The sequence below is a fragment of the Vombatus ursinus genome, unplaced genomic scaffold (assembly GCF_900497805.2).
Source record: "Vombatus ursinus unplaced genomic scaffold, bare-nosed wombat genome assembly UNPS02010320.1, whole genome shotgun sequence".
Lineage (NCBI taxonomy): Eukaryota > Metazoa > Chordata > Mammalia > Diprotodontia > Vombatidae > Vombatus > Vombatus ursinus.
The window spans coordinates 167,727-239,815 of record NW_020950098.1 but is presented as its reverse complement, the minus strand read 5'-3'; the positions used below and the strand labels follow the sequence as shown (position 1 = coordinate 239,815).

Sequence of the window (72,089 nt, the reverse complement as noted above, 5' to 3'; positions counted from 1 at the left end):
AAAATCATGCAAAATGGACACAAGCCCAACAAGAATTCCTGGAAGAGCTAAAGAAGGAGCAAAGAAAGTCATTTTAAAAATCAAATAAGAGTGGTAGAGGAAAAATTTGGAAAAGAAATGAGAGCAATGCAAGACCATTATGAAAAGAGAATTAACAACTTGGTAAAAGAAGCACAAAAAACACTGGAGAAAATGACATCTTAAAAAATAGAATTGGTCAAATGGTAAAAGAGATTCACTGAAGAAAATAATTCCTTATAAATTAGAAATGAGCAAGTGAGAGTTAATGACTCCATGAGACACAAAGGAACTAAGTCAAAAGAATGAAAAATTAGAAGAAAATGTGAAATATTAGAAAAAAGTTGACCTGAAAAAATAGACCAAAAGGGGCAGCTAGGTGGCACAGTGGATAGAGCACCGGCCCTGAAGTCAGGAGGACCTGAGTTCAAATCCGGCCTTAGACCAAACACTTGACACTTACTAGCTGGGGACCCTGGGCAAGTCACTTAACCCCAATTGCCTAAAAAAAAAAAAAAGGAAATCCATCTTACTCAAAAAGAAGCAGGATGGGAAGGAGATAAGAGAAGGGAGTATGTGATTGGGGCGGGGGGGGGCAGATTCAAGAAGGCAATGAGAGAAGCAAAAAAGACTTTTGAGGGGGACAGGGTAAAGAAAAGGAGAGAGAGAGAAAGATAAACATTAGAAAATAAGATGGAGGGAAATACACAGTTGGTAATCATAATTGTGAATGTTAATAAAATGAACTCATCCATAAAAAAAGAAACAGAAAGCAGGATGAATTAGAAACCAGAATCTTACAATATGTTGTTTACAAGAAACACACTTGAAACAGAAAATAACACACAGAGTTAAAATAAGGGGCCGGAGCAGAATCTATTATGCTTCAGCTGAGGTAAAAAAAAAAAAAAAAAAAAAGGCAGGGGCAGCAATCACCACATGAGACAAAGCAGAAACAAAAATAGACTTTGTTAAAAGAGATAATCAGGGAAAGTACATTTTACTAAATGCTACCATAGACAAGGAAGTAATATAAAACTAAATATATATGCACCAAGTGGCAGAGCATACAAATTAATAAATGAAAAGTTAAATGAGTTACAGGAGGAAATTGACAGTAAAACTAGAGGAAGACCTCAACTTTCCCCTCTCAAAACTACATAAATCTACAAAAAAATTAAGGAAGAAGTTAAGGAGATAAATAGAATTTTGGAAAAGTTTGATATGATAGAACTCTAGACAAAATTAAATGGGAAAAGAAAGCATTATATCTTTTTTTCTCAACTGCACTTGGTACTATACTGGCCGCACGCCGACCTTCTGCCAGCCGTACGCCGGTACCCACTCCTTCTATAAGGAGCACACTACCAGAGTCATACTCACTCCCGAGTCTTCGGTCCTCAGCCGGATCAACACACAGAGACGAGCCATCGGGAGACGCCAACACCAGAGCTTTATTCAGAGGCCAACACAGCAAGCCATCATAGCAAGCCCAAGCAGCAAGGCCAGAGCAACAGGACAGGAGCCAGGAGAGAGCGCGTGTGTGATCTGACCACGGTTGTTCCTAAAAACCTACCTCGCCCCTCCTCCCCAGCCCGCTTACTAGCCCATGATTGTAGGGTCAGATACCGGAAGGGGCTGTCTGAGTTTAGCACACCAAGGGGGAGGGAGTGACGTAGGAGGCTAGGACCGGATATAGGAAGGAGAGGTCTGGGATTAGCGCATAGACAGAGTACGTGACCTAGGAAGTCAGACTCAGGAGGGGTCTGGGGTCAGTGCTGCACAAAGGGACCCAGGAAGTCAGGAAGGTCACAAGAGGCGTCTGGGGATGACGTTGCATATAGGGAGGGGACTAAGCAAAGGGAACTCAGTCCTCTGCCGTCCCACTCCCACGTGGCACCACCCCTTGCCTCAGGAGCTCAAGCTCCGGCTACTTCCTTGTACCCAGCTTATCTCACAAAGCACCGCCCACTGCCTCAGGGCTTCTCCGTATCCAGCCCATCCCAGTTCACCACGACTGTGCCTACCACAGCCCCTGCCTCGACTTCCAAAATACCCAGATCTTACCCTACCCTTGCCACAGCGCTTAACCTGGTAGCTGCCAACATCAGACAGTCCCTCACAGGTACCTTCACAAAAACTGAGCATGTACTGAGGCATAAAAACTTCACAAACTATTGCAGAAAAGTAGAGATATTAAATACATCTTTTTTCACCATAAAGCAATAAAAATTACATTGAATAAACAGCCTTGGAAGCATAGATTAAAAATTAATTAGGAACTAAATAATCTAATCTAAAGAATGAGTGAATCAAAGAACAAATTATAGAAACAATCAATAATTTCATTAAAGATAATGACAACAATGAGACAACACAAAATTTGTGTGATGCAATCAAAGTATTACTTAGGGGAAAATTTATATTGCTAAAAGTTTTTACCAATTAAACAAAAAAGATCAGATAAATTAATTGGGCATACAACTGAAAAAGAAAATTAACAAAGAACAAATTTTAAAATCTTCAAGTAAACACCAAAATGAAAACCCTGAAAATCAAAAGGAGGAGTTTAAAAATTGAAAGTAAAAAACTCATTGGACTAATAAATAAAGCTAAGAGCTGCTATTATGAGGGGTGAAGCAATAAAATAAATTAACCATTGGTTAATTTGATTTAAAAAGAAAACCCAATAACCAGTATCAAAATGAAAAGGGTGAATATATCACCAATGAAAATAAAAGGGTAAAGTAATTATTAGGAGTTATTTTGCCAAATCATCTGCCAATAAAACTGACAATCTAAGTGAAAACGGATGAATATCTACAAAAATAAAAACTGCCCGGACAGAAGAGGAAATAGAATACTTAAATAACCCTATCTTAGAAAAAGAAAGTGAACAAGCCATAAATGAGCTCCCTAAGAAAAAATCCCCAGTACCAAATAGATTTACAAGCAAATTCTACAAAACATTTAAAGAAGAATTAATTCAATACTATATGAACCATTTGGAAAAAATAGATAAAGAAGTCCTACCTAATTCTTTCTATGACAAAATATGGTCTTGATACCTAAACCATGGAGAGCAAAAACAGAAAGAGGAAACTATAGACCAATTTCCCTAATGAATATTGATACCAAAATTTTCAATACCATACTAGCAGGATGATTACACCAATATGTCACTTTTATGACAAAAACTATGTGATACACTATGATTAGGTGGGACTTATACTAGGAATGCAGGTTGGTTAATTGAGATAATGGTAATTGAGCATATCAATAACAAAAGCAACAAAAATCAAGATTATATCAATAGGTGCAGAAAAAACTTTGGACAAAATGCAACATCCATTCCTATTAAAAACACTGGAAAGTACAGGAATAAATGGAGCTCAAAAAAAGATAAGAAGTAAATATCTAAAACCAAGAGCAAGAATTATCTTTAATGGAGACAAACTAGAAACCTTTCCGATAAGATCGGGGTGAAGCAAAGATATCCGTTATCACCACTATTATTCAATGATGTTCTATACTAGACAAGAAAAAAAATTGAAGAAATAAGAATAAGCAGTGATAAAACAAAATTATTACTCTTTGCAGATGATATGATGACATATTTAGAGGACCCTAGAGAATCAGCTAAAAACCTAGTTGAAATAATTAACAACATCAGGAAAGTTGCAGGACATAAAATAAACCCATATAAACATTTGCATTTCTATATATTACCAAAAAAAAAAAAAAAAACAACCTCAACAACAAAAAACAAAATAGCAGCAAGAGATATAAAGAGAAATTCCATTTAAAATAACTGCAGACAATATAAAATATTTTGGAATCTACTTGCCAAGACACACATAGGAACTATATGAACACAATTATGAAACACTCTTCACACAAATAAAGACATTTAAACAAAAGGAGAAATATTAATTGCGCATGGGGAAACCAAGCCAATATAATAAAAATGATAATTCTAACTAAATTAATTTACTTATTCAGTGCCATACCAATCACACTAACAAAGAATTATTTTGTGAAGCTAGAAAAAAAATAACAAAATTTGTCTGGAAAAAAAAAGTCAAGAACATTAAGGAAATCACCGAAAAGAAATTGTAAAAGAAGGCAGCCAGCAACACCATATTTCAAACTATGCTACAAAGTGGTAATCATCAAAACAATCTGGTACTGGCTAAGAAATAGAGTGGTAGATCAGTGGAATAGATTAGGTACACAATATATAGTAGTAAATGACCACAGTAATCTTGTGTTTAATAAACTCAAAGATCCAAATTTTAGGGATGAGAACTCACTATTTCACAAAAATTCCTAGGAAAACTGGAAAGTAGTTTGGCAAAAATGAGGCATAGACCAACATCTTACACTGTATACCAAGTTAAGGTCAAAATGGATAAATTATTTAGACTTAAAGGGTGATAGGATCATGGAAAATTTTTCCTATTAGATTTATGGATAAGGGAAGAGTTTATGACCAAACAAGGGATAGTGGGAATTATGGGAAGTAAAGTAGATAACTTGGATTACGTGAAATTAAAAATCTTTTGCACAAACAAAACCAATGCAGCCCAAATGAGAAGTAAAGCAGGAAACTGGGGGAAAACATTTTACTTCAATTTTCTCAATAAAGGACTCATTTCTCAAACACATAGGTAACTGAGCCAAATTCATGAAAATAAAAGCCATTCCTCAATTTACCAATGGTCAAAGGATATAAACAGGCAGTTTTCAGAAGAAGAAATCAAAATTATCTATAGTCATATGAAAAAATGTTCTCAATCATTATTGATTAGAGAAATGCATATTAAAACAACTCTGAGGTATCACCTTACACTTTCACATTGGCTAATGTGCCAGAACAGAAAAATGACAAATGCTGAAATGGATATGTAAAAATTGGGACACTAATGCACTGTGAATTGGTCTATTTTGGAGAACAATTTAGAACTATGTCCAAAGGTCTATAAAATTGAGCACACCCTTTCACCTTGCAAAATCCTTACTAGGTCTGTATCCCAAAGAGATCAAAGGAAATGGAAAGGACCTACATGTACTTACAGCAGCTCTTTTTGTGGTGGCAAAGAATTGGAAGTTGAGTGAATGCCCATCAATTGGGGAATGGCTAAACAAGATGTGGTATATGATTTTCATGAAATACTATTGTGCTATAAAGAAATGATGAGCAGTATGGCTTCGGAAAAACCTGGGAAGACTTATATGAACTAATGCAAAGTGAAGTGAGCAGAACCAGAACATTGTACACAGTAATAGCAATATTGGAAGGATATTCTACTGTAAAAGACTTAGCTATGCTGATCAATACAATGATCCAAGGCAATTCCAAAGGAGTCATGGTGAATAAAGCTACCCTGAGAGAGAACTGATGAATTCTGAGTGCAAATTGAAGTATAATTTTTTCCATTTTCTTTATTTTTCCTGCTTCTACTCCCCCTACAACATGGCTAATATTGAAAAGTTTTGCATGATTTCACATGTATAATTAATATCATACTGCTTGCCTTCTCAATGGGTGAGGGAGGGGCTGGAGCAAGGGAGAGAATTTGGAATGACTTAACATTTTTTTAAAAGCAAAAACTTTCATATATTACAGAGATTAGGCCATAAAATAATAATAATGACAAATGACTAGTAGGAGGTTTTTTTTTTTCAGATTTCAAATGCAAACTCATATAGAGCAAGAAGAATGAGAGTAAAAATGGCAAAACATAGGAACAAGTGCTATAAAACTAAATGAAATGTGGCCTAGGGCAATTATAACATGGTTTTCAAAACCACTTTTATTTTTAAATGAAGGGTGTGGCCAATGAAAATTATAGGTCTCCCAATGCTATGCTAAAATCTTGAGTCCAAATATCTAGCTGCAGTACAGATTGGATCTAGGTTTGGACTTTTCAATTATTCTAAAAAAGGGCAGTTTTCATTTTATGTAGAAGCATTTAGGTTCCTGATATGTCCCGATATGTTTATTGGAATCTATGCCAGGCTCTGTAGATCCCAGGGCAGAGGATTTTCTCCTGTATTTAGACCTAATTGTGCCTTAAGGCAGTGGTTTCCATATTTAAATACTAGTAATTTCCTCCTTTTTATACCTTTCCCCCCCACCTCCTAACATTTTTAATAAAATGACCCAAGCAATAATTTTTAGTGTATATTTTACTAAAATAAAAGTAAGATTTTGCTACAACTTTATAATTAAAAAAAACTTTAAACACTCAATAGAAAAACATGACATATATACTTATTGTTAAATTCTTTACAATTTTCATGTTATATAACATAAAAATAACTATTGTTAATGTGATATTTTTTCAGTACCAAGATTCTGTAAACATGAAGCATTTCATCAGTGGTGTTGCTACTTGTAATTCTTTTTCAATCAGTAATTGAGACTGATATATTGTTTTGGTAGCAGCTCTAGCAGAAAAATATTTCGCACAAATAACAGATTAAAATAAATTTTAAAATGGTATTGTTCTGTTTGATAAACCAGAAAACTCACTATCACAAGACAAATCTGCTAACCATTCACATTAAGATAAAATAAGACCAAATGTATTGTTTTTTATCCTATGGCAAACAGGTATTTAAAACCTTTTAGTTCAGCTGAAAATATTAAGAAGTAATATTTTCTCCAGCCTAAAATTTTTTCCCTTTAGGAAAAAACTAAAGTCTTTCATAGGGAAAAGGTTTAAACTTGTCTAGATAAGATCCTTAGACTGTATTCCTACTCAACTGAAGTGACTGGAACCATGACCTACCTGAGTGGTGTCTTCTTACTTGAGGAGTAGTCAAAGTTCAGATACTGATAATAGTATAGAATTATTTTTCAATCTTTAAGTGGAGTAGTCCAGGAAAGAATTAAGTACTGACTATTCTAGAATGTTAATTCAAAACTGCATTTTTGCATGTTGTGGATCTTTGCCTTGTTCAAGACTCCTATATTTCCTGAAATAATTTTGGGACAGAGTCATGTTGGATGGCACAGGGGACTATGGCAGTTTGGACATCTGTCTAAACTAGAAATGCTTGAATAGTAATGTTAAATTGTTTCTGGCAGTCAAGCTGAAAAACAGAGTACATTATCAGTATTAATATTTTTCTTTGATATCAATTCCTCATGATTCCTCATTTTTATTCCTAAAATATCTAGGTCATTAAAATAAAATGAGAAGGGTTTCTGTAGATTGGTTGAGAGATTAAAATGAGTATTTACTTATAGTTCTTGCAGGGCAGAAATTTTTTTAAATTGAGAAATGTATCAATTTTCCTGCATTATATTATTTTCATTTTACAAAATCCACTAATTATACTGAAAATATCTCAATGTGGTATTTCTATCAAAAGGAATGCAAAGTAACAAATCTTCTTTAACATCAGTTTCAAGAAAATATCTTATATCTGTAATCAACACAGCATCTTTAACTCCATCTGTTGCTTCATCCACTTGCAATGCAAAATAGTAAGATTTAAATTTCTGAATTAGTTAATTGAAAAAGATCTTCAGACAAATTAGCAATTCTTTCCATTGAATTATCTGTTAACTGAGTCATTCAAAGTTGTTTTGTCTATGATTGGCCATATCAGTGAGCTGCCTGTAACATCAGGTTCTTCTTATCAAATGAAGCTGTTTTTACAGTTAGCAATTCTGTAAGCAAATTTATATTATACAATCCTTTTGATGTTACAGATATAGTTTTTGAGAAAGTTTTCCTTATTAGCTTATGTCAGCTAATACAAAAATGTTTTGCATGACTTCATATGTATAATCAATAGCAAACTGCTTGCCTTCTCAAGGAGGGAAGAGAGGCAGGAGAGAATTTGTAACTCAAAATTTTAAGAAATGATTGCTAAAATTTTCTTACATGAAATTGGGAAATATTTAATGAAATAAATAAAAAATATATTAAAAAATTAAAAAGTCTATGTCTTTTAACAGTTATGCATGGGGGAAAATTCATGACCAGTCAAGAGAGGATCATAAAAGATGCAATAGACTATTTTTATTATGTAAAATTGAAAAAGTTTTTGCACAGACAAAACCTATGCAGTTAAAATGAGAAAAGTAAATTTTCTAGTAAATGAAAAAAAATCTTTGCATTAAGTTTCTGCCTAATATCCAAAATGTGTGTGTGTGTGTTTTCCACGAAAAGGTCTTTTTTGTCATCAGTTATACACTCACACACACACACTCTCTCTCTCACACACACATACATATACACACATACTGTAAAACTTGGAAGACATGTATGAACTGATGGCAAAGTGAAGTGAGTCAAAACAGAATAATTTATAAAATAAACAACCGTATAAAGAAAAACAACTTGGAAAGACTTAAGCTCTCTGACAATGCAACGACCAGTTATGACTCTAGAGGACCAATGATGGACCCAAGGTGCAAAATGAGACATATGTTTTTGGACATACATGTGGATTTGTTTTCCTTGACTGTATTTATTTACTATAAGGATTGTGTTTTTCCTTTTTTATTTGGGGGCAAAGGTTTGGGAAAGAAGGGAAAACATGATAGTGTTGTTAGAAAAAAGGATAAAAGCATGTTTTAAAACACAGAGAATAGAAGAGGACAACACAAACAGAAAAGTGATGAAAGTATTATGTTGAATTAATTACATAATTTTTTAAAAAGTAAGTTGCATATCATACTGGATCATTTCCCGTATAATCTTCTTTTTATGCACTTAAATCCCTTGGCCCCTTGTCCTATCACATGTAATGCTTTGCCAAACCCTAATTTTGGATTACTCCCACCTTCCACCACCTTCACTCTTATTCACGTGCTGCTGAATGGAGCTAGAGACAGAAAATTATGGTGACTCAGTCTACTACAAATTTATGTTATATAATCTTGACTGGACCCTCACTGCAGTGAGGCAACCTTTTTACATGCCCTAAACCTTCTCATCCCTCCTCAAATTTCCTACAGACCCCCTTTCCTTAAACTTCTCAGCTGAGGACCTCAACTCATCCTTCATTTGATGAGAGCTCCTTCTTCTTCCCTCCACCTCATCTCATATCACTCAGAAAATGCCTCCTCTAGATCTTCTTCACCCCTGCTTTTCATGAAGAGGTATCCCACTCCTGGCCAACACAAGTCCCTCTAAGTGCATCTCTGATCCGATTCCTTCCCTGCATTCTCCTATAGATAGCCCCCTCACTAATTCCAGTCTCTAATCTTCGATCTCTCTCTATTGAATGCTTCTTTGCTGCCTACAAACTTGCCTTTGTCTCCCTCATTTAAAAAAACAAAACAAAACACAAAACCAAAAACCCCAAACCCAACAATGAACAACAAAATTGCTTGACTTGTCAAGGAGGGGGGAGAGGAGGGAGGAAGGAAGAGAATTTGAAATTCAAAGCTTATCCTACTTTATCCTACCACCCCCATTGGCTCTCATCCTATCTTCTCTATTTTCTGGCTAACAACCTTTAGAAAGCTATTAACAACTCCTGCCGCCACTTTCTCTTTTCTCCTTCTCTGCTAACCCTTGCTGGCCTAGCTTCCAACTTCATCATTCAACTGAAACTCCTCTCTCCCAAGGGAACGAGGACCTCATAATTGCCAAATTTAATGGCCTCTTCTCAATGACCTCTCTGCAGCCTATGACCCTCCTGAATTCTTTCTCTTCTGAAGGTTTTGACACCACTGTCTCTTGGTTCTCCTCCTACCTGTCAGTCAATAAACATTTATTAAGCACGTATTATATGTGCCAGAAACTGTGCTAGGTGCTGAAGATACAAATGTAAATAAAAAGATAGTTCCAGCTCTAAAGGAACTTAAAATCTAATGAGAGAAGGCAACACACAAAAAGAATTTGAAAAACAGGAAGTTGGGGGAAGGTACTTGACTCAAAGGCTTGATGGAGAAGTCCAAAAGCAATTCAGCTCGTGGGAAATGGAGAGACGACTGGGCACCCTCCTTAAATGGAGATTTTGGAGCTTATAGGGTCTGCCCTACAGTCAAAGGGTCCAATCAGAGGGGCAAAGGGTATTGATGAGATGGGAGTGCCAAGGCTGATTCTGTCTTGCAAAATAATGAGAGTTCCCAGCGATGAGTTTCCTGGGGCATGAATGCATGACGAAGTCCAAAAGTAGCATGGTTGGTGGGAGATTGGGATTGGAAAACCTTCTCAGGCTCTTTTGCTGCTCACACTCTCCATACTGCTCATTAGTAAATCACGTGGGTCCCTTTCACAAGGATGTCTGGGGACCTCTTCTCCCTCTGTGCTATTTACCTGGGTGATCTCATCAGCTCCCATGGGTTCAATCATTATCTTTATACAGATGAATTGTTGATCTATATATTCAGTTCTAGCTTTTCTCCTGACCTTCAGTCTCAAATTATCAATTGCTTCTGACATCCCAATATTGATGTCCTAAAGATATCTCCAAGTCAACACGTCCAAAACTGAACTCATTATTATTTCTCCTAAAACCTTCTTCTCTTCCCAACTTTTAAGAGCACCACCATCCTCCACCCAGTCACCCACAGTCTCAGCTTTGTGTCATCCTCAAATCCTCCCTTGTACTTACTTCACTGCCAAGTCTTGTCTTTTCTACCTTCAGAACATCTCTTGTATATGTTCCTTTCTCTTCATTCATACAACTTTTCATCAACTATGCTTGGGGTCTTCTAGTTAGTCTTCCTGACTCCTCTCTCCCCACTCCATCCCATTTTCTACTCAGCAGTTAAACTGATCTTAAAGTGTAGGTCTGACCATGTCACTTCTCTCCCCACTATTTAATAAACTCTAGTACCTCCCGATTACCTCCAGGATCAAATTTAAAAAAAAACAAACCTTCTGTTTGGCTTTTAAAACCTTTCACGATCTGGCTCCTTCCTGCGTCTCCAGCCTTCTTGTACTTTACTCCCCTCCATGTCCTCTGTGATCCAGTGACCCTGGCATTTTTGCTGTTCCTGATACAGTTCCCCACACCTGGAATGCTCTATTTCCACTTCACATCCTTTTCCTCCTCCCTTTCACCTCCTCCTCACTGTCTACCTTGTTTCCCTTGCTCCCTTCAAGACTTAGCTCAAATTCCACTTTCCTTAAGAGGCCTTTTTTAGGTCCCCTGTCTAGTACTAGCCTTTCCTCTGGAATTAACTCCCATGTATAGTGTCTGTATCTTGTATGTATATAATAATGTGTCTTTTGCCTATTGTGTTACAATGTGAGCTCCATGAGAATAAACAATTGTTGGTTGATTATATATGAAAATATTCTCTTTTTTCGGTGTTTGTTGAATTCAGAATAAAAAATTTTTTTAAAGCATCTTTTCATGTTTGTACCCCAGACTTCTGTCCAGGACTCTCTCTTCTACCTCTGCATGAAGATTCTTAGCCTGATATCCACACATCCACAGACCCACAGACCCACAGATCCACATACAGGCAAGGAGTTGGTCGATCAATTTCAGGGCATTTGTGACTTGGATGGGAAACAAAATTTACACCTCTATTTTCATTAATCTCTCATGCAAATTTAGCATTTTATTCTGTTATGGGTGTAAGGCAACAAACACTCTTCTGCGAAGGGGTCCATAGACTCCTCCAGACAATCTAAGGCAGGGGTGGGGAACCTGTGGCCTGGAGGTCCCATGTGGCCCTCTGGGTCCTTTGACTGAGTCCAAACAAAAGGCAGCACTTGAGGACCCAGAGGGCCACATGGGGCCTCGAGGCCACAGATTCCCCACCCCTGGTCTAAGGAGTCCACCCTAAAAAAGTTAAGACTCCCTGTTCCATATTCTCTCTCTCTGGCAATGCCCTATGGCTTAAAATCAGACCCTAATATCAAAAGCATTAAAATTTGGATTACAGAGAGAAGGATAGCAGGTATTTCTTTCTTAGTCATGACAAATTATTTCATTATGACATTTCATTATGACAAATTATTCATTCCTGTTGGAAGTTCCTGCTGGCCAAACTCCTTCTACCAATGTCTCCTTAAAGAGTTGCTTGGGTCACAGAGAGGCTGAGGTGAAGTGAAGGTGCATAGAACGATAAGAAGTTAAATGACTTGTTATTAAAAAAAAAAAGATCACATATATAGCATGTATCAGAGACAAGACTTGAACTCAGGCCATACTCTGATAACAATGCTTGACCCATAAGGTACCATGCTGCCTTGGAAAGAAGGGGCATAAAAAAGATAGCATCTGGCAAAGTGGCTATGAAGCTGGGTTGGTTCCATGATGAAGATCAAGGTCTGTCTGAACAGCACATAGCACATATAGAAAACTGAACAAACAAACAAACAAACAGACCCTTGCCTTGGCTAGATCCCCTCTGGAGGATTTCCAGGAGGATATGGACAAAAAAAATCTCCCAAGGGGAGAGGACATGGATGGGTAGCAATCTGCTGGGTTGGAGAGGAATGAATGAGATTGAATTATACCTGACCTAATGATCAGCAGCATTCTAAGAGTCCGGAGGATTAAAGAACATTACACACTTCAGAGAAAAATTAAAAACTCACACTGAAATTTAAATCAGTCATGATCATGATGAGCTATACTGCAACCCCTTCGAAGAAGAGTGTTTGTTGCCTTACACCCATAACAGAATAAAATGCTAAATTTGCATGAGAGATTAATGAAAATAGAGGTGTAAATTTTGTTTCCCATCCAAGTCACAAATGCCCTGAAATTGATCGACCAACTCCTTGCCTGTATGTGGATCTGTGGGTCTGTGGGTCTGTGGATGTGTGGATATCAGGCTAAGAATCTTCATGCAGAGGTAGAAGAGAGAGTCCTGGACAGAAGTCTGGGGTACAAACATGAATAGATGCTTTAATATCCTTTCCTGGAATTTTTGTAGGATTTTACCAGTCCTTAACACATTCATACAGCTTTTTTTTTTTCAATAGAGAGAACAAAATTTCGAGGAAGGCTAGATTAAATCTTCCTTGTTTTAGGAAATGATGCATAGAATAGTATTATCATAAACATCAATCCTATGGGTACAACTACATGTTTTATTCCTTTCTCTTTCTCCACATTTCCAAGCCATATCGATAGTTTTCAAAATCTCAGCCATCTTTAATTTTTCTCTGCCTTTCTTCTCTCAACACTGGACTACCGCAATAGCAAATAATATAGCACCTGCATCGATTTTTTTCAATCCAAATGAATTCCTAAATGGTTTTCCCCTCTTCCAGTGTTTCCTGCAAGCTCTGCCAGCTTTCACCTTCCTAGAGGAATAGCTGAAGGAAAGCAAGCCTATGAGGGAACATAATTAGACACAGAAGAAAGAAGGTCCCTTGACACCAGGGTTTTTAGAATCAGAAGATGTGGGCAGTACTCAAGGATTGGCGGACTTTTTTTCTTTCAAACACTTTTACGTTAACATGTATTCGGTTTTTTCTTTTTTTTTCCCCCCCTAGAGAAAATGCAACAGTCAACTGCTAGTGTAAATGAGGAGGAAGAATGATGATAAGGGAAGGGGGTTGGGGAGGGGTCAAGCAATGAGGAAACCGTGGCCATGGCAAGACGTGCAGGATGCAAAGGCAAATGCAGCATGCAAAACCAAATGCCGCATGCATGCAAATGCTCCAACCACTTTCTTTTTCTTTAACTGCAGCGGGTGTGGGACTGGAAGTGAAACGGAGATACGTGGGTGTTAAGTAAAAGGGGCCTCAGATGCCACGGGATTCCCGAATTATGAAGTTAAACATTTATCTTCTAATTGCAAATAATTAGGAAATGAAGGCTGTGCCACGTGTCGGACCATCTTCCCTTTCACAGGCCTTCATGCAGACCCTAAGCTGTATCGCTGGCAGCAGGGCCAGACGCTCGAGCCTGGGGGGGGGATGAAAAAAGGGTCTCCCCCTCCCCGTCCCCACACCTCCGGCTCCGTGCAGCCGCAGCCAAGCGCGCCTCCACAGCTGCAGCTCCCGCCGCCCATAGCGCCCACCCCTCCCGCCTCCCGACTCGGAAGTGACGCAATGGATCCCTCCTCCCCCCTCCGCTAGATGCGCTGCTGCTGCTGCTGCTGCTGCTGCTGCTGACCGAGCTGCTGTGGGTGGCCGCGGCGGCGGCGGCAGCGGCAGCCGAGGGAAAATGGCGGACGGTGTGGATCACATAGACATTTACGCGGATGTGGGAGAGGAGTTCAACCAGGTACGTGCGGCCCACCCCCCTCCCCCCGGAGGCCCGCGCGGCCGAAGCGGGCTGCGCGCAGGCCGGCGGGGCCGGGGCCGGGCCCGCCCGCTGCGGAGGTTGCACCTTGGCCAGCTTCTCGGGCCACCCCGCTCCCGGCCTCCCTCTCCCGCTCTCTCCCCACCCTTCCCTTCTTTTCTGCCCGCGTCGCCCACTAGGCTTGCTCTGCTCCGGCTCCTCCTTCCCCGCCTCCCCATTGTGGGCGACGCCCGGGTCCCGGGGCTTCCCGCCTCGGCGTAGGCCCCGAGCGGCGGCGGCGGCGGGGCCGGGCCTCGTGTGCGCCAGGGGCGGGGGCAGCGGCGGGGGCAGGACGGCCGGGGTCCGTCCTCCTGCCCGGCCCGGCCCGGTTAGGCTCGGCTCGGCTTGGCTCGGCCGGGCCCGGCTTTGAGGAGGTACCCGCTCGGCTCCCGCCCCGTCGCCCCCTCCCCTCCTCTCCCCTCGCCTCATGGAAGCCTCTGTTTCGCGGCCCTTTGTGCCCCCTCGCGCCTCGCTCTCCCGGATCCCGCCTGCTGCTTGGGCCGCGGTTCCCTCCGCCAGCGCCGCCTCCCCGGGCCCGAGGCCCCGAGGCCCCGAGGCCTGGCCGCCGCCGCCGTGCTGGGGCCTGGCCAGGGCGGGGGGGGGGGGGGGGGGGGGGGGGGGGGGGCGATGCCTTCTGCACACCTGGAGGACCGGGCGCGCCAATCGGACGCCGAGCGAGAAGAGGGCCTCTGCCTCTGCCTTCTCGATATACAGATCCAATATCCGTATCAATCCATACGTTGTAATTCGAAATTAAAATGTCCACCCCCGACCTCCCTCTGTCTGCATGCACCTCGTCCATTGACGCCGCTCGGTCCTGGAGGCTTTGTGGTCGCCAGTCCCCCCCCCCACCTCCCCGCTTCGGACCCCGGTTCTTCCAGCGTTTGAGTGGGGGGTGGGCGCCCACCCTGCAGGAGAGGGGTGCGGGAGCCCCGGGACCGGAAGCATTTGTTTAAAAAATACTTATTTTGTTTTCTTCTCTTACGCATTTATTAAGCGCCTGCTCCGCACCGCGGGCTTTGTGGCTTAGCGCTGGGGGGCGTACAAAGAAAGGCCTAGGGGGGCGGGGGGGTGTCCTGCCCTCGAGGAGGCTCCCCCTCTCCCCGGTCCCGAGTCTCCTCCCCCGGAAGAACCTAGTTCTGATTCTGAGGGATGGGCATTTTTTTGCAAAACGTCTGCCCTGCTGTTGGAACGGGGAGCCGGGAGGATGCCCCCGGGAAGGGAGCGCCCACTTGGGAGGGCGGCCCGGGCTTGCTCGGGGTCTCTCTTAGCTTAGGCTGGGAGCTCCTGGGGGGAGGAGGGCGGTCTTTTGCTTCTAAGGCCTGGCTTCATAAATGCGTATTTAAGGAAATACCCCAAAGGGGGTTAAAAAAAAAAGCAGCCCCTGCCCTCAAGGAGTTTACCATCTAAACGGGAGACAACCTGCAAACGAGATAAAGGATCACGGCGGGAAGGCGCTAGCCAGCTTGGAGGGGGCCTGGAAAACCTTGGGGGGGAGGGGGTGTTAGTTGAAACTTGTGAGAAGCCTGGCGGTGGATATTGTGTTTTACTCACTAACACATGTTTGGGGTGGGGGGAAGTTTTTATTTTTTAAAAAAGAAAGGCTTCTTATGGAAGGTGGGGTTTCAGTTGAAATTTGGAAGAAGCCAGGAGGTAGATACTGCGTTTTGTTCAATAACACGTATTGGGGGAGGATTTTTGTTTTGTTTTGTTTTGTTTCTTGTTTTTAAATTAAGATTTTTTGTGGAAGATGGGATTTTAATTGGAACTTGAAAGAAACCAGGAGGTGGATTAGTGTGTTTTGCTCAGTAGCACATGTTTGGGGGGGGGGGGTTTGTTTGTTTTGTTTTTTAAAGAAAGGCTTCTTTTGGAAGGTGGGATTTTAGTTGAAACTTGGAAGACAGGAGATGGTTGTGTTTTGTTAAATAGCACACGTTGGGGAAGGGGGTGTAGGGGCTTGGGTTTTTCAGGGGCAGGGGGATGGTTTTTTTTTTCTTGTATAGTTTTAAAGAACTTCTTGTAAAAGGTGGGTTTTAGTTGAAATTTGGAAGAAGCCAGGAGGCGAATAAAGTATTTTGCTCGGTAACACGTATTGGGGAGGAGGTTGTTGATGGTGGTTGTTTTTAATTCCAAACTCTACAGAAATTTCACAGGTGATGGGTTTATTTTTTCCTATCCCTGGGAGAAAGGAACTTTATAAACTTCCACACATCCCTGTTTGTTGGTTTTTTTTTTTTAAATCTGGATGATTGTGTTAGTTGACACAAATAAGATTTGTTTTTCCCTGAAGATTTATTTACTTTTTGTGTACCTTGTGGTAGTGTTGTAGGAAAGATGAAATCCCACGTTTTCCTGTTCCTTAATTTTAAGCCATAAATGGTTAAAGTGTCTTAAGATGAAAAATATTTTAGATATTTGTGGTTTGTATTTCAAGCCCATCAGACTCAAAGTTTATATCAGTTAAGTGTCTTTAAGCTATTAATAAGAATACAACTTTCTAGTATCACAAAAAATAAAATGCCAAAGCTTTTTTGGATCCTCTAATTCTTTTATATGCACACATGTAATAATTTTTAAAAATACGTGTAATGTTAATATGGCAAGTTGTCCTCAAAGATTATACCAATTAAATGTCTTTAAACTATTAATGAGAATATAATATTTGAGTACCATAAAAAATAGGATACCAAACTTTTTTTTGTTTTTAAATATTCTAGTTCAGGCATTCTTAACCTTTTTTGTATCATAGGCCTCAGTAATGTTTGTAGTGTTTCTGTTGAAAGTTCATTGTACTTAAGGTTATGCCGCTTAAGTGTCTTTAAAGTCTTAGTAAGCACACAACACTGGAGTAGCACATAAAAATAGAATACCAAAGCTTATTTTAGGATCTTCTAGTTCTTTTCACATGCACATTTGCAGTGTTTATTACAAACCTATTCTGCTTAAAGATTTTGCCAAGTATCTTTAAACTGTTAGTAAGAATACAACATCTTTGAAGTACCATACAAAAATAACACATCAAAGCTTTTTTTAGGGTTGTAGATGCACAACTACTGCTAGCAAATAGTTTCTTCCAAAAGAGGGCAATGCTATGAATTTTCTGAGTCCTGGGTATGCTTTGGGACTGGAGGCCAGGATGAATATAATCTTTATTCACTTTTCCTTACAGGAGTTTCTGTCCTTGACTCTGAGCTCCCTCCCCACAGAGGAGGCATACTTGGGGCATCATTTAGTGGCCAAGTCTTTTTTCAATTTTCTTCACTTCTCAGAAATACTTCAACGCTGTTGCAGACTTGATCCTGGAGGGATGTTTCCTTTGTTTGTAATGCCAGTTGGTACTGTAATTATGTTCATTATCTTCCTGCAGCCTGGGTGAGAGAAATTTCGTGGGTTTCATTGACTACTTTTACAGTCAAATTTTTTTTTTTATTCAGAATTTTTCTTTAACGTCTACCAGATAGCCTAACTTCAAATGATTTTGCCAGTGTCGTTTTTTAGACATTCAAATTGATGAAATCAGATGGTACTGTTTTTGTTTGTAGTTTGGTTAAATCATAGCTTTGATTTTATATTCTGGATATCACTGACCTCTGCTGTTTTTACCCCCTCTTTCTTCGTGATCCTGTGCTTTTAAAGTGTGTGGTGTTTGAATGTACAGAGAGATAATTCTGCATTTACTATGTAATTATGTTCTGTTAAAATTTAAGTGAACTTTTATGTGTATTTAAAAAAGGAATAATCATGCATATATATTTATATATATTTTTTAGTAGTCAAGCTAGACCATTTCCTATTACTGTAATGTGCTTTGGGGGTAGGATGAAGAGAATTCCTTCATAGACCAGATGAATTTAAGAGTGGTGAGGAAAGATGAGGGAGGGAAAAAAGCACAAGGGACTCTGCTGTTTTGTGTGGGGGCATTCTTGGTGTCTTTAATTGGAGGTCCCTAGATTCCATCAAATTGGGAACAGTTACTCTTTTGAAGGCAGTTATTTGGGCTTTTCTTTTTGCAGTGCTACTTGCATCCTCTTTCCCCACCCCCCTTCACCATACACATGCGCCGTGTTTGGGTTTGGGAAGAGAACAGCATTAGAATCCTAGCTGCTAAAGCAGTTTCAGTCCATGCCAGGATTTATACTTATTTATTTTTGGTTTTATAATTAAGCAACTTGACTTATTTCTTATTTCTTTTTTCTCCACTACTTAAAAATCAACCCTGTTTGTTGTGTCGAAAAGTAGACATCTTGATGTTGTTGTGAAATATGTAGTCACAGGTTCATAGACTTGGAAAAGATCTTGGAGATCAGAGTCCAGCACCCTCATTTTACCTATGAGGAAACTGAAGCACAGAAAAGTGGAGACATACTAAGCGTCTGGAGTAGGATTTGAACCTGGATCTTCTGATTTTTATAGGCTTTAATGTGAAACTAGCTTCTTACTTTAATAGGCTCTAATGTGAAATTAGCATTTTTTTGTTTGTTTACATGGGACTGTGTGAGTTCTCTGATCTTAGGGTCCCAACTTGCAGCCTTAAAAAGAAAATCATTATTTAGCTAGTGATTAGAAAAATTTTCTTCTTCACCTTTATTTCACAATCTGGGGTTACTTTGCATCTTTCATTTACCCAACAAGTATCATGTTATTTATTAGCTGGTGGAAGTTAAGAAAGTTTTCCATCATGTATTTAAACCATTATTATTCTACAATGAAATTGCTTGTTCATAATATTTTTATTGCATGAGATAGGTTTATTCTTGTAGAGCTTATTGTTCCTAGAAGATAAAGTGAGAATTTCAGCTCAATTTGTAAGAATGACAATGTTACTTGGGATAAGGTTTATGCATTGAAAACTGTTTAGGAGAGCTTGTACACAAAAACTGTTACTAATTCTTTCTTGTTTCATTTATTTTTTTCCCCAAAGTACATCTCTGTTATCACTGACTTGTCTATTTTTTGTGGCAAATTTTTAGTAACAAACTCATTACTTCTTACCTCTAAGTTGGTGTATTTTCAAGGATTGAAAGTGAATTTCAGTTTCTCTGGTCAGAGCATAGTTGGAAAGGTAAAAGTCATAATGTATTCCAAAGCTCAATACAAATGATTCTTTGACTGGATATTTTAAGTTATCCATGCTGTCACACATGCTTTATGGGGTAAAGGACAGTGTACTCATAATATAGTGGGAAAGCACTGTACCGTAAAGAAGACCTGGGTTCAAGTTCGGCTTCACCATTTATTTAGAAGTAGTGTGACCTTGGGCAAGTTGCTGAATCTCTCTGAGCCTGGTTTTCCTATCTCTAACCAAACTCAGAGGATTGTTGTGATGATCAAATGAGAGCTGGGTAGAACTTGCTTTTAACTATAAAATGTCATATAAATGTAAGCTATTTTAAAAAAATGTATTCTCTCTAATTGAGTGACTACATTAAATTCTTTTATTTTAGAATTCCCTGGTTTTTTTCTTACTTAAATTTTTTTTTTTTTTAGCTGAAGGCCAGTTGTATCAAACAGTTTGTATGTCCTTGGGACAGTTGGTTTTATTTTGCCTTTATGGATGGTTGAATGAAAGATCAGAGAAAAATAGAAGAGTGAGCATTAACCAGAGTGGCAGGACCACCAAGAACAGTGTTGGATTGTGCTAGAGAGCCAGGAGTGACTTGAGAGCCCTGCCTTGGCTCTGTATGTGAATATGTAAAAATGAAATTATATTACTTTTTGCTGACTGTCATGGATGAATTGTCCTCAAAAACAACAGCTCCTAGAAACTTGTCTCTGGTATTTTACATTTTATTTTCTAAATTTCTCCCAACTTTGCATTAGATATAGATCTATCAATATAGGAACAAATCTTGTTAGATCTTGCACTGTGCACAAGTGTCTTGTCAGTGATTTGCACTGCTTTAATAAATTTTCTAGTCTTTAAACATTAAGATAATCGAGAATGGAAAAGCAATGAAATAATAGCTTAAATTTATAGTTTGTTTCTATGTCAGTTTCCATTTATACTACAAGGCATTTAAGATGGGCCAGCATTTTATTGTCTGAAACCTTTATTAGAGAATAGAAATGGTGATATTTGCTTGTTTTTGAATGTCACAAAATATTCTTAAAGGATAATGATTAGAAATAAGACCTTTTTGAGTAGTACAGCTTGTCACATTTTTATTTGAAAAACTTTTTTTTTATTGTTTTAGGGCTTATTTTGTGTCCATGAATAAGTTGCCATTTTTTTGAGTGTGAATGTAAGCTTTTCTGAAACAGCATTCGTGAAGATGGTAATAGAAGGTTGGATACTATAGATGTTTGGGTAGGTGGTATGGGCTGGCCTTAAGATTGACACAATTGACACTATAGGAGGGCATGTGCTTTGAGTTCTTTTCCAGTAATGGTGGTAAATTGGTTCAGATTCAACTGTATTTTCTCAACGAATCCAAATGGCATACATTTGTGAAATGGCTGGCCATGGCTAGGAGTACAATCTGTGGCTTTGGAACAAAATGAAGCTCTAGCTACATGGAGATCAAACCCAGGACCATGGTCTCATTAGCATCATGCTTCAACCAATTGGAAGCAGTACAACTACCAGACAAAATGGCTGATCCTAGTATTGGTAGAACCATATCAATATGGAAGGATGGGTTGGTGTCAACATAGAAATTCAAGGATGGACAAAAATAGTAAGTGGCTTGTAAAATACCAGGTTAGTGTAGAATGTGGTTTTGTTTACAAATTGCTATTTATTCATTGTTACTATTTTCATAGACAATGGTTACTTATGAAAAAGAAGTGGCTTGGCATGTTAATCTATTTTTTGTAAGTGAAAGTATTAACATAAATACCTTTATTTTTACCCCTGCTATTAACCATTGCATTCTTTTTTACTCTCCCTTAGACCCTATGTTGTGGTTATACTTTCTGCAGAGGAGGATGGGGACACAACTTCTTTTGAATAATAATAATTCTACTTGCTGTTAAGAGCCGGATTGCAAGAGAGTTTAAAGTGCCCTCAACCCCTTATGATCTGAAAATGAAGGTTCGAACTTGTGACCCCCTTTCCTGTTCCATGTGTGGAACCCTTGTGCTGCAACTACAAAATGGGAAGCTTCAGCTCGTGCTGAAACTTCAAAACAAAATTCCCACAAATTTTGTTATTACTATAGATAAAATATGAGCATGTTAATTCTGTTTATTTGCAAGTATCAGCATAGTAGAAATATAGATTTTTAAGGGGGTGGTGTTTTTTTTTTTTTGTTATGCTACTGTACAAACAAAATAAAATTGTGGCCATTGATCCATGATTCAGGGTCTTAGTTTCTGCCATTTTATTCTCTGAATGCCATTGAGCTCAGAGGACCCCTTACTAAGGGATTTATAGGTATGCCCTATAAATATAGAAACTATTCAAAATCCCCATTCCCATCAGTTTACTGATTTGGTACATTTACATAAAGATTAACTTGAAATTTTGTTGTACATATAAATGTATTCTTCATTACAGATAAAATTCTGTTATAATGACATTACAGTGACATTTCTGAATGATATTTCCATGTTTTGGGAACCCATATTAGCAATGTTTTGTTGATCTGACTATCACTGTACCTGAAGTTTTTCTCTGGGAGTTTTTCATGTAGCTGTGTATTTTAGAACTAGTAACTATATCTTTATGTGCTTTTCTCAGAGTAATTTTCACTGTAGGAGAATAGTGAGAAAGTTAGCTGTGTCTTTAGATTTTCACAGCTCTCTTGTTAGCATTTGTTTTGAATCTCCTCTAATTTCTTGTCATCTCAGATGCATCTGACTGCCACAAAAACAAAAATACATAGACTCTAGCATCTCAGAAGAAGGAAAGAGTTAGTAAAAATGGGTGTTTATGGTACTTTATTTCCCTTCAGTGAGGTAGCTTATAGTGAACCAGTCCGATGGTTAGCACTTGTAGTGCAAGTCCCTTTCAAATACAGAATTATTGGTGGCATTTTTTCTTTATTTCTCCCCTTCGTGAACATTTTCTCCCTTCCCCCATGATTTTCACTACTAAAAATTGCTTTTTTTCTTACCTTTTTTCACTTGAAAAACATGAACAAGATTAGACTATGGTTTCTTCCATCTCTGAATCTTTTTTCCTATGTATAGTAGATGAACCACAAGTACTCACAAAACAGGTTACATTGTGGCCTTAAACTGCTATAGTTTATGTTCACAACTCCTCTTTTGCCACTTCAGAGAGAGAGAGATCAATTCCTTATTGACTGGGGATGAGATTTATAGCAGTACATTTATAACATCATACTTCAGCATAACAATTTGTTTAATCTGTGGCAGTTGTGACAGAATTTCACTTATACTTCATCTATTGTTTTATTTTTCCCAGTTTTTTCATTAACTGCTACATTTTAAATCATTTCCTTTTCTGTTTTTCCACATCTCTTTCCCTTGGCCCAGATAGGTATGTTCATTTGTAGAAGCGAGCAACTTTCATAAAGAGTTCAGAGACTGAATTTGAGCAGCTAAAGGAATTATTTAGAACATTTAGGAGGGTTTGGAAAAAGCTGTGATTTCTGGATCTCAGTGATGTATGAGGTTGTAATTGTTGGGTTTTCCCTTTCAATGTATCGTTTCAAATTTTAAAATAGCTTATCTGGTTTGTATTCACGTGTTGCGACTTTTTAGACTATGATTGTACCAAAATTTTATTTTTCTATTTTATTGTCTTCATGTTAAATTTTTCCAGAAGAACTTATCTCCAATTTTATACTAGAAGTCAATGGGAAAATAAGATTCAGTATACAGAACTTTGCTTTACAGGCATCTTTCATGAATGCATCTATTCATAAAGTTGAGGTAACATTTGTATTCAGAAGTTTGGATCCTTGATTATCTTCTGTGAGATTTTTTAAAAAAAGTACAGTATCCTTGTATTTCAACTTTCTTGAATAGTGTTCTGAGTATTATTATGTAATCTAGAGCATTGTTTCTGTATCTCAGGAAGCTGAATATGGTGGGCATGATCAGATAGATTTGTATGATGATGTCATCTCTCCATCTGCAAATAATGGAGATGCCCCAGAGGATCGAGATTATATGGATGCTCTCCCACCATCTGTTGGCGATGATGTAGGTAAAGGATCAGCACCAAATGTTGTCTACACGTATACTGGAAAGAGAATTGCATTGTACATTGGAAATCTTACATGGGTAAGTGCTTGCTACACCAACTATTTATTGATTCTGAATTCATGTCATTCACATTTTCTTGCAGTTTTTTAATTGTTTAAAAACATAAATGTGAGATTACTTAAATTTTTTTCCCTGCTTTTTATTCTTGAATAGATTGGTGGGGGAAAGGAGTGGAGGAGGTATTACTGCTATGCATGATAGTGATTTGTGATAAGTAAACCTGAGCCAGAGGAGACTTCAGCTAAGTGCAGGTCAATGAGTTTTGAGTATGTGTGTTGGGGTTTGTTTTTTTTTTTCTTCCAATTAAAAGATTAAGCAGTTACCTTTTTACTCCCCTCAAATCTCCTTAATTTATCTCAAACACTCCATTCATACTCTGAAAAATCCACCTCATTTCTTAAACTGGAATTTTGAACTTTAGAGGAATGATAAGGGTATGATACTTATTTTGCTTTCTGATTTCAAAATATTTTTTGAAATCAGGCCGAGAGGCTTTCATTTTTAGTTCTTATTGACTGGAATATTGTCATTGTACACTAGTGATACAAGTTTTGCTGCCAAATTTGGATGTTCTCTGGGATTCTCATAAACATGTTTAAAGGAGATGTGTTTAAATAATAAAGCTACAGTTTATTTTCTTAAGTGCAACTGGGTGTCATAGAAGAAACTTAACTAAAGGCAGTCTTTTAGGATGTTTTAATTAGAAATATTTTATTGGGGTGTGTTTCTATAAAACTGCATTTCTTTTAAAAATATTCCATTTAATTTTTATTAGTTCAGATTCACCTTATTGTACTTTAAAGATAAAAAAGTTTCACAAGGTAATTTGTTTGTTTCATAAAACATTTTCATTGATAAACTGAATTGTTTGGTGTGCCTTTTGAATAAGCTTTTTATTTACCAAGTCTGAAAATGTATAATCGTGGAACTTTATAACCAAAAGGGACTTAGGAGATAATATAGTCTAATCATCTCATTTAATTGATGAGGAAACTGGTCCAGACAAATTGAGTGTTTTGCCCAAGATTAGTTAGTGGAAGCATCAGGATTAGAATACTGTTTTCTTCCTTCCTCCTTCCCCGTATCTGATAACTTTGCATTTTAGAAATTCCATCTAGGTCCAAATAAGCTTTGTAGCTCTAAATTTTTTTTTTCCTTTTTAAAAGAAAAAATATAGATATGTATACTTCTGGTGAGTAGCTTTATATCATTGATGTGATTACTCCCTCCATTGGTACAAATTGCAGCCCATCCTTGCTTTTTCATTTTGGGTGACTTCTGTCCATGTCCTGTAAATCTACCATAGCAGTCCATCCAGTGCTCTGGAGACCTTCCCCTAAATGCTTTCTATTATGTGGGTACCAGTCTTCCCACTGAGATTATCAGTCTGTATTTGTCTTTTATTATATGACTGGCCCAACTCTTTTGTCAGTTATAATTCTCTAATAACTTTATTCTACTTTGTGCATCTTATTTGTCGTTGGTAATTTGCTCTCGCCTATCTATATCCATTGTAAATCTCTCAGTTGTCTTTTGGGTGAGTGACCTGCAGTTTTGATTTGTCTGAGATTGTAGCATTTATTCCATGATTCTCAACGTTGCTGTAAAAATATTAGTGTTAAAAATTGTGAGATTAATATTTTGACAAGAAATACAGGGTAATTGAAAGTGTCACCCAGTTTTGTAGTTCATTCCAGCCTGTGTTCTTCTGTTCAGTTCTGGACCCAGTTAATTGTCCATCTGTGTTGCCTACCCAGAATATATGTTCATGGACCAATTCTGTGGCTGTCTGGAGAACAGGCATTCTTTATCCACTTTACATCTTATGTGGGTAGTTAGGACTATGAATCTCATTTTGGAGTCTCTGAAATGTCCTGGAACTTGATGTCGTCTGTACATGATGTCCTCTAACAGCACCTTGAGGATTCTCACTATCCAAAGGGAATCTTTCTTCCAAATGGTTTCTGTGGTAGATAGGCTCCATGATACTAGTAAATATCTCTATTTGATCTTGTGCTTTATATTTAGAATTAGATGATCATAACTCTGTTAAGATACTTAAAAGGAATCTTATAAACTAAATGCTTTTTTAAAAAAGGGAACAGTAATCTCAAATTTTCTTTTCCCTTTCTGTCCTTTGAGTGATTGTAAAGATGTGGTCTGCTACAGAATATAATTTGCAAAAGCTTGCCTGTTTCTATCTAGTTTTTCACACCTTTGATGTATGTTTGGATTCTCATAAAAAAATTTAAGATATGAGTCAGGAGTTATTGATATCCTCAGGGTTACCTTTTTGTAGTGGTAGTAGTAAGGTCTGATTTTTCCCCCAGCTGTTCAGTCTTCCAATATTGGAGGTATATTCAGATTATACCTTGATGTGATCATAATTGGGCCACTTTGGTTTATGCTTCCTCTGTGCGTACTTCATCTAGTCCAGCTTCTTTTCCCATTTTTTTTTCTTGAGTTCCATCTCTTTTTCCCCAAGGATTATAATGGAATCCAAATATGATAATTCCATTGTTATTGATGGAATAAAAAATTTCTTACAGGAATTGTGACAGATCTTTTTTATTTTTCACCATTTTGTTCCAATTTTATCCTTAACTGCTTTTGGAATGATTGATTTGGCTTATTTGGGTCTCAAATCAAACTTTGTGTAAAATTCTTTTTCTTTTGAACACTTAGTGTTTTATGAAATGTTATTCCACCGTCTTCCTTCAAAAGATTTTTACAGATGAGTTTGTTCTAAATTGATGTTATCCTTGATGGCCATTCTCTTCTTGTCAAGGAGGTTGTGTGTTAAGCTTTTATTTATGTCTTTTTTGCTTTTATGTTATATTCATTCCTGAATATAACCCCAAGCCATTGAGTCTTCCCTTGTAACAAAGACAAATGACTAAAAAAAAAACCCTATTCAATAAAACTAATGGATACTTCTGCTACATATGACAATAGGTGCAGTGTTTTACACCCATTGTTCTTGGCCTTTCCAAAAAGAGGGGGGATATATATTTAAGGAGATCAACTGGTAGTGGGCTGAATTGCTTTCTAGGCTTTTCGTTTCCTCATTGTTGGGGTTTGTTTACACATTGATTAATCTTCAGTAGGAAATAGTAACAATCTGGGTCAATGTCTGTTCCTTTCTCTATTTTGAGTTTTTCAACCTCAGTAAATACATCAACTTGAAATTTTTTATTATTACATGCTGTGTCTTCTCATCTTTATTCTAAATTTTAATCATTAGTCTAACATGTTAATCGTCTGGATGTACAGATAGCTGGGTCAGATAGGTGGCACTCATCTGCCAGAGTTCAAGTCTGGCCTCAGACACTTACTAGCTGTGTGACCCTATTTGCCTCAGTTTCCTCTTCTGTAAAATGAGCTGGAGAAGGAAATAGCAAACCACTCCAGTATCTTTGCCAAGAAAACCCCAAATGAAGTCACAAAGAGCCATACAGGACTGAAACACTGAACAACAACAAAATACAGATAGCCAGTTTGGAATGAGCCTCAGGTTGTTAATCATTTGTTTCCTGTCTGTTAAGATAGAATCACTTATTTTTTTGTGCTGTTTAATGCTCACCATGTCTATTACCTCCTGACTATTAAAAAAGAGGCATGAGGTTTTGGTATAACCTAACAGGTACTGTTTCCTGGTTCGGTCTTCTACCATTTTTACCTTCTTTCCCTGTGTCTGCCTTTGTATCAGAGTCACCAGATATCAAACTATGTGTTGATGTAATTTTTTAAAATAATATTTTTCCCTAATTACATGTAAAAATAATAAAAAAAAATTTTTTAAGTTTTGAGTTACAAATTTTATCCCCTCCATTTGTTCCCCCCTTTCCTCCATGGTAAGTAATCTGATACAGGTTATTCATGTACAGTCATGTAAAACATTTCCATATATTAGTCATTTTGTAGAAGAAAACTCAAAAAAAAAGAAAGAAAGAAGGAAAGAGAAAAAAAGTATACTTTGGTTTGTATTCAGATGCCATCAGTTCTTTCTCTGGAAGTGGATAGCATTTTTCATCATGAGTCTTTTTGGATTGTCTTGGATTATCGTATTGCTGAAAATAGCTAAGTCATTCCCAGTTGTTCATTGTACAATATTGTTTTGCTCACTTCACTCTGCATCAGTTCATATAAGTCTTTCCAGGTTTTTCTAAGAGCATCTAGCTCATTTCTTATAGCACAATAGTATTTCATCACAACCACGTATCATAACTTGTTCAGCCATTCCCCAATTGATTAGTATCCCCTCAATTTCCAATTCTTAGCCAGCACAAAAAAAGCTGCTATAAATATTTTTGTACAAAAAGGTCCTTTTCCTTTTTTTTTTTTTTTTAATCTCTTTGGGGTACAAACCTAGTAGTGGTATTGCTGGTTCAAAGGATATGCAGAGAGTTTTATAGCCCTTTTGGGCATAGTACCAAATTGTTCTCCAGAATGGTTGATTAAGTTCACAACTTCACCAAAAGTGCATCAGTGTCTCAGTTTTCTCACATCCTCTTGAACATTTATAATTTTCTTTTTCTGTCATGTTAGCCAGTCTGATAGGTGTGAGGTGATACCTCAGAGTTGTTTTAATTTGCGTTTCTCAATAGTGATTTACATCATTTTTTCATGATTATAGATAGCTTTGAATTTTTTTTTTGGTCTGAAAACTACCTGTTCATATCCTTTGACCATTTATCATTTGAAGAATGACTTCTTTATAAACTTGACTTACTTAGTTCTCTATATATTTGAGAAAGGAGACCTTTATCAGAGAGGCTTTTCTTGTAATTTTGGTTGCATTGGGGTTTTTTGTGTAAACCTTTAAATTTAATATAATCAAAATTATCTGTTTTATATTTCATAATGCTCTTGTTTGGTCCTAGATTGGTCCTAAATTTTTCCCTTATCCATAGGTCTGACAGGTAAACTATCCATGCTCCACACCCTTTATGTCTAAATTATATACCTATGTCGATATAATTTTGAGTATCTTTTTTGAGTTTTTCATAGAAATTTTTTACTCCTCTCTTGATGATTCATAAGCTACAATTAACTTCATAGTGGGCTTATTGCTTAAGTCTGCAGCGTGAGATGACCTAGCGTCTCATGAAATGATACTTCTTGTCTTTGGCTACATAATAAAGCCACATCCTTTAGTCGCCTCTCCAAATTGAACCTGTGAACAATCTTTTCATTCTATCTTTTGACTATATTTTTAAGCAAGAATGTCAAGATTGATGTTTTAGTTCTTCCAGTTTTGTAGACATTTTTAATATTTAGATTTCATATTTAGAGTCTCGTACTGTTGATAGGCTGCCTGAAAACTGATTCTTAGCATCCACTGCCCTCTTTCTCTGTCACTGTTATTGCACAGGAGTAAGAGACATCTTGTACATTTATGTTTCATAGGTTGCTATGGACAAAGAATCTATTACTTAATTGCTTATTGGTGCAGAACCTCTCAGCTTAGCAGGGATAGTTCTTAGAGAACAAGGACGGTATGTCTCTAGGATTGTACTGAAAGGCTATGCTTTGGGGACAAGGGGAAACTTGTGTAATCTGTTTTTTAACCAATGAGGAAAGAGGATGTTTAAAAATTATACTACTCCCAAACATTTCCTTTATGGCTTGTACCACACAACTAATGTGTATAAAACAGCATTTTTGCCAGTAGTATCATTTTTATCAGTCTGTTTACCATGTAATTTAGAGCTTATGCTGTTTCACAAAATTGAGTTTATTTATAATTTCTAATTCTTGTCCTTTAGTCACTAATTTTGTTGTATTTGTGGAATATATGAAGAGAAACACTTTCATTTAGTGAAAGAATACTGTCAGTGTAAATGTTTAGATTTTATTTTTACATAAAGTTTTAGAATACTTTTTACAACAAGCAATGAAACTTCGAGTATATGTTTATGGCTGAATTTTAAACTTAATGTCTTGCAGTGGACAACTGATGAAGATTTAACTGAAGCAGTTCATTCTTTGGGAGTAAATGATATTTTGGAGATTAAGTTTTTTGAAAACCGTGCTAATGGCCAGTCAAAGGGGTAAGAATATTTTTGGCCTAATTTTTTCCTTATATAGTTAGTGTTAGTGGCATTTCATTGAGCTAGTGATGTTAATACTGATTCATATTGACAGAGAAATGAAGTATTGTAAATAAGCAAAAAGCATTTATTAAGTACTAGAAATACAATGAAAAAAATGAAACAGGACCTGATTTCAAGGAGCCTATATTTTTTTTTCTGTATCTTTGTTAATTGTGAAATGGTAAAGATGTCTGTTGAATATCATTTTAAAAATACCACAGAAACCTTCCCTACTAATGCATTTGTCACAGTAGGAGAGTAGACATGGGTTTGTAGTTATTCTCTTGGTCACACTCCCCCTGAATTAATAAGGTCCAAATTTTTTTCCATGCCTTAGGCATATTCTCCTTGAGGTACCTTGTATCTTAGCCTTTCAACACCTTCACAATTGTCATCTCTATCAAGGATTTTCCATACCTTATTAGGTCTAGTACAGCTACTTTTTTTTTTGTTCTCTTTAGTGTCATTCTGACTTTCTCTACGCAATCTCAAGGGCTGTAATGTTAACTAGTGTGGTTCCACTGTCCTTGAAGGAGAAAACAGTTGGCCAGCAATAAAATGAGTGACCTCCGGAGAACTCTCAGATTTCCATTCATTGGAAATCTCCAAGCAAAGATGACCACTTGTGAAGGATTTTGTAGAAAGAATTTCTAAAAGAGATTGATTAGATTATCTCAGAATTTGCTTCCAACTCTTAGAATTTTTTGAAATTTTATAATGCTATTTCTTATGCCAAAGTAGCCCTCTCCCTGTCTCTGTAAGTTACCTAGCCTTTCATTGCCACATCAGGTGCTGCCTTCTCAGTATCAATATCAGAACTAGAGCAGGCAGTTGAAGGGACTATATCTAGTTGGACTTTCCAAAAGAGGAAACTGCCGTTCACTGAGGTTAGATGACTTGTGCATGGCTGCACACTCCCTGCCTGGAAATGGAGTTTTTCTTGGAACTTCACTGAGAGACACTCAGAGCTATTTGGAGGGAGTTTCTTCACCCCACTCATCCAATCCTTAATACTTTTCAGCAGCTTTACCTACTCATATCTCCTTTTCTCATGCAGACAAAATTATATTCTTCCTACAACTAATCCTTCTACCTATACTTTGATCCTATTTCTTACTACTTCTGGGACCTTGTGAGTTTTCATCTTCTGTCTCACTCTGACCAAGGTACTAAGGAATGATACAGAAACTCCTTTACTGGGGAGTGCCTTCAAGTACCTTGGGGGAAAGTATAGCAGTCAGTTAATTTCCCTCTAAATATTTATTGAATACTGGGTGTATAAAACTTTGTGTGAGGTGTTGGAGGTGCCTAGATGAAGGCAAGGACCGTGCTTCTCATGAAGCTTACATTGTAGTGTAGTAATAGGAAGACACTGTGTGTGTGTGTGTGTGTGTGTGTTGTGTAAGTGTGTAACAAGAATACAAAATAGAACATAGGTCCATAAGAGAAGACTTCCTGTTATTCTTCTAGGCCAGACAGCTATGTTCCTGACTTTCCCTAACCTTTTATGGCTTTCTACTTCATCACTGTCTTCTCTTTAACAAATCCTTGTAGTTTGACTTCTAGCCACTATAATAAAACTAGTTATCAATGACTTAACTGTCAAACTCTCTGTGGTCTTTTTTAGTCCTTATCCTCCTTGGCCTCTCTGTACCTTTTGACACTGTTGGCCATCTTGTCCCATTAGGTGTCCTTTTCTTTCTCTGGCTTCAGAGATAATACACTCCTGTTCCTCCTATGTTCTTCTTTTCTTTCTTTCTTTCTTTTCTTTTTTTTTTTTTTTTTTGGCTTGCTTGTTTCTATTTATTTATTTTTGGCCAGGCAGCTGCGGTTAAGTGACTTGCCCAGGGTCACACAGCTAGTGAGTATCATGTGTCTGAGGCCGGATTTGAACTCAGGTCCTCCTGACTCCAGGGCCCGTGCTCTATCCACTTCGCCATCTAGCTGCTCCACTCCTACATTCTTTAATCAGATGTTTTGTTTCCATTGCTCATTCATCTTAACATTCTGTCCTTGGCTGTCTTGTCCCTCTCCATATTTTTTGGCACTCTTGTCACCTGATTTTTCCTCTTCACTTTTCCTTATGCAGTGAATCACCAACTGTTTCAGATCTGTGTCATATCCATCACCTCTTCAAATTGCCACTCTGGTATAGATCCTCATTGTCACCTATCTTCTAACATCGAGCCACTATGATCCTTCCCCTTGCCAGTTCGTCAAACTAAAGCACGTGAACCTTTATTAAATGTCTGCCACGTGCCAGTCACTGTGATGGATGCTGAGGATACAAATATAAAAGCGAGAGTGTTAGTGCCTACCTCCAGGAACTTATACTCTACTATATTTGCTATACTTTTCATGTAATAGATTACCATGCTTTTTGATATTTCATGTAAAAATAACATAAGAAAAATGTGAGAAAACTAATTTATTTTAAATATAAAATATTCTGAAATATAATAAAATTTTATTTTTTAAGGTCTATTCTATGAAGGAACATAAAACCGTGAGAAAACAGGATTAATACATAAACTTATACTTTATGAGCAGCTTTTTCAAAATGAAAATATACCTTGGTGTAGTAGAGAGATGACTTTGAAACTGGGAAGACCTGGGTTCAAGTTCCTTCTCTTGACATATTGGTTGTGTGTTAGTGTGCTAGGCAACTTTCTAATACTATAAATAGCGGAGGAGGTAACTCAGTGAGGTATTGTGATCCATATTACGAAGTGCTGGAATTTTTCTTTCTTACCAGTAGTAGTAAATCTGTGTTGTTAACAACAGATTTTGAGATCATTTATGGTGAACTATGGCTATTCTACTTGGGAGCCAGAGTACTCTAGTATTTGACTTGGAGCCAGAAAACTTGGATTTGAATTCCAGGCTCTGCCACTTGTGATTCGTTAATTATTTAAATGGAGATACTATCTCGTAGAGTTGTTGTGTGGAAGGTGCTTTGTAAACTTAGAAAAACACTAAAGTGGGTACTATTTTGCTAATGCGTGAACCAGAAGTCTATTCAAATGCATCATTGTGGTAGGGAGGTAAACCTGGGTTCTTGAAGGTTATGTTAGTAGAAAATCATTTCCAGTAGGTTAAACAGTATTAACCTTCAGCAGTATTTAGCTACCGCTGTGGTAGGGCAGGCGGGGTGGTCTGGAAATAAATACTATTGAAATTAAATAAAGAGTCTGTGGAATCAAGGAGATGACCTAATGTTAAATGCTTAAACTCTTCTATTTTACCTGAAAAGCAGAATTCTGTTAGCAACTTTTAGTTTTAGTTTCTGCTGGACAAATGTAGCTAAAAACTATTCAGATAATGCTTAGAAAAGTTGATACTTGGCAATTAAAAATTAATGTCCAAGCACTTCCATTTTTAAGTAAGGAAGATTGATCTGTCTGATTTGCAAGTGAATAGCTACATATTCAAATAATTTCTTAATAATGGCAGTGGGAAAGTCTGGAAGTTGATTAAGGACCTTGTTGGAATTCTTTACTGTGTGGTAGATGGATGCCTAAAAAAAAAGCAAAGATTTAATAGCTCTTGACCTTGATGCTGTTTTGCTTTTCTGATTCGTCGTTTGTGACTGGAGCCCTCAAGTATATATAACAGCCGTAAGCCTGGTTTTAGAAATATGCTTTAGATATTTAATACTTGAAATTGCAAATGAAGAGAGGCTCATAGATCTGGAGCCAGAAGGGGTCATCTGGGCCGTCTCCTTCGTTTTATGTCGAGGAAAGGTGAGGCACTTGCCCACGGTAGTAAATACTATAGGTAAAGTAGTAATGAAGGTAGAGAGTCGGGTTTTGGAACCCAGACTTTCTGACTTCAGAGTCAGGTTGCTCTTTCTGTTGTGGTGTGCTGGGAAGCAGTCCCAGAGTCAGAGGACCTGGGTTGGAATCCTGACTTTGCCGTTTGCCAGCTTTATGATTTTGGGTAACCTTCACTTTTCTGGACCTCAGGTTTCTCATCTTGTAAAACGAGAAGATCCCTTCTGGCTGTCACTCTGTGAACTTGTCTAACATAAGAAATATTTACAAGTAATCAGTAGATAATTAAAAATATTCAGAAGAGTTCCTGTATTATTGCACTCAAGGCTACTTTCTAATTCTTTTTTCTTTTCCCTCTCTCTCTTTCTTGCTCCTCTTTTTTTTTTTTAGATTTGCCCTTGTTGGTGTTGGATCTGAAGCATCCTCAAAAAAGTTAATGGATCTGTTGCCTAAGAGAGAACTACACGGTCAGAATCCTGTTGTGACTCCTTGTAATAAGCAGTTCCTGAGTCAATTTGAAATGCAATCCAGGAAAAGTAAGCACAACTGTCCCTCCTCATCTCCTCCCAAACCCTCCAAATCCTTCTTTAAAAAAAATAGTGTTTTTTTGTAGGGCCTTAAGGTGATGTGAAAATCATCTTAACACTTGGGTTATCATCAGCGGGAAATCTGAAAGCAAAGTTAATGTATTGTTCAGGATGGTTTTTAGCAATTAATGATCTCTTAAGTCTTTCTTAGTACTGATAATTACCATGGTCCTTTCTTCTTGAAGTCTTGTTATTAGCCCTTATCATGGAGGTGGCATTAACACACCTTTAGATAGACATTATGCAATTACAGAATCCTATCATGCCGATGTTTTTTAAACAGTATAAAAGGAGTGTTTTTGTGTTCTTCATATGTAGAAAGAATTGACTTTGGAATAATCTTGAGTATTTGAAGTATTAGCAACTGCAGTATAAATAGTTTAATATGTAAAAGGATTTAAGTTAATCTTTTTAGTCAATATTGATCTGTCACTACTACTGTTACACATGGTAAAATGAAGATGTGGCATATTCTGCACTCTTAGTGAACCTGATCTAATTGGGGAGACATAACAGCTAAATACATAGGCAACATAAATAGAAAAAATTTAAATGTCTTATCACTTTTCTGAGAAGCTCTTATGTTGTAGAACTTTTTATAAAATTGAGTGGTTTGTACAACTGAAATTCTTGGCTGCTGCAGAATACTTGGTATTTTGAAAGTAGGTTTTGCATTTCCTCATTGGATGTACCTTAAAACCTGGATTCTGAGACTTTAAGAAATCACATGGATATGAACACCTACTAAACCAACACTTCCACGCAATTTGCACAGGCCCAAGGCATCTACAAGTTTAAGTATATTATGAATGAAGATGGGGAGGGGGAGAATTTACCCCTGACAACAGTGGTTACATTTCAGTGAACTGATTTAATAAATGCTATTTATGAGTATTTGGATATTTGCAGCTACACAATCAGGACAAATGTCTGGGGAAGGTAAAGCTGGCCCTCCAGGAGGCAGTTCACGTGCAGCATTTCCACAAGGTGGTAGAGGACGGGGCCGTTTTCCAGGGGCTGTTCCAGGTGGGGACAGATTTCCTGGACCAGCTGGACCAGGAGGGCCACCCCCACCTTTCCCAGGTAAAAATCTTCTCAAATTACCATGGATAAACTTGACTTGCCAATACCTCTTTTCCTTTTCTCTCTTTTTCAAGTTATGCATTATTAATGTGACTTACTCTCCTTGTTATGCTATTTTTGGAATCCAGGAAATTTGATCAAGCATCTTGTTAAAGGAACTCGGCCTTTGTTCCTGGAAACTAGGATTCCATGGCATATGGGGCACAGCATAGAGGAAATACCCATTTTTGGCCTAAAAGGTCTTTATTTTTCTCCAAACTTGCTTGACTTTATATATAGAATATTTACATCCGTCTTATTTTCTTACCTCTTTAAAAAAATCCTTTCAAGACCATTTTTCCTCGTTTCACTTTCTAGCTTGGCATCAGAATAGAATTTAAGGTGGGTGATTTCACTGTAAGAAGTGTATATACACTGAAAGGTAGACATTTAAAAAAAATACTCTTGAGTATTGTAATCCTTTTTACTAAAGTTTTCATTTATTTGAATAACATCTCTTAAGAACTTAAATGTTTTAAAAAATTAAGTTTATGCAAGTATGCTTTGCCTTCATAGTTAATATAGGATTTAAGTTGTGGGTTATATATTAAGAGGGATAATCTTGGCATGGTAGTGAGAAGTATCTTATTATTGAATTTTTTCTCTCTCTCCTTTATCCTGTAGCTGGACAAACTCCACCACGTCCACCCCTAGGTCCTCCAGGCCCTCCTGGCCCACCAGGCCCTCCACCTCCTGGTCAGGTTCTTCCTCCTCCATTAGCTGGGCCTCCTAATCGAGGTGATCGCCCTCCACCACCAGTTCTTTTTCCAGGACAGCCTTTTGGGCAGCCTCCACTGGGTCCACTTCCTCCTGGTCCTCCACCTCCAGTGCCAGGCTATGGCCCCCCTCCTGGTCCTCCACCTCCACAGCAGGGACCACCTCCGCCTCCAGGCCCTTTTCCACCTCGCCCACCTGGCCCTCTGGGGCCACCCCTCACACTTGCTCCTCCTCCACATCTTCCTGGACCACCTCCAGGTGCCCCCCCACCAGCTCCACACGTGAACCCAGCTTTCTTTCCCCCACCAACCAACAGTGGCATGCCAACATCAGACAGCCGGGGTCCACCACCCACCGACCCATATGGCCGACCACCCCCATATGATAGAGGTGATTATGGGCCCCCTGGAAGGTAAGTTAGGATGTAAGCGTGTCAAAGAGCAATGTGTTTTGTTCTGTGGGGGGAAAGTGATGTTAATGGCCATTTGTGCCTTTTCATCTAATTTTAAATAGAACCTACTTCATAAGCCTTTTTTGTAAAAATATCTTTAACTACAACCTTTTGCCTCAGATATTTCACTTCTGTCCATTTTTGTATTTCTGCCACCCCTGGCTGTGAGGAGGTGGTGAGGCATGAGGAGGGGAGAGCACCTTGACAAGGATGCAGGGCTTGGTCTTAGCTGTCGTTGACTGGCTGGGCTGAGACTTAGTGGAGTGCCAGCCAACTCTGGTCTTCACATCTTTGGATGTTACAATGAAGGCATTAGACTTGATAATCTTAAGTGAGGCCCGTTTGTCTGATCTCATCAAAGAGCCTGCATTTATTCCATTCACAGTTTTGAGAGTTGACTTCATTACCTTGACATGTCTACATGTACGTTCATTTACTTCTCTACTTGTTCATGCATTTATTTGCTTTTGTTAAGTCAACTGATAACTAAATTATCTCAAGCCCATTGAATTTTTTCCTTGTTTCATAAATAAGCAAAGCATTCTGTATAATTTGTATGCTAATTAAGCAACTGTTCTTCATTTCAAATTCGCTTCTGTCTTTGGAATGTTTCAGTGTATCTAATGGCATGATAAGCTTCTTGGTTAGATAAACTACCTTAGACTTACTTGCCTTGTCAGTTCTCTTGTACTTCTATAACATATTAGACAGTTTAAGAAATGGACAGATCATTTTGCTGGCAAGATTATCATTATGTAAAAGTATGATTGTATTATCATATTATTGGAAAACTTATATCTGTTTATTTGTATGTTAAAAGCATTAAGGAAAAGCATCAAGCGAGTCTCAGAAATCAGTAGGACCTCAGTTCAAAGTCCACCTTTGACTTAATGTGCTCTGTGTAACCCTGAGCAAGTTGTTGAAACTCTCAGCCCAGGGATCTCTTATGGAGTAGGGAACAGCCAGCCTGTGTTAGTGGCCTTTCCTTGCCAGCCTCCTCCTCCTCACATTTATTCACCTGGTTAGACTAGGTTTTTGTAGTGTGTTAAGGAATGCTGGCAGTTCAATACTGTGATACTTAACAAATTGAACTAACACTCATTTCATCTTTTTTTCCATTACATTTAATGACGGAACTAGAATGAGTTGTTTGAACTCCTTTCTGCCTCCCTTCTCCTCCTCTCATTCATGTCTGAGTGTATGCTGCTTTCAGAATGCCATGCATGGCTACTATGGAAGGACCAGATAACCTGGCTTCTTTCTGTCAGATTCTTTGAGCAGTTTTTTTTTTTTAACCACTCTGAAGTTTTCCTAATCTGTTTAATGATGTAGTTAGACTAGCTGGCTTTGGAGGGAGGTCCCTTCCTTATTTAAAGCTTTATAAAGTTGTCAGGTTATTCTGATCCTTTTATTATGTGTTGGCCTGTTTTGGGTTTTGTAATTTTTGGGGGGCGGTCATAAAGAACTTTTAAGTGTCTATTTGAACATAGTGTGCTCATCATGGTGTCTCAAATAAAAGTTTTAAGATAGCTAAGGTTTTCCTTGTATTCAAAGTAGTTTTTCAATTGAAGGAGGTAAAATCTAGTGAAATTAATTTGAACTTTATTTTTTTGAGGAAAAATTGAACTTTATATTGCCACCCCTTCTGGAATAGATAAGCCCCCATCCCTAAGGTTGAAAAAGAGTAGCTAAATGTTTTTTGTTTGGATTGTTCAACATGGAAAGGATTTCCCCAATTGAAAGACATAATTTAAGATTTATTTTAATTGTTGCAGAGAAATGGATGCTGCAAGAACGCCATTAAGTGAAGCAGAGTTTGAAGAAATCATGAATAGAAACAGGGCGATTTCGAGCAGTGCCATTTCAAGAGCTGTGTCTGATGCCAGTGCTGGTTAGTTATTTCCTGGGCTTTGAAATTGTCTTCATTCTTAGCGCTTAGAAGATCCTGAAAATCAGAAAAATTAGCTCTAGTGAACAGATTATTTACCCAGAATGGTTTTTGCCATCTCAGGAATTTTAAAAAAATGCATAATTAAAATCCTTGGTTATTTTATATTGTTGCTTTTGGAAAATAATATGCCATTCATAGGGCTGCTGTATGGGTGGATGGCATTTTAAAACAAATAATAGAAAAATAAGTTTTACTGGAATTTTGTTGACTTTTCATGTTTTGTTTGTTTTAGGTGATTATGGGAGTGCTATTGAGACATTGGTAACTGCTATTTCCTTAATTAAACAATCCAAAGTATCTGCTGATGATCGTTGCAAAGTGCTTATTAGTTCCTTGCAGGATTGCCTTCATGGAATTGAGTCCAAATCTTATGGTTCTGGATCAAGGTAAAACTTTCCTTTTTTAGTTCCATTTAAAACTGCTAGTTTATAAGTACAAAATTACTGCAATCATTTTTAGATTTTAAATAAAGCTTTTGATTTTACTTTATATAAAGGATCATCATCTCTTTTTGGAGTAGTGTGTCCTAAGAGGTAGACTCTGGCTGGACCTTTGGTGTGGCAGTGGAAGGAGCCCTAGCTTTGGTTTTCCTTGGGTTCTAACCCCCATTGCTCTTCACCCTCTCTTTGAGTTTGAGCTAAGGCATTATTTATCTTTTTTCAGCCACTGCTACTTCATCTATGGAGGGGTCTGGAATCTTGATCAGCTGTCCCAATTAAGAGCCTGCCCTATGCCAGGTGCTGGGCCATGCCTATAAACTTGTTTGTGTGCATGATTTCTCCCCTCTTAGACTGGGAGCTCCTTGAAAGCAAGGACTAGGCTTTTTTTGGACCTTTCTTTGCATCCCCAGGACTTAGCACAGTTCCTGGTACATAGTAAATGTTTAGCAAATGCTTTTTGACTGATTATTACATTTTAAGCCCAGAGTAGAACTGTAATTTTTGAGGAAGATGAGTTTTGAGTTAAAGGATGTTAAATAATTTTGCAAAGTTTTTTTATGTGTGCCATAGCCACTGACCACGCTAACTAATAACAGGTGAGGAAAGAACTTTTAGCAATTCACGTGACTGTTCTCTTTAGTTTTTCACTTTCCAAGGAAGTTTCTCTCTTGGTGGTTCAAGTTCTTAATGGTTAAAAGTTTGCTTGCTGAGAAGCTTTGGTATCTTGGTGTAGAAATGTTAATGTTTTAGATATGCCTCTGGCATCTGATGGTCCTTATTTTAAGACAACACTTTAACCACAACAAATCTTTAGTTGGGGGATTAGATACCTAAAAAGGAGCATGAGAATATGCACTGCTAATTTGCTGTTCTCATTCCCTCAGATCATCAGTTTGTTCTTGGTCACCAACTGTGACATTTATATAAAAAGTAAATTTTGCCAAAAATAATTTTAATGTTATTTTATTTACAAATTGCAAAGTAGAAGTACAGTACCTACATTTAATTGTCAAATTAGTGGAAATTCTAGTCCTCAGCTATCAAATATATCTAGAAGGTGTGATTTACCTTACCTATGGCTGTCTTTGGCAGTGTAGTAGAAAAGCTCTAAAATTTTTTAATTCTTTAAATAAGTATCTTAATACTAAGTTTGATTAACATACTAAATCAGCATCCTTCAAAAGCTTTAAAGGGAACAAATCATGTTAGTTGGAGTAATGTCAACATATGCACAAAAGGAATAATAGGAGGCAATTTGACCTAATAGCCCAAGCTTGGTAGTTAACTTGGAGTCTGGAACAACTGGGTTTTAATCCTTCCACTGTTATTTGTGGTGTGACCTTGGGCTAATTACCTAAAGCCTCAAATTCTTTATCTGTAAAGTGAGATTAATACTTTTACCAAAGGTATCTACACCAAAGGAGATGAATGAAGGTTAAATGAGGTAACAAATGTAAAGTGTTGTGCGAATATAAAGCGTTTTGTGCATCTAGGTAGCTAGTGGCCCAGTGAATAGAGTTTTAGGCCTGGAGTCAGGAAGACCCAAGTTTAAATCCAGTCTCAAACTGGATTTAGTGGGTTAGCAATAACTTCTATCATTAAGGTTTGGGGTTTTTAAATTTTGCTTTTTAAGATTCTTTGACTGAAATATTTTACTCTGCTTCACAACCTTTTCATTGACTTTTACATCCATAATCGATAATGTTGGTACAGCAAAAAGCACAATATATTTCAGAAATCCATGCAGCAATAGCTGCACGATCCTGCGCAGCTTAGCCCGTTGTCTCCCTCAGTTCCCTCAGCTCTAAAATAAGGATCATAATAATAGCACCTACCCTGCAGGATTGTTGTGAGGCAAATGAGATAGTAATTGTAAAGTGCTTAACACAGTCCCTGGGATGTAGTAAGTGCTGTATAAATAAATGTTAGCTATTAATTATCTTTTATTTTCTCAGGCCTAAAATATCTGATTTGAAGTCTGCCACTTCGGTTTTTATTACTACTTTTTGGTAAAGGGAGATAAAAAACTAGTATCATTCACAGTAATGGGCAGAGAAGGGGGGAAAAAAAACTTTCATACATGCCCCTGAAATTGAGCCTTTACAAAATCATTGTCACCCTTTAAAGCTTTGAAGAATACTCTGTGGTCTCATTTGTGACTTGCAACAACTTTTGGAAAGTGGGGTTAACAAGTACTAGCCATTTTACAGGGGAGGAAATTGAAGTGGGTGTAGGTCACGTGCCTTGTCCATGGTCATATACAAGTGTTAAACATGGATTTTTTCTGAATCATTCTGACTCCAGGTCCACCATTTTATCTGTGATAGCATGTGGCATCTGCTGAAAATGGAAAGATAATCACAGAAGAAGGAAGGGGGAGATTAGAAATAACAAAATATTTTCGAAGATGTCTTCCTTTTGTCTTTGCAACATAATTTATCCTATAGCTCTGTGACTAGAACCATGGAACTTGAGTGATAAAATGAATGGTCACCTAGTTCAACCCTTTATTTTATAGGGGAGGAAACTAAAACCTCAAGAAATTAAGTGGTCTCTCTGCCCAAAATCGTGTCTGGAGAATATATTTAGAACCTAGCAATTTTTATATCACCAAATGTAGATAATCTCTAACATCCCTTCCTGCTCTAAGATTTCGTGCTTCCTTTTCCAACTCTTGTAAGGGGCAGCTAGGTTGTGCAATGGATAGAGCACTGGGCTTGAAATCAGAAAGACTCATCTTCCTGAGTTCAAACGTGGCCTCAGACATGTACTTGTTGTGTGACCCTGGGCAAGTCACTTAACCCTATTTGCCTTAGTTTCCTGATCTATAAAATGAGCTAGGAAATGGCAAACCACTTCAGTATGTTTGTGAAGAAAACCCCACGTGGGGTCACAAAGAGTCAGACTCAGCTGAAACAACAACAGCAGCCAGAAAAATCCAACTTTTATGAATATACACTCATCTAAAGATTATGCTGTCTACCTGGGTTAGATTCATGCTCCTTAGATCATAGAGAAAGAAAAAATATCCCTGAAGAATCTCTTCCCCGGTTTAATCTCAAACTCTAAGACCTCCATGCTGTTTCCCCTAGCACCTATTCCTAAAATCCACTACCCTTGCAAACAGTGCAAAAGAAACATTTTGCGTGTGTGTGTGTGTGTGTGTGTGTGTGTGTGTGTGTGTGTGTGTGTGTTTTCTCTTATGGACTGCTTTTGATTTCTTTTCATATATTTTTGATTCATTCTTGACCTTAAAAAAATTAACCAAAATACCAAAAGTCGCTTTTCCTCCCTATTGGTAAAGTACAAATGGAATTTTGTCTTGAAATAATAGTTAATTTTAGAATCTTTGGTTGATTGTTTGCTATGTCAGAAAAATCTGGTTAAAGAAGGTTAAAATGGGATGAACCTAATTAATTGAGAGGGAGAACCCAAAGCACTCAAGCTTTCGTTATAAGGAATTTTTATTTATTTATTGGAAGAGTAGTGTTCTAGGTTTCTGTTGAACTGCTGATAACCCAAGTTATCTGTCTCTTTAATAGAATCTGTACTTTATTTGAACTGGGCATAGTTATTAATATTTGTTGAATTGATTCTGTTTGTTAGTTTGTGTTAAAGGTTGTATAGTGTGCTGCCTTCCTGTTTATATAGCTCAGTCCAGTACTTCATGGTGTGACATTAAATATATAATCTTACATTGCTCTTGGTGACCCAAGGTTAGTAATACAGGGAAGGAACAGACGAGGTAGAAGATCTAAACTATGTTTGGAAAGGTTTTTTTGTCTTTCTGGAAGAAATATTCATTTTTTAGGGACCCAGTTAAGGACAGTATTAATCTAGTAATTTCTTTTAGAAGACGTGAACGATCGAGAGAGAGGGACCACAGTAGATCTAGAGAAAAGAGCAGACGTCACAAATCCCGTAGTAGAGATCGTCATGATGATTATTACAGAGAGAGAAGCAGAGAACGAGAAAGACATCGGGATCGTGACCGAGACCGTGATAGAGAACGTGATAGAGAGCGAGAGTATCGCCACCGTTAAGAGAAGGTGGGTATTGCTGGTTCCTTCTGTATGTCAGTGTCTGTAGTAGTATTAACATTAAATATAACTCCAAGGCTGTTGTTTATACAGTAAATACCTACATATTAAATGGTCCCGCTACATGTGCAGGATTTGTTCTTCAGGAAACACACAAGACAGTAATGCCAGGTAAGCAATTCCAGGTAAAAAAAAAAATCCATATTTCTTCTCCCTCCTTTTAAATATTCTTACTGCATGAATATGTTAATTTGTATGATGTGTGATTGATTCTTTTTTAGGGAAAAGAGGAAGATATCTTACTACTTTAATCTAATCAAGAGGGCTCATTCTCCACTACTAAAATCTGAAAATTTGTTATCCCCCAAATCATTTTCATAGTTTTCATTTTCAATAAATTAAAATAAATTGTTTGAAATTTCCTGTAAGATATAAATACCTATACACTAGGTGTTCTTTAAAAAAAGGTTTAAAATTTCTTTGAGTTTTATCCCCGTAATTGTTATTGTCTGTCATGGGTAAGCATATACTTTGATATCATTATTAGTTTAAGGATCAGCAAATGGTTACAGCGAGATTAAGTGCCTTTTGATAGGAAGCATATAATTTCACAATCACAAAACTTGTTTGAATCATAAAAAGCTGTTTCATAATGCAAAATAAATATAAAAATAACTTAATTCTGATTTGTTTAGAATACTAGTAGATAATAAAATTTCTAAAAATTGAAGGTCCTCATTTAGTAGTTTGAGACAAAACCTTTGGCCAGAAATCAATTTGCTTCAATGTGTCATTCATAAGCCATAACCATTGCTTGTCTTATCTTTTTTTCTGTATTTTAAAACAATTTCTTCTGTATGTGTTAAGGATATTAATAGAAGAAATGTCTCTGTAAAATTCATTTTCATGTATATTTTGATTTTATATTTGTAAATAGCATTTATTCATAACATGAGAAGTGGGGAAAGGTATTACATGGCTTATGCATGTGACATATAAAGGTTACTTTTTTGTTATCAATAGCATATTTGCCCTTATGTTAATGGTTGATTCATATTTAACTAAACTAAGCCCTTTCTTATCTAGGGCTACTCTCTTAATAGCTTACTTTTAGTAGTAACTTGGTGCATCTAGGAAATTTAATCACTGTTGTCTTGATGCAGGTATCGTTTTTAATGCTCAAGTTTCAAACTTTATCTAATATAGACAGCTAGAATGGATTTATTTTTCTAGCACCTCAGATATGTTTTCACATTTTAAAATCAGTAATTCTTGAATTAATACTGCTCTGCAGAAAGTAACCCATTTAAGTTGAATAGTGGTTACATATTTTTATCCACATACATTAGTGATTCTACATTTTGCCTAGTTTTAATGTTTTTCCTTGGCCTTTTAGTTTCATAATTACTGAAAATTCAGTTTTTTGTGAATTCAGTTATGTATGTATGTACAGATAATGGTCAAAACAACCCCTTTAAGGGGAGGTAAAAACAAAGTACCAAGGGTTTAAAAAAAAAAATTCCAAACCTCATATATGCATAAATATATAGAGATTTTTAAAATAAATTTACTTTTGATGTGGGTAGTAATTGAATGTCATAGCATCTTGTGAATCTGTATCTTAAGAAATGAGACTTTTTTTTGCCCCAAGTTTGAGAACCTGCCAAACTAACCAGGAAAAATTCCACTATTTACTGTACCAATTAATTATTGAAGTGAATTGTGACCATCATATGGCTTGTTATCCTTAATGATTTGAGTTTTGTCAATCTCATTTCAAGAATCATATTAGTAACCACGTACTCATTTATGCTCAGGTACAGGTTCTGTGTTTTGATTTCTTATTTAGACTTTGTCAGTTAATATCAGCAAGCTTTTAGTTAATGAAAGCATAGCAATAATAAAACTTGAATACTGTTAGGATTTAATTCTTAAATTTGTTGATCCTCATATTAAAGGCCTTGTGCCTGGTTATTTCTCTTTGTTCTTAAATATGTTTAATGACATTCTGAAAATATACATTCGTTTGGGCAAAAATTCCTAACATGTAAAGTCCATTGTACATTCCAACGTTAATCACCTAGGTATTTCATGAGTTAAATTATATTTAGCAATTAACTATGAACTGGCAAGATGTTATTGAAATCTTTTTCTTAAAATTCTGATGTATAATACCAAAATTCCCTCATTTTATTTTTGTACATTAATCCAAACTGAGTTGTAATATGTACCTTCATCTAAAGAAAAAAATTGCTTATGGATTTCTGAAATATATTGTGCTTTTTGCTGTACCAACATTATTGATTATGGATGTAAAAGTCAATGAAAAGGTTGTGGAGCAGAGTAAAATATTTCAGTCAAAGAATCTTAAAAAGCAAAATTAAAAAATCCCAAACCTTAATGATAGAAGTTATTGCTAACCCACTAAAATGAAGTCTGCTGTTGACCCACTTTGAAGCTTTTAAGTTCGTGAGTCCTCTTGATCTTTCTTGTAAAGTTTTAGATGTACTTGATGGATCGATAGCAGCCTGAAAACCAAATGAAATGTCAGTGGAAATTATGTATGCAAATAAAATAGCAATGGAATTTTTATAAAAGTGACATTGATACAAAAACAGGCACACGTTCTTAATTGTTAATTTGATGGATGTCAACAAGTTGTTATTTGTCTGTCCCATCTTAATTTTTTGTGTGTTCAAACTGTTGATAACATGTTAAGTACATTCACTCATTTCTTAAAATTGTGTAACTATTTTTATAAAACTATTAATAGTTTGAGGGGAAGACCTCAAATATTGTAAATTTTGGTATGTAACTGCATTGTGCTTCATTTTTTGTAATTTCTTCATCAATATTCTCAAACCACTCTAAGCAAAATATAATTAGTATAATGCTTGCTTTGTATAGTTTTAAAAGAAATGAGTTATTATTAATAATCTAAGCTTCCCTTTGTTTTCTGGATGTGCATTTCCTTTATCTTCATAAAGGAAAGTATGGTGGGTCGCTTAATTTTTTTCTTTTGTCCCTATTCATTTCCCAGGAAATCTCAGAAGTGATTAGCTTTTTCAAGATGAGAGAGGTTGAGCTATTGACATGTTTTCCTTTTGAAAGGCAATTAAAAATAAATTTGATCTGAAATTCTTGTTAAAAAAAAAAACGAGTAAAACCTGAATGTTTGGTTTGAGTAATTCTCAGCCCTATTATAGTGTAGTAATTCAATTAATTTATACTATATTAATTGGAAGTATGGAGTCATTTATTCTCAGCTGGGCTGAACTTTCTATGTTTCATTTGTACTAGCTGTGAAAAACAAGATCATGGGATATAGCTTATTTTAGACACAAACATGATTTAGCAATGCCTTTTTTTCCCAACAGTAAAAATACTGATAGCAAATCTCACTGTGGCAGGACCTCTTTCTAGTGACATCCCTACATTATAGAACATTAAATGTTAATTTGGGTTTTATGTACTTTGGAGTAATAAAGTATAACACTTCATTGACCTGGCAAATTCGGACTGATCTTTGCCCTTCTCATTGCTCTGAATCAGTCTGGTTTTATCTCTAATCATTTCTGTAAATGTAAACGTTACCTTATAAGCATGTTGTAGGGGTCAGAACATTGGACTTTGAGCCATGAAGGACCTACTACGACTATGACCTTGAGCAAGGCACTTTTAACCTTGTAGGAGTCTCAGTTTCCTCATCTGTAAAATGAGAGGATTACATTCACTGACCTCTGTGGTGCCTTCTAGTTCTAAATTCATGATCCTAGATTTTTTTGGTTTCCTTTTATTTAGACTAGTTGATCTTTAAAGTTTCTCCCATCCTAGTATTCTGTACATAGCCATGGTTGTGCAAAATTGTGAAGAACATAGCAGTATAGCAGAAAACCCAACACCCAGCAAACAACTATCGAACAAATTTGAAAAAAAAATTTTTTTTAAAAAACCAGGCTTATTGGGTGAGGGGAGACAAATAAATAATTTTCGTATGCTTTGTCACAATTGTATTGTAGTTAGATTGGAACTGACAAACCAGAAAGAGCTAGAGAAGGGGATCCCTCATGAATGTTCATATTTGGTACTTACCTATTTAAAAATTGATTCAACAAACATTTTTAAAGCAATTGCTATATGCAAAACTCTCTGCTAAACAAGTTTTTTCAACTCTTAAAAGCATTATTAAAAACTGCATAATATCTAAGCCTGTGTTTTTTTGTCCTTCCAGTGTTTTGACTTTTATTGCATACTCTTTTGGTTCCCCAGATACAGCAAAAGTTCTGACCGATAATAGTAATAAGTAATAATAATAAAAATATTTCTATTTGTAATATTCCCTTAAATGTAAGAACTTCTAGATGTCTGTACATTTGTAAAATCATGGTTTGCATGAAGGTGTAAATATTTTGCTTATGGTGGTTTGAGAATAAGTATAATTTTATTTAAAAACTCATTGAATTTCCTGTTTTTATACTATTTATCAGTGACTGTGGGTTGCTGCATCTCCTCACCTTCATTTCAATGTGAAACTTACTTTCACTGTTTAGTTTGTAAAGTAGACTCTAGTTTTGTTTGAATGAATGTTTCAAGTTAATATTGAGTGATTAGTTAATACTATTCAGAAAACCTAATATTTAGAACAAAAGTTTATGTTTTCATAATCATCTGAAAGCTTGCCTGAAGGGTTGCACATTTTAAATTTACACAGAAATTCTTAGCTGATTGGGTGGGGGGGAGATTACATGTTATAAGCCTTATTTGGATATTAGAACTGACTTTGAATATAGTTAGACTGCTAAATAATTAGCCTGCTGCCATTGTGAGGCAATTTAGAATACCACCTAGTAACTTCTAAAAAAAAGACTTTAGTTTATAGGAGAGGTAAGTACTATTCAGGGGCCCAAAGGGAACACTCTTAAAATTTTTATGTTTTAATAGTGGGATTTTTTTTCTTTTGTATACATCTACAATAAACAGAGAATTGTTGTAATATATATTAGTACATCAGCATGTAGGAATTTAGATCTACATTCCTTTTTTATTTAGGGTATTAATAACAAAATATAAGTATCCATTATTTGGTGCCCTCATTCTTTTCTTGTACTCCAGGACACTTTTAAGTTAGAGGGAAAAAGAAAGGTTTAGTCATAAAGAGAGTTTTGGTTCCACTGAGTTGAACAAAGTCCACCACTAAAATGCTTTTTGTCTTACCAAAATCTTATTAGCCATGTGAAATTGCCTTATTAGTTTAAATATATCTGATGGCTTTGTTGAAATATTTTTTTAAACAGAAATTCATAATTTTTAGAATGAAATTGTTAAATTGTTATGATTTTGCATTACCGAAAAATGTTAATGAATCTTGTTTCTTTGTGCATGGACTTTAATACACTTACTCATTTCCATTTACAAACTTCTTATTGATTAATGAATTCCAAATTTTTCCCATAGCATTTGTATTATAACTGCTGTCATAATCCTAGCTTTTGTAGGGAAATGACAGTTATGATGCATAGCGTAGTCATTCCCGGTAAGACAGGATGACATTCCTAAAAGCACGGACATAGAAAATATTTGGAATTTCTGTGCTCTTTTCTAATTCTTTGTTCATGTAGATGTCTACTTAAGTATTTCTGAAAAGTTGTTGAATGGGTTAATGGAAACATTTGTAATTTATTTTTAAATTTTCTTTCTTCTGAGATACTGTGAAATTTGTATTTCTACGTGACTAATAAATGTGTGAAGTGTTTAGAAGCAAGGATTAAAAAATATATTGGAATGTTCTAATTTATTATGTTCTGTATGATTTTTTTAAAGTGTTCAGGTTGGGTTTAAACTTTTTTTTTTTTTCCACAAGATGATGACTCCACCTTGCTTTATATATAGAAATCTGTACTATGTATTTAAAGGTCTTCCCAGAAAAGTTAGGAAATAATGTCATGTTTAAATATTGAACAATATAAAATGCCAATGTATGTGGTAAAGTATTGTGTGTGTGGAGGGGTGCTAAATACATTTTCTCTTCCATGTTATTTTCCCACTCCCCCCAAAAATTGATTTTTGTTATTTAACATGTCAGATCTAAACATTTACCTCTATACTTTGCATTGCATTTATTTAATACTTTCTCTACCCAAGAATATGCAATGTGAAGGATGAAAAAATGCAAGATAAAACTCAAATTACAATTTTGGATTTAATTCATAATTGATAGCTTATAGTTCTCTCAAAAATTCCATAATTAGAAATGCAGTAAAACATTAGAAATTCTTTAGTATCTTTTTGCAGAGTGAATATAAAGTCTTCAAAAATAGCTCTGAGGACTTGGGAACTGTGTTTTAGAGAAGAAAACATAGACTGTTTATCAAGTTCCAACCCCTCTACACACACACACACACACACACATATACTTCTATAATCAGACTCACCATCATCATCATCATCATCATCATCATCAAGCGTTTATTCAGTGCTAGCTCTACGGAACGCACTGGGGAGCCAAAGATGAGATGACAGTCCTTAACTGTAAGAGCTTCCAAATTAGTTGGGGAGACAAAAAGTAATTAAAACCTATTTGTGAAACTTCTCAATAATTGGCAGGAATTCTTAATCCATTTTGTATATTAATAGTAGTAAATTTAAATTTTCACTTAAGGAAATCCACACAGTAGAGTATTCTAAAACGAAGACTACCCTTATTCCATCAAATATATAATTCTTATGATTCCTTGAACTCCCTCATTATTGAAGGAGTCCTTACAAGAACTTTTGAATGGTCTTTTATGGAATTATCTCTTAAATATCTGGTGTTAAAACTAAACATTACGTTGTCACTGGAAAAAATTACTTTCAGTACTTATGAAGTTGTTGAATGTTTAAACTGTGACCTGAAATATGAGAATTTATGTAATGGATTATTATTGACTTTTAAATTTATCAAATTTATGCCATTTACCTGTGAGCTTTTACAGTCAATAATTTAAAGTGAACACTGTAGATTTAAAAAATACTAAATTTTGTCTTATGCTTAGCCAATAATGCTGGTTTAGAAATTTGTCTGGGTGGAATGGGGTGGAAATTTAAGTAAATGTTTTCCATTTGTATTATGTCTAAAAATTTGTATTTAGATGTCATCATATTTAGTTATATTGCCCATATTGATCTCTGCTTATTTACACTTTTTGTAACATGGAGCAGCATATGATTTATAACAATTACAGATATTTTTCCTGTATGTTATTAAATAAATATAACTAATATGTAAAGGATCATTTCATTTTCAGTTCAGCTTTCTAATTGTTAAATGAATTTAGAATTGATATGTAGGTGGATGAAAATATACAGTCAAATCATCCAAGCACGCATTCATTTACTTTTGTAGTATGCCTTCTTTAGGAAAAGGTCTAAATGTTTCCATCATCACAGTGAGATAGTAGCTGCTTTGTTATTGGTCCATATATGCTTTTTTAAGCAACTAAAATTTCATTTTAGGGGGAAGGAGAAAGAATGTGTTGTGGGTGAAAAATGTAAGTGGTGAGAAGATTTGTTGATTTGAGTTTCTCTGCCAGTAGACAAAACAGCTACTGTTTCCATAATGCTTATTTTGTGTTAGATTACATGATGGTGAAGTAGATGCACGACTTGTGTCTGTATAGTTAAGCCAACTTTTTTTCTGTGTATTATGGGGAATAGCAAAATCTACATCACAAATTTTGACACATTACAGCTGAAGGAAGAGGAACACCTTGCAAGACAAGAAACATTCTTCATGGGGGAAAATGACGCTTGTCCAGCAGTTTGCTTCTTGTGATTGAACTGAACCTGTAAGGATTCATGGATAAAATGAACAGGAATAGATCTGAATAAAGCAAATCTGCATAAATGGTAACCAGTAGCTCTACTTTTACTTTTTATGTTGCTTAACTGTTTTATTTGAAGGAAACCTGTGTGATTTAAAAGTTATAGCTTTTGCAACTTTATTACTGGTTATATACATTTGGCCATTATAATGTGCAAGCAATTGGAAAAAAAGTCAAGTAAATGCTTGTTTTTATAGTAGTTTGTTCTTGTTAAAATGTTCATATGATAATGTCTGTAAACAGCACCACTTTGATTACAATAGATGTAGTGTTGTAATAAACTGTTTAATGGGGCTGATGTGTAAAGCTGTTCAAGTTATTTGATGTTTACACCTCAGGGAAAGTCTTGTGTTCAGCAATATTTGAAGATAATGTTTATGACAACATTTATACTGTCCTTTAAAAAAATCATCGCAATAGTTTTTGGATATGCATCAACCTAATCTTGCGTTCAGTGGATTAAACATACTAATTAAGTGTCTCTTGCACTTGATTTTGATATTAGAATAGGTGATTACAAGGAGTATTTAATATTTCTATATTCTGCTTTTCTAGCTATTTTTACTTAGATGGCTTGTGAATTTACTAAATGGTATGTAAAATTGTAAAAACCGCAGTTTGACTAACATTGTGATCCACGTAATCCAGTCAATGTTAGGGGTCAAAAATCTATGGGTTCAACATCTTAGTAAAATCTGTATTATCTGCCATGGTATGCAACTTAATTATAACAAACATGAATGTATAAAGGAACATTTAATTGTAAACCATTAGCATCGAAGAAACATCTTGGCAATTGAGGTGCTGCCATTTTGCAGATTTATATTTGAAAAGGTGCTCTTGGTGTTTTTTGAAGCCATAGAGAGAATATATACAGCTGTGCACCAGATAAATGTGAGTAAAGAGAGCCTTAGTTTTGATTTTTCAAATAATGTGGATTTTTTTCATGAGCATAATGTTTTCTTAAGATACTAGATTTTATTCTCACCTATTTTGGTTAATAAGTACATCGTCCCTCCCATTGTAAGGGAATATATACGCATGTCTTTTACATTCATGCAGCCTGTTGGTTCTTGCTGCAAAATTCATCATCTGAGATTTTTGCAAGCCTGCCTTAAAAATTGTTTATATGACTCAACAGAGGTATGTTTCTAAAACAACTGGCTCTCATGACCTATCAGATTTGGAAAAAATGGCAAAAAACAAAAATGATCTTTGTTCTGCATTAGCAGAATGTCACCTTAATTAGATTTTTGTTTATGGAAGTCATTCACTAGAACTAAATCACTAATGATTCATCCAGAAATGTGTCTTGTCCTTAAAACTGCCTAAGAGTGTTGGCTTTTGTTTTTAGCATAAGTTTTTAAGGCCTCAGGGGCTTAATTTAAAAGAGGGACTCTCTCCAGTGACACAGATTTGAGTTAGTTTTTACTGAGAACTTGTGTAATGTGCAGGTGCAAACCACTGGCTTTGATCCTTTAACATCAGATCATTTCCTCCAAATCGCCTTTTATTTTGGGAATTGTCCATATATTCTTTACCATTTTTATTTAAAATTTTTTTTGTGACTGGAATGTTCATGCATGGGATCATTGATGTTTGTCAAAACTATGATATCAGAAGTAATTTTTATATTTTTCTTTAATTTTGTTTAAAGTGATGCTTTCTTTAAAAAAAAATGTAACTTGGAAGTTGTATTAAGGTTATGTGATTTTTATTTTCCTAGTTTGTGCATAGGGTTTCAAATAGTGTTGATATTGTTTCTCATCTTTGTTAAAATATTCAAAATACACAATGGGAATTGATATTGAATATATACCTATTGCAAGGGAGTAAATATTAAAAGGACAACTCACAGGTAAGTTAAAGTGTCCATAAGAACAGAATTTTGTCTTAATGTTAAAATGGAATCATAAAGATCAAAACATTTTACAAGTATTTCCATGGAAACTTATACATATTTTAGTCTTTATTACATATTTGGCAAGAGATCTTTGCTAATGCACTATCAGTTTTCACCCCCACTTTCTCAATACAGCTTTTGTGCTGTGGGCAGAGTACCAAATGTTGTTTCACAATTGCTAATTCATTATCTTAAGTAATTGTTGCTGGAAAGAAGTCCATTTTGGTTTACAGTTGAACTGTGTCAGTTGACCCTCATTTACTACCTAGTTTCTCATGAATGTATAGGATGAATGTTCTCTTTAATGTTCCCTCCATCTTCCTCTCAATTCTATTTATGGGCTAGTCAAATTATTTCATCAGCTCTAATGTTATTAAAAACTGTTTTCTTGTTTTTGCATATAAAAAGAATCCAAAGAGGTCAGCCTTTTTGTAGACACCAAAAAGAAAAAATATTCCAGAGCCTTTCATTGTTTCTTGATTCATAATTGTAAAAGAATGTGGTTTCAAGCTTTAGTTTAATTTGAAAATAATAGTTCTTGTTAGTCTTAAACAGTCAGAATGCTATTGGCCAGTTTCATTACTCTTGTAGTACCTAGATGGTACCTTATTTGCTATATGAGCATTATTTGATTGAGTGTGATTTGATTTTCATATTCCCCCCCTGCCCCAGTGTCATCAAATTGCAAATGCTTGTTGGCTTGTGGAATTTGGTTAGGTAAAATGTGTCAAAGGGTAACATTCATTTATACTTGTATTTTATTGTGTCCATTTATGAAGGTGGTTCTTAATTAAAATTCTGAGAACCATTCAAAAAAAGGTATATGAAATAGCTAAGATTATTATTTTTTAATTCTCCTGTGGAGAATGTTTCTTTACTTGTCATTAAAGGTCAGTTATTTCTGAATAAATGTGGAGGCTTTAATAGAAAGCTGCACAATCTTTTATCATGAAGGGGTGTTCAAAGGGGAAAGCTTCTCCCCTGTATCCCCCATGTATTTAAATGTGCCAATAACCTAAAAATACAAATCATTTTACAAGAAGAGATGCTGCTGATAGGCCTTTCTGTTGAGAGTACTCCCAACATTTTGGCTGTCATACCTGAACGATCATTACATTTTCTGTACTTTGTAAGATAAATCTTTTTTTCTGTTTAAGCTTCAGCTTAAGTTATTTAAAGAGGACATTTATGTTGTGATTTCGTTTTTGAGAGTACATTGTTGATGTTCTCACAGTTTTAAGAAGACTGTATTTTAAAAATTGGTTATAATGACTAGTTGCATCCCTACATCCTCTGTAAATGTTTTTCCCAGTTGTATGTGGATAACTACAGACATATGTTGTATATATTTGCCATTTATGGTAAAAGTATCTATGTAGTGATTTTCAGAAAGAATTTCTGATTTCCTATTCCTATAATAATTAATGTATTTCCTTGTCACCTTTTCAAAAATAATGCCTTTAAAATTTTTTTTTTATACAAATTGACTCTTGGAAGCCTTAGACTAGTTTCTTATAAAATTAACATTATATAAAAGAATTGAGTAAATTGAGATGTGGCCTTAAGTGTAGCGTTTATGTTTCTGATGTAAAATATCTGACGTAGACCTATTGAAATATTTGTTGTTAAAAGTTCAAAATATCTTAAAATGGTAGAAAATATGAAGAAAAAATTTTGTCTAGGCTTCTGGGAGGAAATTCTTACACTTGTCTTTCCTAGCATTGGGAAGAAGCAACGTGGATTTTTATGAATATTCAAAATATTCAGGTAATTGTGTTATACTTATCCTACTTGGGTTGATTTAGTGTTTGTCTTAACCATTTTTTCTTATTTAGAACTTTGGGTGGTTGATGTTTGCTATTTAAATGTGCAACAATTAAAACTGCTTATTTTTTCTATGTGGGAAATATACACTTGGTATAGATAGAGATATAAAAGTCTGTTGATCTGATAATACTAGAGGACTTCCTACTCCATTGGGCATTTGTGAATGGAAATCTTTAAAGATCTGACTTCAGATAGAACCAATTTGAATGAAGTCACAAAAGTTCCGAAAGGGCGATTTAATGTATGTATTTGTATTTCATACATTATCCAAGTTTTCCACATGGATATATCATATAACTTCATTTGGAATTAATGTCTTATTGTTAAGTATTTTATAAATAGGTAGATGCCTGCAGTTAGTGTAAAGGATGTCTTTCAACACTGGTTCTTACTGTCACACTTTTGCTGCATATTACTCCTTGGCGTTCCATGTTACATGATTTGAAAATATAATGGTAAATTCATTTTGGTTGGTGGTGTGTTTCAAGGAAAAACCAATAGTACTCAGGTGGTAAATAAAGGGAGAGGATCCTTTGTAGTAAATGACCATTTTAAGGGATACATCTAACATTGATGGCTAGCCTTAAAAGTTACCTGTTTATTATTATGTTGTCACCTTGGCCCAGGTTGTATAGCCAGCTGTTTGTGGTACTGTACAACCATATCAAATTTTTGTGTGATTTCTGTTAGAAAGCCCCTAACAAAAAATTGTACCCCATGTAACCAGTGTCTATTTGAATTCCTAAATAAGAGTTTGTAAATAATAAGTTAATACCAGCAGGCCAAAGAAAGTCATATATCTTTAGCTATTGAATATATGGTGACTTCATAAGATATCTGTGCAAAGGTAAGGTGGTATTTGATCAAATGGACATCATTTTAACGTCCTATCCAGGTGAACTAGACTTTCAGGTTAGCTTCTTTGAAATCTCATTCCATTTTTTAAAAGTGTTTGTAGTTGGAATTTTGTGTTAATGTCCACTTTCCATCTTTACTTTTCTTTTGCATTTAGGTGACTGTTCAGCAGTTTGCTCTATGGCCTTTGTTGGCCTTAAAACTGCAGTAGTAATAAGCATGGTATTTATCTTGTATTGAAAAAATAAAATACAGTTTTGATAAATACTTTGCGGTCTGTCCTTTTTAGTTTTTCTTGTAACATTATTTTGTAAAGTCATGAATAACTCATACACTACTGGCATTGCATAGTAAAACTAAGAAGTAAAATTATATACTGTATCAGAAGTAAGATTATTTCATACTAGGACTGCTAGTATTGGAAGTATTGGAAAGCTGTTTGGTCTAGTAGAGAGTTCACTGGACTAGGAATTGGAATACTTAGGTTTTAGTCCATGATCTAATATTAAAACCCATCTGTGGGCAACTTAGTTCATATTGCTGTTTCCTCACCTGTAAAGTAAGAGGAGTAACTAAATTGACCAATAAGATTCCTCCTAACTCTCAAAGTCTGTTATTCCACTTTAGGTTTTTTCCTCGAGGCACCTTAAAATATAATATGCAGAAAGGAATAACTATGAAGAACCCCCACAATACTATGTAACATTAATTTGAACAAATTTTAGGTACTTGAATTTTTGCAGTAATAACATTAGTGAACAATGCAAAATACTGTTTGTTACATGCTATGATCAACCTAGTTGTAGTTACTGGGTAAGAAGATGGGTAGTTAACATTTATGGAAGTTTTAAACCACTGTTTGTTGGCATTAAAGACATTTTAAATAGCAGTATGGGAGTCCTGATCTTTATGCCCTAGCTACCTTTCTACATGCTTTGGTTTTTTTTTTTCCTTTTTTTTTTTAAGGTAGTGAAAATTATTTTAAATATTAGGTAATTTAGGGGCAGATAGAGCACCGGCCCTGGAGTCAGGAGGACCTGAGTTCAAATGCAGCCCCAGACACTTACTAGCTAGCTGTGTGACCCTGGGCAAGTCACTTAACCTCCATTGCCTCCAAAATTAATAAAAAAGAATTAGGTAATTTAATGTAATTAGTGCTATTGAATTATCACTTACTTTTTTCTGTTTTAAAATTAGTATAATAGTAAATTTGAAGACTATAATACTCTGTGCCTTCCATGGCTCCTAGTAACTTTTTGATTAAAATAATTATTTGGGGAGCATTGTAAACTCAGTTTTATTCTGCTTTAAGTAAACACAATGTACTTACGGTGTCTGTGGAGATCTTTAAAGGAGTCAAATTACGGATCTGGTTTCAGTGAGTTTTTTTTTTTTTCCTATCAGTTTGCAACAAAAACTGGAATTAGGCTCATAAGGCTAAACCTAATAGCCCAGATTTATTTTTTAATTGTTCCTTTGTATATAAGAACTAAGTACTTAATGAATCCAGATGAATTTTTGTAAGGGCTATTGGACCAGAGGATGAAAAATAATCTTCAGAACAGATAGGCATGTGTGAGGCTTTTTGGCAGAGTTTCTAGGAGTAGTATGCTATTCTTTGGTTCCTCAGCAAATTTCTTTACTCTTCCCATTCATTCACTCAGTCTGCTATTGACTCATTACCTTACTCTTTGCCCAGGTTCAAAGCCAGTTAAGGGATTTGTTTTACGGTTACCTCATAAATTACTAAAAAATGAAAAATCTCCTAGTAAATTAGCTTAAGCTCCCACTCCAGGAATACTGAGGAAATCTCTCATAAGGTTTTTGTCCCCCTTAGTCTCAAAGTCCAGTCACATAGACATAGACAAATACTATTGTTGCTGGCCATATAACATTAACACTAACAAATGTATTGACTGTGAGTAAGAGCGCAGGCAGGATCACTTCTACGACCTTCAAAAGTAATGAAAAGGAAGTTGTCTACTATAATTCTTTCACCAAAAGATGCAACTTCTGACTTCTCCAAAATATCAGTATCACAAGTCGGACAATTCTGTTCTCATGATGTTGACTGAAGTCTGTTAAATAAATAAATCCCTAATAGTTTGTTTTCTTCTATTTAAGTTTGAACATAGGAAAAGAAAATTGACAGTTAAAGATCTAATTGACTTCTTATTAAGGTTTTGTTGTGTCATTTCAAATGATTAAAGTATTCTTTTTAGAATGTTAGGAGGCAGTGTAGTACAGTGAAGGGGAAACAATGGATTTGGGAAAACAAGAAGCCCTAGGTGAAAACCCAGTTTTGCCTCTTACTGCTTGTGTAACCTTGGCTAATCAAAAGTTTGGAAAAGGTAATTTAAGGTATTAAAATTCTCCATAGACTTAAGTCCTCACTAGGAATAAATATAGGGGAACTTGTTCACAGTTTCTCTCTAGGACAGTTTAAACTTGGTTCTCTTGAACTGTATCTCCAGAGATGGCACTTAACTCTTTCTTCTTTCCTCATTCTCTTGGAGGCAGATAACTTGTCTTTAATAGCCCTTTTATTCATGACAGCTAATTCTTATACCTTCAGTGCAGTTAATTACAGCTTCCCGAGATTATTTCCTCTTAAAAATACAGTAACTATTCAAAGTTATTATGCGAGGATATTTAAACTATATTTATGTAGTACTTTGCAAACCTTAAAGTATTATGTAATGTCAGCTATTGTTTTTTCTATTTTTGTATTGGACTTATCAGCATAACTGGAGTCCAGATAATTGGTTGCATGCCAATGTAAGTCGTTAAGTGCACCATTGAGCTTTTTTTGTTCGAGTGAGAAATTCAGTGGTTATACATTGCAGCAGATATTACCTGATGGGCCACTAGCTGGTTGGTTATGAGTTACTGAGAGGAATAAATAACATTTCTTGCTACTTTAAGCATATAGTGCAAAGATGAAAGCTAAATGTGTGGACTGTAGTCCATAATGTAGTGGATTGTAGAACAACTTTGCCAGTGTATTTTGAAGTACTTGAAAATAGCATCAAGTTGTTAAGTGGTAAAAGTTCTAGATTACCCAGAAAAACTTTAATTTTTCAGTCCTTATTTTGAAAACATTTGATACTTATTATGTGGTTCTTTAGTACGTATGGCTGAACATCTTTGGAGACAGTCGTTTTGAAGATCAGTTAGGATGTTGGACTGAATTTGTATAGAAACTCATGTAGAGGTAGTCTTTTTAAAAATAAATCCCTAATAGTTTGTTTTCTTCTATTTAAGTTTGAACATAGGAAAAGAAAATTGACAGTTAAAGATTCTAATTGACTTCTCATTAAGGTTTTGTTGTGTCATTTCAAATGATTAATGTATTCTTTTTAGAATGTTAGGAGGCAATGTAGTACAGTGAGGGGGAAACAATGGATTTGGGAAAACAAGAAGCCCTAGGTGAAAACCCAGTTTTGCCTCTTACTGCTTGTGTAACCTTGGTCAATCAAAAGTTTGGAAAAGGTAATTTAAGGTACTAAAAGGAGGCCTCCCTTTCCTTACCTGTAAAATGGGTTATAGACTCAATGACTTGAGATCCCTTTCACCTCTATGATTGTAATTCAGTATAATACTTGTTTTTAGGATCAGTTCAACTTTTGTTACTTGAGGAAAATTTGGAGTTTTTAAACTTGTGGAGTGGTGGTGGTATCTTCTGTTTTTTTTACTTTGGTAGTTTTTGCCCTAGGTAGTGAGACCAGGGAATTATTGTTTAAGGTATTATTACAAAAGCATTTCTTTAAAACCTAAGTTCCAAAATAACTAAAACTAGTTTAAAAAATGAAATTGATTTTAAACATTGGAAATGATTTTGAAATAATTTTAAGAAATAATATGATAAAACAAGCTAGATGGTGCAGTGGATAGAGCTCTGGCCTTGGAGTCAGGAGGACCTGCGTTCAAATAAGGACCCAGACCAGACACTTGACACTTACTGGCTGTGTGACCCTAGGCAAGTCACTTAACCCCAATTGCCTCAGGGGAAAAAAAAAGAAAAACAATAGAAGCATTTAAATTTTTTTGCTGCGTTGTATTTTTTCCTCTACTGGATAGTTCCTTCAGATACTTTGTACATAATTGCCTACTTTGTACATATGGGCAACAATACTTGTTTTTATATCCCAGGGTGGTCTTTTTACAATTGGATTTTTTCTCTTACTGTGGCTAAGCATCCTTGCATGAACTTAAATTCATTAAGGTGTTTATACCTCAGTTTTCAGAAGGGGATCTTTCCTACTAAAAACATTAGTAGGATTTTTTTTTTTTTTTTTTTTTTTTTTTTTTTTTTTTACAACATAGGGTCTACAGACCAGCCTCTGTCTTCAAATTATAGTGGTCAGCACTTTATTATTCTAAGCAAAAATACTTCTGCAACTTGTTGCATTGATTCCTGGCTCCTGCTCTCTTAGTTGTCGGCTTACAGAGGTGATTCTCAAAAGGAGATTTTATCTACAGTATAATAGGGTTGAGAGAAAATAGTAAATTAAAAAACTGTGACCATTTATCCCATAATTTTTCACAATATTGTACAGATAGCTGACTTATGATCATTTTTAATGGGAGTTAATTTTTAAAACGGGTCTTTTTGGTCCAGGGGACATTTAACACAAAATCTTTGTTCTCCCATAAAAATAAGACCACAAATTAAGTTCACATGGCAAGGAATTGATTTTATATGACCTATTTAGACTGCAATCTCTAAGTAGACATCTTTACTTTTTGGCTTGAACTGCCAAATCATTAACCTTTAAGCTGAGTCTCCCCATCTAACCCAGGCTGGAAGTAGAAGGACAGCTCGTAGGCCTGATCCTAAGTAATGATTTTCTTGGGAGCTTTGACCTGTTCTGTTTCTGACCAGGGTCAGTTTGCTGCTTCCTAGGGGACAGTTAAGGCCCATCTCCCTAGAGCTCACCATATTGATGCTGAACTGTATGTGGATCCCTCATACGTATATTTTCCTTCAACACAGAACTCCCAAGGTTTTGAGAAATCTGCCAGCCTCGGCCTCCCTCAGAATTGGGATCACAAGTTTTCAGTATGTACTTTATAGGTTTAATTCAGTTCAGCATATATTTAAGTATTGAGCATGATAACAGATTGCAGTTTAGTCTAATTAATGATCCGCAAAAGAAGTAATATATAATTACAAATAATAAACAGTTGTGACGACTAAGATGGAAAGCTAATACTGTGGGTATGGGAAAAGTGAAAGAAGGCTGTAAAAAAGATGCAGAGGATGGATAGAGAAATATTCAAGGACCAGTAATACAGTGAGTATATATATTGTGAGGAATAATAATGTGAGAATGAGCCTGGTTTCAGATTATTGGGTGTCAAGGGAGTTAAAGACTCAGGAGACAATAGAGAGCTTTTGAATGCTTTTGAGTAAAGTTGTGGTATGATGAAAATATATGTGGGTTTTTCTTCTGGGAGTGGTTAGAAAGGTGATTTGGAAGAAAAAAGTGAAGGTAGACCTGTTAGGCTAGTGGTGGGATTATACAGAGAAGGATTTGAGTGAGATGTAGGACAGACAGGATTTGCTGTTTGATTGTAAGAAAGATTAAAGGTGAGATTACAAAAAAATGATGAATAATGAGTGGTACCACAGACAATTGAAGTAAGAAAGAGGATCAAGTTTAGGATGAAAGATCTTTGGTATTAGATGTGCTGAGTGAGCAGAATCTATTAAAAGTAAACTATTATTAAATTTGATTTTTCTCCGAGAATGTTGTAGTGTTAGGAAATTTATAAACATAAGGGGAAAAGGTCAAGATATTGATAGACATGGTAAAAATTTTGAAACACTAACACTGAATAAAGTAATCTTTCCATAATGTAGTAAACTCTAAAAGATTAGGGGAAATTAGGTTAGCATCTACAATGAATTCTTTAGCATCTGCTAAGATTGCTAGAGGCCTTTAGTAAGATCATAGGTGATCCAAAAAACATAAGCACTGTTAACTTAATGTAGTTGTAAAAGTGTTAGAAAGTATTAAGCCAAAAAGAACTTGAGAGAATAAGTGGTAGGCAAAGGAAAAAATAGATATTTTGAAGTTTAAGAGAAAGTGAACCAAAAGGTTATTCAGAAAATTGAATTTAATAAAATAGAATATAAAGTAACTCCCCCCTTCTCAAAATCAGCAGGAAAAGACAGGAAAAACAACCATTCATAATGTATAAAATAACCTAGTTATCCAGCTACCAAGACAGGGATTATAAAAAATTTTTTTAAAGTAACAAAAATGAAGACAAGTGGAGAATTGTTCGTGGTTGACTTGTGATAATGTAATGAACAACAGTACTATCTAAATGGCTTTGAAAATTTATTGATGTACCAGGTAGACTTCTAAGGGTTAATTTATAGAACTATTAACAAAGTAATAATAAAGTTCATCATAGTGGGAAGAACTTATCAGTAGCAGTAATTCATCAAAACCATTTGGTACTGGTTAAAACAGGAAGATGTCAGTGAAACACGTTTAGGTAAACAAGATCCAGAAGGAGTTGAATGTAGCATAGTGTTTAATAAGCTCAAATATGCATAAGTACTGGGCAAGAACCATTGAGAAAAATGGAAAACTGACCAAGTAGATTGACCAGCATCTTACACCACATATCAAAATAAGTTTGAAATAGGTACGTGACCTAGGTATAAAAGATGATATAATCAAAGTAAAGAGATGACTTTTCACAACCATAGATCTTGACCTCTGTCTAGAGATGATCATAAAAAAAGAAAGTGGACATTTTGATTATGGAAAACTGGGAAAAAGACATAAACCAAAATTATAAGGATAGTTAACGTGGGGGAAAGAATCTTTGCATCAAGCTCTGATAGAATCTGATGTCCGAACCACAGAGGGAAATTTTGCAAATATCGAAGAACAAGAGCCATTTCTTAATTGATTAATTGGCCAAACATGTAAAAATAGTTCTCTGGCTAGCCCCCTTCCCCTCCTCCAAAAAAAGCCAGCATGCTTTCAACCATTTTTAAAAAATGCCCCAAATCACTTAGAATTACAAATTAAAGCAAAACTGAGATTCCACTTCACGTCCATCAAATTGACAGAGACGACAAAAAAGGGAGGTGACAATTGTTGGACCTGTGTGAAGAAAAGCAGTGAATAAATATTGAGCACTTATTGTGCATAGGTTGTGAAGAACGATCAAAGACAGTCCCTGCTCTCTGTGAATTCACAGTCTAATGAGCAAAGATGATTATGAACGTGACCGTACAAATTATATACTGGATAAATTGGAGGTACTCAAGAAAAAGCACAAGAATTGAGAAGTTTGGTTGAGAAGGTGGAGCAAAGCTGAAAGCTTGTAGGATGCTGGTGGACAGATGAGGGAGACGTGGAGAATAGGCAGTGAAAATACCTAGTCCAAGAGATAGATAGTGTCAAGTGTGAAGAAGAGAAGCCAGTATTACTGGATTGTAGAATATGTGGAGGTGAGTAAGGGGAAGGAAGACCGGAAAGGTAGTAGTGGACCAGGTCACGAAGGGCCTGGATAGCCAATTAAGATTTTATATTTGGCTGAAATAATAGGGGGCCCCTGGAGTTGATGGAATGGGGACAGGGAGGGAGAGATAAGGGTGCAGTATGTGTGTGTGTCTCACAGACCTGTGTGTATTACTAGGAAGATTAATTTGAAAACTGTACCGACGGACTGGAATGGGGAAAGACCTTAAATAAGGCGAGAAACCAAGATAGTCGAGGTGTGAGGTGATCAGGACCTACACCAGGGTAGTGTCACAGGAGAGAATTTGATGAATAGGAGAAGTGTTAAAAGGGAAAATCAACAAGCCTTTGGAATACATTGGATGTGGGAGGTGAGAGTGAAGAGTCAAGGATGGTCCCTAAGTTACAAACCTGGGTAACTAGAAGGATATTGGTGGTATGGAATAGGGAGGTTTGGAGGTAGGTAGGTAGTTTGGAAGGTAATGAGTTAAGTTTCAGACATGTTGAATTTAAGATACCTACAGGACATCTAGTCTGAAAATTCTAATAGTTGGAGATGTAAGATTGAAAGACAGTGGAGAGATTGGGGCTAGATAAGTAGATAAAAGACTCATCAACATTCAGATAAATCATGGGAACTGCTGAAAACACCTAGTGATAGTCTAGAAGAAGTGAAAAGGGCTCAAGATGGAACCCGGAATAGCAGGCAAGACCTAGATGTGATCTAGTGTGCGAGCACAGAAAGAATGGTCAGAGAGACAGGAAGACCAGGAGAAAATAGTGTCAAGAAAACCTAAGGAGAAAAGTATCAAGGAGAAGAAGGTGATAGTGTCAAAGATTGCAGAGTGGTCATGCAGGCTAAGGATTGAGGAAAGACCATTAGATTAGGCAATTAAGGGATTATTAGTAATTTGGAGAGAACTGAGTTAAGTGAGGTCAGAAGCCCTACTATGGAGAGTTAGTATTGCTTGTACACAAGCATTGTCGAAGAGCTTAGCCATGAAGGAGGAGAATTGTAGGACAATAGTGGGGATGGATGGAAAAAATGAGGACTTTATGAAGATGGAGACAGGCATGTTTGTAGGCAGTAGGGAATCAGCTAGCAGGGAGAGTTGGAGGATAAACGAGTAGTGATGAATAAAAGCAATTTTCGGGAGAAGACAGGATGGAATTGGGATCACTTGGCAAGCAGAGAAGGATCTTGTGAGATGGGTGAAGGTATCTGTGTGATGTAAGGTCAGGAGGGGTGAAGATGCTGTGCTCAGTGGATGGAAGAAACTATGAGGCATGGTTCTTAGTTCAGAGACTAAGGAAGGAAAAAGCATAGGTTTAAAAAAGGAAAAGATTTGGAAGAGCTACTGTGGTGAATATGATAGATACAAGAGGATTTACTTGCAGCAGTAATGGCAAAGTTTTGGTCATGTAACAAATTTGTAGTAGACCCATTAGCACACAGAATTTTCCCCAGCTTTGTTCGACAGCATGTTGGGTAGGAATGAAAGCAGCAGGTAGTAGGAATGCCGTAATACAATCTTGGGCAAGGAATTTGAAGGACAGTATGGAGCTGAACTGGTTCACCAAGGGGTTAAGATAAGGTGAGTGTAGTTATTGTGGAAGTGATAGGCTAGAAGAGTTGGGGGGGGCGTTTGAAGGCTTGAAGGTCATAGTTTTGGGGGTTGGAAGGTAGAGGGAGCTGTGGAATGGCAGTAGATTGTGGTCAGATAAGGGAATTTCAGAGTTCATGAACAAACAAGTGGTGCATTTGTGGATGATGGCAAGATCGAGGAGTATGCCATTAATGTTCTGTTGGTGGAAACGTTGATTCAACCATTCTGGAATACAATTTGGAACTATACCCTAAACTTCACTATCCTCTATGTAAATTTTGGACCCAGAGATGCCTCTGATATACATAAACCCCAAAGAGCTCATAGATAGGAAAAAGCTCTGTGTGTAGCAGTATTTTTTTTTTTAAGTTAGTGAGACATCCAGGAAGAGAGAAACTGTAGGTCTTGGGAGCTGTAAGTTTCCTGTTCAATAGATTAGTCAAAATGAGCCATACAAATTTAGGAGTGAAGGTGGCAATCAAATCCCTGAATTTGAATGAGGTTTCCTAGGGAGAGAACCAGCCCTTAAAGAGTGCCCCCAATTAAAGGATCAAAAAGAAGATAAGCAGAGGAGCCATTGAAAAGGTAAGAGGATTTAGAAAAATGTGGTATGTCTAAAGTCAAGGGAGGACAGTATGGTGAAGCAGTATCAAGTGCTACAGAGAGATGAAGGGAGAATGAGGCCGTTTTGAAAGGCTTATTGATTTGGTGATTCAAAGATTATTGGTAACATTATAGATCCTATTTTAGTAGTGAAGAGGCAGAAGCCAGATTGTAGAAAACCGTGGAAGCATTCGATGTGGATAGCTCAATCAAAGAGTAGGGTGGTGGGTATGAGAAAAAAAGGAGAGATTACTAGGTGATTACAGAGATAGGAGCATTTTCCTTGTCAAATGGGAAAAATCCTGTGGTCAAGAAATGAAAGATACATGAAATGGGGATTACTGGAGGAAAAAGGGGAAATGAGAACAAGGGTATAGGATTAGTCCTCTTCCATAACCAGAGAAGGAAAATGGCTAATTATACTGAGAAGTTTTAATGGAAACAGGTGTCTTTTTAGTGAGATTTATCCAATCATTTTCTGTAAGGGTGAGAGGTAGAAGAGAAGGTTTAGAACAGAGGCTATGGGTAATGAGAGGAAATTAATCAGCATAGAGGAGAATTAAAAAAGAAAACAGTATGGGCCTTGTGGTTATAGGGATCTCCATCCAGCTATTTAGGGCAATGTCTTAGGGACTATTTAGCACAAACTCTTAATTTTGAAGAAGAAAAATCTGAGAGGCAGTGAGATTGGGACTTGTCCAAAGTCCCACTTGGCAGCAAGCACTAGAGGCTGGACTTTGGACTCGGGTCCAATGACTGGGAGCCAGTGTACTTTATACTGTACCATGCTTCCTTCTATGGTTCTGGATACTCTGAAAGGAGAAATAGCTAAGCATCTGCAGATTAGATAGGCAAGGAATTTTAGGTTTGAATATTGTATAGCAATCAAAGATAACCTGAATGTGACTTACATCACCTTCATTTTAAAATGTCTTTTCCTCCCCTATCCTGTGAGCCATTCCTTGTAACAAAAGATAAAAATACAAAAGCAGTTTAAGATAAACTGACAGAGGCAATATTTAGTGCCTGAAAACCCTTGCCTCTCCCCCCAAATCTCTTTTAAGAAGGAAGGGAAGTACATTTTTTCAGCTCTTCTCCAGGACCAAGATTCATGGTCATTATAATTAAAATAAGATTTGAGTCTTTAGATGGTGGTATATCATTAAGTCATAATAGTTGCATATGCCTTTCAGTTGACAATACAGTTCATGTCATTGAAAAATTCTGTATGATCATTGAGGTGGAAGTGTTTTCCTAGGAAAGTGATCAATTGCAGAACCAGGATTAGAGCTTTGGAAGGGACTTTAAAGATCATCTTAAGAAACAGGCAAAGTGACTTCCCCAAAACAATACAAGTAGCAAGGAGAGCCAGAATTCAGCAAAATCACCTTTTTATTCTTGAGAATCCTGACTTAGAATGTCTGAAATTGCTCAGAAACTTGCTGTAACTTTTTTGTAAGTGTTTGAGAAGAGAGGTAACTGGAGAGATAGGTGGTAGGTGATAGGAGAACAAGTTGGTAGATCAGCATTCTATAGCCATCACTGTCCTATGATGCCCTGATAATTCACTTTCAGGAATATACAAAGTCACTCTACCATGATGCCAAAAGACCGCCTTCCAAAAGCCTATGGTACTGACCCTTTCACTTTAACCCATATATAACTAAATTCATTAAATGCCTGTGGCTTCCCTTAAAGAACTTAATATTTTAGTAGGAGATAGTAAGGAACTGGAATGTACATAGGAAAGGACTAAGCAAAGTTTGGAGTGATTTGAGGAAGGAAGAAAATCACTTCCAGTTGAGGAGTTGCAAAAAATGGAAGGCGCAACATCTGAACTAAGCCCTAATGGAAGGGAAAGTTTTAGCAAATGAAGTTGTAAGAGTTGGTGTGATACCCACTGAAGGCATGAGATGCAAGGTGCAGAATGAATGAACAGAAGCACAGATGTTTGAGAGGTTAAGACAAAATTGAGGAGCAGTGAGTAGTCTAGTGTGAAAAGAGGAATATGAGAAAGCTAGAAGGGCTGGCTTGATTTGAATTATAGAAGATCTTGAATTTAAGGCAAGCTAAATTTGTATTGAATTGCATTAAAAGCAATGGGGACATAAAGTTTCTGAACAGGGAGTGATGTGATCTGAACAGTATTTGGGCAGTGGTGTGAAGGATGGATTGGAGTGAGGAGGCATTAGGTGATGCAAGCATATTCAGATGAAAATTAAATCTTGGGAGTTGATAAGAAGAGCAAGTAAAGTGGCATGTGACCCAAACAAGGGCAAGTGATGCTCTTAATATTAGAGTAGAGGAAGATAGATAATAGTGAGAGAAAATAAGGAAGTAGACTTTAATTCAAATCACTTGGCAGAAGTATCAAGGGGAGATAGACTAGTTAAAGACAACTGAAGCTTTCAGCCAGGTAATGGTACCCAATAGGAAAATCAGGAGAGATTGGTTTTGCAGAAGATGATAAGTACAGTTTTGGAGTTTAAAGCAAAAGTCTAGAAATAAAGAGGTGGGTGTCCTCTTGAAAAGGCCATTGGATAAGTCACTGATTAACTCCAAAGAAAGTTTCAGAAATGTGAGGTTAAAAGCCCCAGTGCAAGGGATTGAGTGAGTGTGATTTGATAACGATGAGGAAAAAGAAGAGGAAGGTAACTTGAGAAACTAGCATTAGAGGAATGGGAGGGACGGAATTGGGGGGTTAGGGGTGAATGTGAGCATGTTAGTAAAGGGAGAATAAGCCATTTGAGACAGATTAAAGGTGATTGAACAAGGTCCCAGAGGCAAGGGAAGAAGGCGACCAAGGGCACAAGTGGAAGGGTTAGGTTAGCTTTGCCAATGAGCAAGAAAACTCTTCCTTTGAAGCCAGAGAGAAGGAGGAAGAAAACAGGTTTTGTGGGGGTGGGTTAGGTAGTTTCAATCTCACAAAAGAATATATTGTTGCTTACTTGTGTGAAAAATGTTTTAAACAGCAAATATGTGTGTGTGTGGTGGTGGTGGTGGGGACACACAGAAAGGAATAAGGAGCCAACAGAAAAGTTAATTTCCTTGCAGCAGTGAGATACTTTTATCTCCTTTCTACCTCCCTCTTCCTCTATACTAATATTAAGGACGTCACTTCCCTTGCTTTGGCTACATGCCATTTAGCTTGCTCTTCTCATCAGTTCCCATGGACTCAATTATCATCTGAATGCTAATGATTCTCAAATCTCTTTATCTAGCCCCAACCTCTGTACTAACTTCTAGTCTCTTCACTTCAATCCATCTTTCATACTACTGCCTGAATACTATTCTTCTGACGCCATCACTCCCCAGGTGAGGTCTCGTAACATAAATTTGCCATGAACTCAACGATAATTCTTGATTTCTACAGCAGCACTTAATGACTCAGGAATAAAATTGGAGGAGAAAGGTGATGAGGGTTACCTAAGATGTTGAAGATTAGCAAAACAAAGTGAAAATCGAGGAGATTAGAAATTCCGGAGTGGGGAACGTATCCTTGAGATAGCTGATCAACACAGTCCTGGTTCTTAAATGTGGCTGAACCAAACCGTGTCTGCTTTCTGATGCACTTAAAACTTAAAACCAGGACAAAAGATAATTTCAGTCCCTAGGCCTTTCACATCCCCTATTTTCTAAAGCACTGATCACTAACCCCTCAAGCAAAGGAATTTGCTTGAGTTCCTGTTTTTTTATTGGTCCCAAAGATCTGTGGTCTCTAGCCCCAATTACCTGTCTCCATTATACCTGCCACTCCCGTAGTATCTTGGTGCCAACTTCCATTGCTGCCTTCCTTTCCATTCCATCCTACTTCCAATCATCCTAGACCTCAAGAATGAATTTACACAGAAAAAGGGATAGGGAATGGGCCTATAATGTCTTTGATATAGGGAACCCCTGGATAAGGAAATTCCTCATACTGCAAGTGGACACCTTTTGTACAACTTGGCATTTTAAAGAATTTCTTAGGGCAAAGAGAGGTTAAATGACTTGCTCTGGGTCACACAACTAGGATGTGTCAGAGAGGGGACTGACATGTAGGTGAACTCATTATGCCAAGATTACATATATGTGGAAAAAGAAGATGTACTACAGAAAAAAAGTATGTACAAATTAAATAATTTAGGCTAAGTAAATAAGTGTGAACAAAAGAAATAAAGCCTTTCATGAGCGAGATACATATGCTTTCTTTTTTAAAAAAAATATTAAGAAAAATATTAAGAATTTGACAAATGTTAACAAGCACGAACATTTCTATATATGAAGAACATTCCACAGCTTGGAGTTTATTAAAGAATATACTAAATGCAATTTCAACACTACCCTACTTCTCTTTGTCCCTTCTAAACTAAGGCTGTTCTATGTATTAAAATTTTTTTTTATTAATGCTCCTTTTTGGTCATCACCCTGTTTGCCTCAGTTTGGCAAACCACTCCAATATCTTTGTCAAGAAAACCCCAAATGGGATCATAAAGAGTCGCACTGAAAACAACTGAAGAACAACTAAAATCACTACACTCCCTCCCCAGCATGCACACAGAACTCTCATAACAAAAATATTTAAGCACAGTTGACTGATGTTATCAACCACATTTTAGTATTATGTAGTATACCTTACTCATTAGGTCATCTCTGTTAGAAGAGGGAGATAGGCTCTATCAACTGTTCTCTGGGACCAAAATCAATCATTTAATATGAGCTAAGCTACCTTTTAGTAGTATTTTCATTTCCATTATTTTCATGACACATCTCTTCTCCTGGTTTTACTTCCCTCACTACATCAATTCCCACAAGGTTTTTCATATTTCTCTGAATTCCTTATTTGTGATTTCTTATGGTTTGCTGATATTCTATTATAGTCATATATTCCCCAGCATTTTCAGCCTTTGCCTATAGATGCTCACCTAGTTTTTTGTTACTATAAGAAGTGTGCTACAACTGTTTTGGAAACTACAAAATGCATAATGTTTGAGAGGACCTATCGAGATATGTTCAGAACTTGCATAAATACACCTATTACAGAAATAAAGGAAGCGCTAAGTGATTTGAAGAGACATTCATTTTTCATGGTTGGGTCATGCCAATATAATGAAAATGCTGTTTGCCTGAGTTAACTTAATTACCATATCTCTTAGAAGGTGATAATCACTAAAGCTGAAACTGATTAAAAAGAAAAGTCTATCAGTGGAACTGGTTAGATAAGCAAGGCACAAAAGCAAACCCAAAAACAAAAATAACAAAAAAAAACCCAGTGTATGATAAACCCCAGAACAGAAACTATATGGGGAAAGAACTCCTTGGTTGGCAAGTCCAGGTGGGAAAACTACAAAGTAATTCAGCAGGAAGTGAGTTTATACTGGCAAACTAAACAAGTGATTGCACCATTTAGAAATTAGATTAGGGAAAGGGGTGCCATTCAGATCTGTGTTTTGAAAGGAGAATTTGTGAGTAAGGGGTACAGGAGGTCACTGATATATACACCAATTTTGATTATATAAAATGAATTGATTTTGCATGAAGAAATTTAATGCAACTAAAATAAGAGAATAATTTGGGGGGAAGGTGGGATGATCTTTTCACTTAATGTCTCTGATTAATACATTATATCCAAGATAGCTATTCTCTGATAGAGAGCCAAATGATGTAAGCAGTTTTTTAGTGAAGAAAATGAACTGTGAAATTATGCTCCAGTCAGTGCCTTTCTAGGAAAGGAAGAGAGGGCTAATATACTTGGAGGACAGGGAAGGGTTGAAAGAAAAGCAGGTCATAGTGAAGGCCAGCAGGAAAGTAGAGAGAAGATCGTGATCATTGAAAGGAACTTGAGAGGACAAAATACTAGAGGAGAAGCATTTTCAAATAAGAACTACTACCTGTGATTGATAGGAAGAAAACCTAGCAGACATTGCTGAGGATTATGAAGAAACCTGGAAAGCATTGTTCAAGATTCCTTAGCAAGAAACTGAAAACTTTAAAAATGATAACTCATGCCCTAACCTACAGATGGTTCTGCTGCCAACTGTAGGTAAAGGGTTTTGAAGACCAAGATAGACAAATTTGAGAAGTGAATAGCTGCTTTAAAAGGTGGTGTCTGAGAATGGGTTTTGGTTTTCTGGATCATTACTTAAAATACAGGAATGATGAGCTATTGACCTGAGATGGAGTATACCTAGTAAAGATTGATGATAGACCGTAGTTAGAGGTTGTCCTCCCTTCTAGACCAGGGGTGGGGAACCTGTTGCCTCAAGGCCACATGTGGCTCCTAACTGCCTGTAGCGAGAGGATAGAGCCTGGTGGAGGGGTAGCACTGAATTTAATAAGCATAGAGGGGCGATCCTGGTTGTTGTCCTTTGTTCTCAAAGAGGATCCAAATGACATTACTATGTCAAAGTCCAGGTACAGTGTGCTTGACTGGCTGATCAGACCATTACGAGCTCAGAAAGCGCTACCACAGGTCAGCACAAATAGTCCGTATGAATATTTGGAGTAAATTTGTGCATCACGTTTCTTTTGAGCTGCTGCAATTCTTTGATGCAGGCATACCATGTTAGAGTAGTTAAGGGTTGACTGGCAGGTGGGAAGCAGGAAGTTGAATGTTAAGCTGGAGAACCATGCCAACCATAAGATAGAGATTCTGCTGGGATGCCAGTTAAGTTCATGGAAATGTTTGTAGAATTAATCAACCCCAAAGTTCCAATTAAAATAATAGCTAACATTTATATAGGGCTTCCTGTGTGCTAAGGAATTGAGTGGCAATGGTTTTTAGCTGGGGATCTGAATTTATTTTTTAATATTTTGATAACTATTTCAATATAATTTGTTTCCTCTGTAATCATATGTGTTTTGTTTTACATATTTAAAAACATTGTTTTTTAGAGGAGTTCATAGGCTTCACTAAACTGCCAAAGAGATTCATGACAAAGTTAAGAATCACTAGTGTACCAGTAGCTAGAGGTCTGGCTTTGCAGTTAGGAAAGCTTGGGTTCCAGTTGAATCTCTGACATACCAGCTGTGTGGCCAGAGATAAGTTACTTAACTTCTCCCTAGACAACTCTAAGGCTCTTATGGTACAGACGAGTTGCCTGATCTGCATTGGTAGAGGGAATTTCCTAATTGGAATGTGGCACCATAGTGGATAGAGTGCCAGCCCTGGAGTCAAGAAGACTCATCTTCCTGATTTCAAATCCAGCCTCAGACACTTCCTACTGTGTGACCTTGGGCAAGTCACTTAACCCCGTTTATCTCAGTTTCCCATCTATAAAATGAACTGGAAAAGGAAATAGCAAACCACTCCAGGATCTTTGCCAGAAAAACTCCAAATGGGGTTTTGGACATGACGGAGATG

General features: G+C 36.5%; 1 protein-coding gene across 4 annotated transcripts; it reads left to right on the top strand.

The window, feature by feature from the left end:
• Nucleotides 1-14,072: 14,072 nt before the first annotated feature.
• CPSF6 (cleavage and polyadenylation specific factor 6) lies at nt 14,073-50,768 on the top strand. Of its 4 annotated transcripts, none has more exons than XM_027854150.1 (11): nt 14,073-14,190; nt 23,233-23,442; nt 29,374-29,477; nt 33,683-33,828; nt 34,789-34,962; nt 35,091-35,201; nt 35,626-36,130; nt 37,945-38,060; nt 38,353-38,506; nt 42,417-42,609; nt 50,330-50,768. In XM_027854150.1, the coding sequence occupies exons 1-10, from the start codon at nt 14,131-14,133 to the stop codon at nt 42,601-42,603; spliced, it is 1,767 nt and encodes a 588-aa protein (XP_027709951.1). In that variant the 5' UTR covers nt 14,073-14,130; the 3' UTR covers nt 42,604-42,609; nt 50,330-50,768. The 4 variants fall into 4 exon arrangements, with proteins under 4 accessions (XP_027709951.1, XP_027709950.1, XP_027709953.1 ...); XM_027854149.1 differs by having other exon boundaries at nt 42,414-42,609; XM_027854152.1 differs by lacking the exon at nt 35,091-35,201.
• Nucleotides 50,769-72,089: the final 21,321 nt, after the last annotated feature.

What these genes read in the sequence shown, in the direction of transcription:
- CPSF6 (XM_027854149.1), top strand. Translation starts at nt 14,131, where the DNA reads ATGGCGGACGGTGTGGATCACATAGACATTTACGCGGATGTGGGAGAG. An exon ending in TGGGAGAGGAGTTCAACCAG is followed by an intron (nt 14,191 to 23,232) that starts GTACGTGCGGCC and finishes TCTGTATCTCAG; the next exon opens with GAAGCTGAATATGGTGGGCA. An exon ending in TCTTATGGTTCTGGATCAAG is followed by an intron (nt 38,507 to 42,413) that starts GTAAAACTTTCC and finishes AATTTCTTTTAG; the next exon opens with AAGACGTGAACGATCGAGAG.